Raw genomic sequence first — 72,089 nt, 5'->3', positions numbered from 1 at the left:
CCAACAAAAGTATTGATATACTCACGTGGGTAATTATATTTTTCTAAAACTTTTTTTTTTTGGTAAAAATATAGTCATATTCCATAAATATCGTGTTGGGTCACGAGAAGTATATAAATAAAAAAAAAGACTACTCCCATGCGGGTAGAAACATAGGCCAATTTTAGTAAAGGTATATTCCTGAAATCATGTGACTTTACAGAAGGATTGAGAGATTGAGTTGCAGAGAATATGTGGCTTGAGATCTTCATCATGATATAAAACTGACAATTAGGTATGTGAGCTATGAACGTTGTAGGATGCTATATTCTATACATGACATGATAGAGGCTGGGTTACATCATAGACAATAATGGACTGTTTTTTGATGTTTGTGATTTTAAAACAAAGGAAATTTTGACATGTGAATTCTTTGTATGTGTAATTTTTTATACAATCTTTATGTTGAATGGAATAACTAGGACTTTACACTCATATTACCATGGCAGCTCTACATCACATTATTCTCAGGGTGTCATTTTAAGATTTTGAACCTTGCCATGTTTGATTTGTCGGTTTTACGTGTATAATTTATAAACTCGGGTATTACAATCTGAAAACAGATTTTGTAGACTGGTGGGTTGGCCTTACCTTTAATAGGTCAGACAGCTAGGGGCACCAGACCTTTGAAGTGTAGAATGTCAATGCACACCTTACCATTACCATCTATCATTTATAGTCTGTTTTGACTGTCCTACATGTATACAGTTTCTCAATACTTGTCTTGCAGCCTTCAACTTGTAACTTTTTGTAACAGAACAAAAAAGAATGGCTTGTACTGTTAGAACAGCATAGCATTGTAATTAATCAGTACATAGATGTAGTCAAGTGGTCAGTATTTGTAATTGTAGAAATAAAATATTTATGAATATGACATATGAAGTTGTATATACTCATTTGATAGTAAATGTGAAAATGTATTAAAGTGTGTGATAACGATAATGACATTGCTCAACACAGCATCATTCTATATCTGCCAGGTAGTTTCCAAGACAACTGTACTTCAAGTCATGGGTGCTATCATGGTTTTTAGCTTAACTGAACTGAGGTCTGTGTGTGTGTGTGTGTGTGTGTGTGTGTGTGTGTGTGTGTGTGTGTGTGTGGACGACTTAAACTCAAAAATCGCCAGACGGTGACCGATTGCCTTGGTATTTGATAGGGACATTACTTTTGGTGTCTAGTTGGGAAATTGTTCATAGCAAAATGATCACATGACAGGTGTGTAATTTGGGTCAAAAAATGTCATTTTGGGTCAAAAAACTTAAAGTCATAAAGCACTGGGCAGATTGGTCTGAAATTTGGTGGGAACATTCTTAGGAGTGTGTAGATTAAGATTTGTTCATGATATGATTCCATCAGTAATATGCAAATTACAGCTAAAAATGTGTCTTTTTGGTCAAAAATCTTTAATTCCAAAAGTATTGAGCAGATTTGGCTGAAATTTAATGGGGATGCAGATGAAGAAATATTAACCTCATCAGTGATATGCAAATTAGGTGTAAAAATAAGAATTTTCGTCTAAAACATATATCTCAAAAAGTACTTGGTCAATGAGACTAAACCTTGGTGAGATGTAACGAATGTAATACTGCATATCTTCTGGCACTTGGTAAACAACTGCTTGGCTTGAATCAAAATGTAATTAAGAATCACTGGATAGTTTTAGACTGGTTTAGTTCATACTTACGAGGGAGGACGCAGTGCATGTGTGTCGGGTCGATCGTTCCAAAGGCATTTCCTTTGGATTGCGGTGTTCCCCAAGGATCTGTCCTTGGCCCAGTTTTATTCAGCTTGTATACAGCACCCTTAGAGGACATTATCACCCGTCATGGTCTTGAATCTATGTTTTATGCTGACGACTCCCAACTTTACATAACTTGTGAGGGTGACCAGGTTCCCATTGTCAAAATTGAGTCGTGTATTGATGAAATCAGGGTTTGGATGCGGGAAAATATGCTTGCTCTTAATGGTGGGAAACCAGAGGTGATGCACTTTTCCTTCAAGTTTGCGGGTGAAGGCCCTGTCCCTCCCTGCAATGTACAGATTGGTGATGTCTATATACACCCCTCTAATATTGTTTGTAATCTTGGTGTCACTGTGGATACTGCGTGTTCCATGTCAGCCCATGTGGCTAATTTGTGTAGATCAGCTTCATATGCTCTTTGGAAGATTGGTAAAATCAGGAATTTCCTTGATCAAAATTCCACTGAGAAACTTATTCACGCTTTTGTCACTTCACGTCTAGATTATTGTAATAGTTTACTGTTTGGCCTCCCAGCATATGAGATTCGGAAACTTCAAATGATTCAGAATTCTGCAGCTCGTTTAGTTGTGAGAGAAGTGTAATCACATTACCCCTTTTCTCAAAGTGTTACACTGGCTACCAGTACAACAGCATGCAGAATTTAAAATTCTCTGCTTAACATTCAAAGTACTTCATGGTTTTGCACCTGGCTATCTTAGTCAGTTGCTAACCCAACGTAGCTCCAGCCACCAACCACTCAGCAATACTGCTTATTATGGTGACAGAGCATTCTCAATTTGTGCCCCACACTTGTGGAATGCTCTGCCATCGTATCTGCAGAGTGTCGCCACATTCCAGGCATTTAAATCAGGTCTTAAGACCTATTTCTTCAATAAGACTTTCGCTTGAGTCTGTTTTTGTACTCGTTTTTCTGTGCTTTGTAAAGCGCATTGTGATAGTTATATGGAATAAGAAAATTAGATTAGATTAGATTAGATTAGTTCGTAGACATATACAGAATTACATTACAGTCGATATTAATTTGTACATTTGTTAACATGTTCCACCATGGCTTAAAGTGTGCTTCAAGTACTCATGAGAAATTGGTAAAAGCAATGCCACAAATGAAAATTTAGAAATTATTAATGTTTTACAGAGTTGAATTCGGCCGAGTAGGGTTAAACACCTAGTTTTCCAGATATTGAAACAACCCCGGGCCTCATCGATTTTATCCTGAAAATTAAGTTTGTTCGAATTCATGTCATCATATGAAATATAAATTCCCAAAAGTTTTAGTGGTCTATCAGGCCATGAAAGATCTAGGGGTTTCAAATTAATGTGTCTGTTAGATCCAATCCACGTTGCCTCTGTCTTTTGTTTATTAATAACAAGGCCTGACATCTTACCGAAATGGTCAAGCAGAAAAAGGAATTCCTGTGCAGAACTAATGTCAGAAAGTAAGGCTGAGGTGTCGTCAGCAGACTGGGCTAACTTGGTTTCTCTCTTATCAATGGAGATACCCTTAATGTTTTCACTTTGTCTTGCAGCAATAGCCATTAATTCAATCACAATCACAAATAAATACAGAGATAGGGGGTCACCCTGACATGAACTTTGTTTTACAACCTCAACAATAACAGCAAAGTTTAACAGATAGAGACCATTGACAATAATGTGGCTATTTGACCTTGAAGATGGAGGTCAAGGTCAAAAGTCATGATGTACAATTAAAAAGTATATGATGAAGACACTTGAATGAGGTCTCTATCTGTTAAATTTCAAGAGTTATTGGGGAAAGTGTGATTATTTACGACAAATATGGCCGCCATTTTGCTGTTATTGTTGGAGTTGTGAAACGAAGTGATGTGTACATGCAGACTATAGCATCTGACATTTGTACACAGTTTGGTTGAAATCAGTCCATGCATACCAGAGATATACATACTATTACACACTTTGACAATAATATGGCTATTTGACCTTGAAGATGGCGGTCAAGGTCAATAGTCAATGTGCCATTAGAAGCTCATGATTGATAACAAGGATGGAGACACTCCAATGAGGTCTCTATCTGTTAAACATCAAGAGTTATTGGGCAAAGTGTGATTATTTCCGACATATATGGCTGTTGCCTTGAGGGTTGTAAAATCAAGTGACGTGCATAATGCCCTCTATAACATTTGACATTTGTACCAGGTTTGGTTGAAATTGGCACATGCATATTGGGCATACAGGTGGACACGGAAGGATGGACAAACGGGACCCAACGTAGTAGCCGTCATCGGGCTTTGCATATCAGTGAAGTCTGAGAAAGGTAAAAAAACATTTGACCGTTGATTTCCCAATGACGACAGCCTGTCAGTTTGTGATGGATTACATGGTTATGTGCCCTTTGTGCTTCCTTCACCACAGGAGAGCACCACAATTTAACACCTTTTGTAACTGTCATGACTAGACTGTGATGAAGTTTTTAAAACGTAATACTGTACCAGTTTAGTATCCTAGACTAGAAAAGTGTTTGCTATTGTACATACTACAACAAACATTTTACACATTTTAAAATCTTTTGCAATGGATTATAAAGTAATGAACACTGAGACTTGGTCTGTGTTGCGTTATATTAGTTTGTTTTTTTCAAACAAAGCAACATAATGAAGATACTTTATTAATAAACAGTCCAAAATAAATACCCATTTTCCATCCATATGACCACTTTAATTTGATAGGTAGTAACTATAAATATTAACGTAAACAATAATAACAAATCTCTGTCTTGACAATAAAGCTCGTATTTTTTTTTCTTTGTATGCAACTTGGTTGGATGTTTTCCTTGGATATTCCACCAACTAGACATCAAAAGTAACACCCAACCATGTTTAAATGCAATCAGTCCTGAAGTTTTTGACTTTAAAACAAACAAACAAACACACACACGCACGCACGCACGCACGCACGCACGCACGCACACACACACACACACACACACACACACACTTGACCATACATATAGTACTACTGAACCTGAATTCAGTTGTAATATAATTCAACAGAAACAAATGAAAATATGAATTCATCTGTAAATTACAAGGGCTACTTTATTGTTCAAGGTGAGTTTACACATCATGACCAAAAGTAACTATAAATATTAACATACACAACAATAACAAATCTGTAAAGTACATATCTCAACAAAATCATACATAAAGTGTCACTGAAAATTGTCTCTAAAAATTCAATGCCGTAATTTTACATGTAAAGTACGTTAGCAAGTTACTTTCCTTTAGAGTATGTCATATTTAATTCCAGTTACTTGTATTACAGTATTTGTTAAATAGTGTTGCAAGAGGGTACTCCAATGGCAGAAAGTGAGGCTGCAACCACATGGCAGTACGTGAAGCTACCAACCAACAAAATTTTGTTGTAAACACCAACTTTAGTTCCTCTGAATTATGAGATTAAAAAAAAAAAACCAATTTATTACCAGAATATTTTGACTAGTTGCCAATGCTTCCAAATTGTACTGTGAAACAATGGGAAATAATTATATTTCCATGAAACTACACTACTCAACTATTTTGGCCCTCACCTCATGGTGGTCAAATGCTGATTCTGAACAATTCCTTGTGCACAAACTATATAAACTTTTCTCTTTCTAACAAAACCGGAATATGGCATCTTCCTTTATGGGATAAGAGACAGTTACCGTAAACTATGAGAGTGGCAATCTAGCTTGTGCTAGCTAAGGTAGACCTTTAGTGGTTTGAGGGTAGACACAAACATCTTCTGACATGAAACCCCATGTGACTATTTCTAAGAGGACAGTACAAATAACACTTATTTCTAAAAGACAGACAAGTTTACCAACAACAGTAGAAACAATACTTCAATATTGTAAACCTAGATATTTTCGTCAGTACACAATGTTGCCATTTTACAGTGTTGGCTAGTTCTGGTACACTGTATATAATATGTAAATTACAAGACATTTGAGTCTAACTACTTTCCTTTGTTTGACAGTGCAATAAGTGAAAATTAGTCTTAGATGAACATTTCTAGGTTTACAGTTATCATGGAAGAACAGTGACATGGGTAACAAATAAAAAGTGTCTCAAAATTCTGAGACTTTGAAGACGACTTTGCACAATAAAATTTCATGAAGACAACTTCATCAGACATTGCCAAGTAGTCTGTGTCACACACACATTTTTTTATTTTTGATATTAAATTGTGGGTATATAAGGACATTTTAGTCCTCATAGAACAGATACTCCCAATGAACATTCTTATTCACAAAATTTTGTCCCCAATTAAAAACACACTTAAGGAAAAGTGCAATAAATTCACTCTTCTATAATTCATGACTGTATAAGGTACAGGTGAATATGAATGGATGGATGGATGGAAATGACCCATCACAGTAGACCAGGCGTGGCTAGCTGTTGGGGCTAACAAAATATGTGTGTAAGTAATGGTGACATCTTGTTACCTCTGAAGTCTGAATATATGCCTTAAGCTTACATTCACACCAGATTTTGTGACTTCAGTGGTAACAATGTGTTAATACTCATATTTTTATTTTTATTTATAAGAAGTTGAAAAAGTGTTGTCCTTATCAATATTGCAGTATCAACAGTAATATGCATGTAACAATACATAATTCAATGATGTCAAATGGCTGTAAATTTATTCCAATTGAAGGTTAGTCCCTGAGTTTATTGTTGAAAGATGAATACAATCATGTAGATTACAAATAATTCACAATACATCAGACCTCCCTATGAATGAATTAGGGATTATGATAATTGATTAGAAAGCTCAGACTGTTGTAGCAATATTGAATAACTTCAAAAGGAAAGATTTGAACACTGGCCATTTCAAATGTTTTTGGCCAAAAAATTACATATTCTAAATGCCCTTTTTTGGTATCACGTATTCCCCTAAATCAAGGGGAATTAGAGTGTGGCTGGAACTATCATAAATTCATTAGAATGTTTTAAATCCTAGGAACAAATAATTGTTCTCTAATCTTTATGCATTGTTATGATGCCCATATTTTGTGAATGTATTTATTTAAAATTAATTTAACGAGCTTGGTCGAGAGAGATGTCTTGGTCGAGAGGACGTATTTAAATTAATGAGGGTATACGTTACATGTGCAAAGTAGGTCACATTTAAGAGCGCCCTCGTTCACCCAGGTGAAGATGTTCCTGGAATGCAAGATGCAAATACTTTGGCCAGATGTTAAGTCACTATATAAGAGAGTACAGCTTGAGATTTCAGCAGAGACTGGAAACATCCGAGTGGACAAGACTTGAAGGGAGATATCTATTAGAATCGGAGTACTTGAAGGATGAAAGCATGAAGTGAATAGCGGAGTACAAGACTGAGGAAAGTGATAAAAGTTGGTAAAAGTTCAAGCTTACGGCTCTGAAGTGCTGGATGGAAAAAGGTACAATTTTGCCTCGTCAGTGTATTTGTATATTGCCACGTCAGTCAACTGTACATGTGTAGCCTTCTAATGTAGACAATTCTCGGACTTCATCTATCGTACAATTGAACTATACTGTGAACTCCTTCGAACTCATTGACGCTTTTTCAAATTACTGTTCTGCGGCGAACCCTCGTAATTATAGTAACTTTTGAATACACTGTGCTCTCGACCAAGTAAGGTATTTAGTAGTGATACTTGTAAACTTTGTTTCATTCTTAGCCATTTATTTGTGTAAATAGTTAATTAATTTTTGAGGTTGTAGTAAAATTCCTTTCTTCAAACTTCATGGTGTACACTTCACTTTATTTCTATTTGGGTAATTTCTACCGTAACAGCATTTATATGCCTTAACTAGCAAGAGAGATGAAATCAAGGTTTATCTTAAATTTAATAAGTAGTTTTCATATGCTTAGTCAAGAGAAATGACTTGGTCAAGAGAACACACATTTGGAATTGATGTGGACATTGTTGCATGCTATATGGGTAACGATGGAGAGCGTCCTCGGAGTGTTTTCTCAAGGTTGTATGATTTGCACATTTTACAGATGAGCACACCCCTATAACATTACCCACTGCATGCCAGGCCATCATAATCCCGATGCTAGTGGCAATGTCTACGATCTCTAGACCGATGCCTTCCATAAGAGCATAGTCTTTAGATTTTCTTTCCTACACCCATACTTGTTGGAATGCATAATTTATGCATATGCATTTGCAATTAGTTATGTTTGAAATATGTATTAAATTTAATTGATTTTGAAGAATGTGTTTTAAAGATATAGCCATATTACTGAAAATCATCAATTGCACAAATAAGTAGAGAGTGTAGAGATTTGTATAATTTGGGGTACCATATTTATTTTGACAATTTTTTTTACTTCACCTAAGTTACTGAAGGATCTTAGGGATAGGGGGCTACTAGCATGTGGTACAATCACCAAAAATAGGCGTGGATTTCCTACATGTATGAAAGATGTTCTGTGGGAACGAACAACTGGTAAGGATCGTGGGTCTATGCGATGGTATAGGGACAGTGATAATACACTAACACTACAATGGAAAGACAATAAAGCATTGTGTATTATGTCCACCATACATACTGCAACCGAGCATGTTACTGTAAGTAGACATTCAAAGAAAAATGGCAAGTATGAAAAGTTGGAAATAAATCAACCAATCGCTGTACGTGACTATAATTGTAATATGGGTGGAGTTGACCTCTCTGATCAGCTTTAATGCCTCCTATACTGTGTCACAGAAAGTTTTGAAATGGTGGAAAAAATTATTTTTCCATATGATTGATATAGCTGTTGTGAACTCTTATATTCTTTTTCAACAGTATAGAGAGAAAAACCCTGGGCTCCATGCATTGCATCGGCCAAGTCATTATGGTCAGCTAGAATTCAGAGAAGAACTTGTAAGGCAATTAGTAGGAGTTGAGAAGGATTCCTTGAATCCTAGCATTGTTGTTGTTAAGAATGCAAACAGTGCTTGTGATTGTAGCAAAGCTGATGACATGCATCTTTCAGAGATTGTTCAGGGTGTGCGCAGAAATTGCAAGCTATGCTATACCACCTTACACAAAGAAGTCAAAGTCAGGGTCCGATGTAGCAATTGTGGCACTTACCTGTGTCTCACCAGTGACAGAAACTGTTTTGCTGAATACCACAAAAATCTGTGATGTTCAGTAAAATGGCTAATGTCATCTTGTGATGGTGATGTAGTAGGCTTTTGTTATGTTCATAACTCAATAAACTGCAAAACATGAAATAATGTATAAAATGTTTGTTATTGTACGTACAATAACAAACCTTTTACACTTTTTGCATCTTTTTGCAATGTATTGAGTTATGAACATGGACTTAGTATATGTTATTTCACATTATCTTTTCAAGTAGAAAAACATAGTGAAGCTGTTTTATCAAATAAAAATCCAAAATCAATACCAAATTCTCATCCATATGGCCACTTTAAGGTATAGCCTACTGACTGAAAATTATTAAATATGCAAATGACTCATTAAAGTAAAAGTTATATTAGTAAGCTTTATGAGACATGTACCCTGGTATTATGAATGTATGAACCAGATTATAACTTGAAGCTTGCATTCTTAAGATAAGCCTAATTACAGAAAATCATTAATTATGCAAATGACTTGTTAAAACTAAAAGCTACATCAACAAACTTTTCAGGACATGTGCCCTTTGTTACATTTGAAGTATGTGTCACATTATATTGAATTTGAAGCATGCGTTCTTAAGATATAGCCTAACTGCTGAAAATAATTAATTATGCAAATGAGTCATCCATTCAATAGTTGTGGTGGGAATCCTTCTTCACTTGCAGTTACTTTTACAGTATTACTATGCCACTTTGGAATTTTTTGTGTGCAATCAATAGTGCAAATAAATATTTTGAGATTGTTGTATTTCACTGTTGGCCAACACACACCCACTACAGACACAAAGCTTCCAACTTGCATTGCTATTTCAGCAATCTTCTACATGTATGTATTGCCATGTGACTCATCAATGGCAAGTGTAACACAAGTTAGATCGAGAAAGTGATTTGTAAGTTTTTCAAACACAGAACAATGGTGATAATGTAGGTGTGCATGTACAGTCAGTTGTGAAATAAAGTATGCTCATGGGGTCTCAGTTACATATTTCCCAGGTTTCAGTTCACATCATGCAAAGCCCCAGGAGATTAGAGAAATGCCAACTGCTAAAAAGCCTGATTTTATCTCTCTTTTTTAAGGAATGGCGCTTGGCATAATGCTGAAAAAAAGTTAGTTTTCCTACACTTTAAACTATCTTTAATGAATTTATGATAGTTCCAACCACACTTTAATTCCCCTTTAATCATCATGACTGTCTTCAATCAAGTTTATCTTTAAATACTACCACTGACTAATCCACATATCAAATGTGCATGTGATAACTGATTAAAATATCCTGACATTACATGAGATTGTGATAAATACACCCCCCCCCCCCCCCCCCCCCCCCGATACCCATTGGGTATATCATAATTGAATATAATCCTGACATTACATGAGAACGTGATAAATGAAATATCCCCCCCCCCCATACCATATGGGTATATCATAATTGAATATAATCCTGACATTACATGAGGATGTGATAAATAAAATTACACCCCCCCCCCCCCCCCCCCCCCCCCCCCGATACCCATTGGGTATATCTTAATTGAATATAATCCTGACATTACATGAGATTGTGATAAATGAAATACATCCCCCCCCCATTGGGTATATCATAATTGAATATAATCCCAACATTACATGAGGATGTGATAAATAAAATACACCCCCCCCCCCCCCCCCCCCCCCCGATACCCATTGGGCATATCTTAATTGAATATAATCCTGACATTACATGAGATTGTGATAAATGAAATACATCCCCCATATCACATGGGTAAATTATAATTAATTATAATCCTGACATCACATGAGAATGTGATGAATAAATTAAATGCCTATCGGTCAATGTTACATGGGTAACATACCCATAATACATGTACTACTATAGTAGTACTTATACATGTATTCTGGCAATATATGCAATAAATAGCTTGCATCCCCATATCACAGGTGTATGTGATAAATGATTATGTCCTATATAACTTCACATTGAACTGATACTTAAACTATACAGTCATGATGATATATCCATCATATCATATGGGTATGTGATAAACAGTTTGTCTCACGATTATCAAGCACATTATTTCAATGATGTGACATTCATTTACAACTAAGAATAAGACTAAGATAAAAATAATGAAGATTGAAAAAACCAGTTACACAATACTCAAACTATATAGAGTGATAGGGACATATCACACTGATGACATAACAATTTCAATTATAAGTGTACTTGTAAAAATCTGGCGTCATGAAAAACGCAAAAGTACTATATGATAATAATATTGTTTGTGGTTTGTTGTCATAATAGAACAAAAAGAGGGAGATGACAAGAAGTTGATATCAGTATTGTTACCCTAGGTTGATATCATCTGTATAAAGCTGACTTTATAGTAAACACTAAGAGGGTGATATCATCATTATTACCCCAGGTTGATATTGTTTGGTAAATTGACATCATGGAATACAAAGAAGGTAATATCAGCATTATTACCCTAGGTTGATACTGTTTGGTAAATTGACATCATGGAATACAAAGAAGGTAATACCAGCATTATCCCAGGGTGATATCGTTTGGTAAATTGACATCATGGAATACAAAGAAGGTAATATCAGCATTATCCAATATAGCCCACAGTAGAGGTACCCCTTGACTCTGACTGGTCAATGCTGCTACGATGTGTAGTGCTGGTGGTTGGTCTTTGTAACTGAAACAAAATGTATGTCTGATTATTCCTAAAAGGCAAAACCTATCAAGGAGTTTTTTTTTTGTATTGAGTGGAAATTTTGGGAAGAAATCAAACATGTTTCTTATCAAATTTACATGTTTCAGGCAAATTATTTAACACAATTTAAACAAATTATCTGGGATAACACATACAAATTACTTGATCACAAATAAATATTCAAAACACACAATGTCATTCATTTATGTGACAACCTTTTAAAGACTTCTCTACAAATCTCTAAATTTTTATGACACAGAAACAATCTATTTAAAAAAAAAAATCTGTAATATAGGAATAAACTGTGTATATGACAAATTTTTCAAAATAAAATAGCACTTCATTTTTACAAATCGCAACAACAATTTGTTTGTAAGGAGGACTTATATGCATCGCAGGAATTTCCCAGACGGCAACTTACCGATGTTACCAGCTCATTAGTATGTAATATTGAGAATTTGATTGACAATTACCGAGACATATGTCTATTTTGTAACTGATGTCACCACTGAGCCATACTTATGCCTTTCTTGATTATTAGAACAGTGAAGTAGCACCACGGGTAAAGTCATAAAACTATGTAAGTGTCCGGAAGAAACCATTCCATGTACAGGTTATAAGCTGGCATAAACATATTTGTATTTTTGACTCAACTTTACTATTATACTTTGGTAAGCTTGCTAATCTTTATTCAGCACCATCAATGTATGAAAGAAGTCGGCAACAAATTGTAAATATTGTTATTATGAGTGGTGTACCAGCACTGCAGTTACCCATCGAGTGGTGTACCAACACTGCAGTTACCCATCCCCTTCAATGAATTGCCTTCCATTTAACATTTACATGGTTCACTTAGACCATGTAGGTGTACTACCCATTTCAAAATACTGCATGCGTTGCTACTTTTGCTGATTTTGACTGGATTGGGGCAACTCTGAACATTTCTTGGGTCTTGAAGGCTCTGTAATTAATGTGGGGGTTAGGAAATGTCTTATTTGGTCAAAAACTTATATCTCAAAAAGTACTTGGTCAGTACTTGGACATCTGTTGCTTTTGGAATCACTGTATCCTTAATATTTCTTTTTCTATACATCCCTAGAATGATGCATTCCCATTAAATTGCAGCCCAATCTGCTCAGTAGTTTTGGAATTAAAGATTTTTTACCATAAGGACACATTTTTAGCCCTAATTTGCATATTACTGATGGAATCGTCATGTCATGAACAAATCTTAATTAACTTTCCCCCGAAGAACGTTCCCACCAAATTTCAGGCCAATCTTCACAGTAGTTTTTGAGTTTAAGTTTTTTGACCAAAAATCACATTTTTTTACCCTAAACGCACATCTCTAATGCAATCATTTTCATTTGAACAATTTCCCAAATAGACACCCAAAGTAACATGACCACCAAATATCAAAGCAATCGGTCCTGCAGTTTTTGACTTTAAGTTGTTTACACACACACACACACACACACACACACAAACACACACACACACACACACACACACACACACACACACACACATACAGACAGACACTTAGCGATGACTATAGCACTACTGAACCTTATCAGTGCAGTTGTGCTAAAAAACTCACCTATATCTATTAATTTATTTTTTATATGATGATAGAATATTTCTATACTTCTCCATCATTTTATTGTTATTACATCCATGACACACACAGTAGTCACCCCTTCAGTAAATATATGTACCCAAATTTCTTGTGCAATTTGTGTAAATATTATAACATAAGAAATGTGGAAATGAGTTTCCGCTGGGTTGGCATGCGGCCACACCATTTACAAAATAGATATGTGTCTCGGTAACTGTCAATCAAACTCTAAATATTATGGACTAATTAGCTGGTCACATCAGTAAGTTGCCATCTGGGAAATTCATGCGATGTGTGTATCAAAATCTGTTGTGCATCAACTCTACCTTTCAATTTTGGACAAATTTGCTATGTATGTGAGTATTCAGATTTCTATGTCTCTGTTAAGTGTTGTTCATTTTGTGCACTGTGTATCTCTATAGTCTTCCCTACAATCCTGCTTCATTGCAAGTAGAACAAAGTCATGATGATGGCCACGTACAGTAAAGGATTAAAAATCCACATTGGATTAGGATTAAAATTTAATCCTTCCTAGAAGACATAGCCCAAAACTGTTTTGTGGAATGGCAGAGTTATTGTCCAAATTTAGATTTCATCTTGACGATAAATAGACTGTAAGATACGTCGTGACGTTTCGCCCTCACCGGCCTCCTCTCACACGACTGTACTACTCTGCACTAGTATGTCGGACACTTCAAAAGATTTGGGCCCCACCCTGAACTAGTGATTAGAAGGTCATGCAGAGGTCGTCATGTAGATTAGAAATCAAATATGTAGAATAGCTTGTACGTCAGGCGATAAGAGTGGATGTTGCCATGGTAATATATGTCAATCACTCGGTCGGCAACATCCGCTCTGGGATTGGACTTGCATAACCACCGATAATACCACCACGTAAATAAACACACACACATGTGTAGGCCAATATACATTACCAATAATGACCGATAATGACCAATACAACTAGTTTGAAACTCTCCTAAAATAACGTACTTGTACTTCAAATTTTCATGTTCAGTTTTGAAATAAATGTAACAGAGTCATGGATGACGGCAAAACGCCAACAAAGTCCACAATCGCCACATTCAAACTTACGTCGTCTGTGGTGTACAATTACACCCTAAAAAAAGGTGATCTGTGTTTCCTACAGAAGATCGTTTCACGTCCTATTTACGTGACTTATTTTGTGTCCCGTTACGAAAAAAAGATCATGAACGTGCTGGGGTTTGCAAGTTGTGTTTCGACCACGTGAAACAAGAGGCGAAATAACAAGAATTATAGAACCTGGTTGACCCTTGATTAAATCGATGACTTTGGGTGCTAGGTAATATATGATCGACTTCCCGTAACCAGTCGGTAGTATCGCGAACACGTCTCTTCCAGTGCAAAAAACCTCCAGACATTCTCTCTGCTTCTCTTTCAACACTATTCCAAATTCATGGGAAGACTTCGTAGTGGCATTCACGACAGACATTTTGCTGGTAACTCGACGTACTTTGTTAAAATGCTTTAATAGGTCAAACTGAGAACGTAATCGAGTATACATTACATTGTTTACACATCATAAGATACAAGACGGTTGTGGGCGGAATGTATGCTAATATCGGTGACGCAATTTTTGATTACGTCGCCAATGAAATTAAAATAAATTAACATAAAAGTGTCATTTAACGGCCTCTAATCGTGTGCATGCCTGTGATTGGTCGCAACCAGTTCTGGTTGGAAATGCTGGGAAGAGTGCAGTTCGATACAGACGTGTTAGGGGTTGGCCGATGGTTGAGGGCGCCCCGTCACGGCGTACCTTACAGACTAGACGATAAAGGTCAGGTCAAGGGTCAAAGTTTGACTAGTATGTGTACTCATAACAATGTGGGTATATACACTTAAATAGTCTCTTGGTATAAAACTTCTAAATATTTGAGCGGTTTAGTATTTGACCTGAAAGAGGAAAGTCAAGGTCAAAGTTTTATCGTCCTGCTGAAAGCTGAACTCTATAAGAATACATGTAGGTGCAGACACTTGAATGGTTTCTCTAGCTACAAAACTATGTAAGTTATTGAACAATTTGCTCTTTTACCTTGAAGATGGTGTCAAGGCCAAAGTATAAACAGGAAGTTTACCTCTGATAATGTGGGTGTAGACACCTGAATTCAGTCTGTGTATTCAACTTCTTGAGTTAGGGTATAAAGACAAATTTTGGCTATTTGACCTTGACATTGTTGATTGGGATCAATAGTTAAGGCCTCATTACAAAGTTTATGATTGATAATGTGAGTTAAACATTTGAATGGTGTATGTATCAAATCTTTGGAGATATAGAGCAAAATGAGTTGATCAAAAATATGGCAGCCATTTTGACATATATGTCAAGGTTGCAAAATTAAGTAACGAGCATATGTCTAAGATAATGTGTCACCTTTGTGCCAAGTTTGGTTGAAGTAGGTTACTGCATGTCCAAGAAATGCAAGTGCATGTATGGACGAACAAACGAACAGATGGACAAACAGAACCCAAAGTTATAGCCCCTTCTGGGCGTTGCCCTTAAGGCTCCATTGATAAATTAACCCTAATGTGATGACCAGGGACTGACATATAGCTGTTTAAGTTCAATAACAACTGTTGCTATTGTTGTGAGATCAGTTCAAATTCAATACTTACTTCATAACGCAGACACTTAAGTTGGGCTTCCCAGGAGCCGTTTTCTTGTACCCATAGTCTGGTAAATACACATCAAATGCAATATGGATTGGCAATGACTTGTCACACTTTGATCTGTGAATAAAGGAAGCAATATAAATGTAATAACATTGAACTTATCCTGTAGAATATATGATACAGCCAATCATGGGTGGCACTCCTGAATATCCATTTTTTTCTACTGTAAGGAAGATATATATTATGGCTGAAATGTGTGTGTGTGTGTGTGTGTGTGTGTGTGTGTGTGTCCGTCCATCTGTGTCATCGTTTTCTCCAAAACGGCTGGCTCAATTCAAACGAAATTTGGCATAAGTGTTCCATTGAGTAATGGCAAGAACTGGTTAGGTTTTGGTAAATCTTCCATGAATATTAATGAGCAATTTGTCCTTTGTATAACAGATTTATGGTTTGGGTCTTGATCAGCACCCATATCTGAATGTGATAAGCCAACCTAAACATCAGACTTCAATCAAATTGGAGAATCAAAGAAATTGACATAATTTGAAGTTTCAATAATTACCTTCGGTTTGCACACAAATTGACATTTTGTATTATGTTCAACTTTTCAAGCACTGCACCTGTAAAAGGACAAAACATAGCTAATCAAATGATGTCACAGTTTTACCTTGAAAGTTATTAGTTATTAGAGGGGCAAGTCGCTAACAATGGACAGTTATATGCATGTTGTACTTGGTGTTCCTATGTGCTAGCATTGTCAATGTTACTTAGACTGCCATATGCTTAGCAGGTATCGTCTGTGCTAGCATCGTCAATGTTACCAAGGCTGCCATATACTTAGCAGGTATCGTCTGTGCTAGCATCGTCAATGTTACTTAGACTGCCATATGCTTAGCAGGTATCGGCTGTGCTAGTATCGTCAATGTTACCAAGGCTGCCATATACTTAGCAGGTGTCGGCTGTGCTAGCATCGTCAATGTTACTTAGACTGCCATATGCTTAGCAGGTATCGTCTGTGCTAGCATCGTCAATGTTACTAAGACTGCCATATGCTTAGCAGGTATCGTCTGTGCTAGCATCATCAATGTTACCAAGGCTGCCATATACTTAGCAGGTATCGGCTGTGCTAGCATCGTCAATGCTACCAAGGCTGCCATATACTTAGCAGGTATTGTCTGTGCTAGCATCATCAATGTTACCAAGGCTGCCATATACTTAGCAGGTATTGTCTGTGCTAGCATCGTCAATGCTACCAAGGCTGCCATATACTTAGCAGGTATCGTCTGTGCTAGCATCATCAATGTTACCAAGGCTGCCATATACTTAGCAGGTATTGTCTGTGCTAGCATCATCAATGTTACCAAGGCTGCCATATACTTAGCAGGTATCGTCTGTGCTAGCATCGTCAATGTTACCAAGGCTGCCATATACTTAGCAGGTATCGTCTGTGCTAGCATCGTCAATATTACCAAGGCTGCCATATACTTAGCAGGTATCGGCTGTGCTAGCATCGTCAATGTTACTTAGACTGCCATATGCTTAGCAGGTATCGTCTGTGCTAGCATCGTCAATGTTACCAAGGCTGCCATATACTTAGCAGGTATCGTCTGTGCTAGCATCGTCAATGCTAATAAGACTGCCATATGCTTAGCAGGTATCGTCTGTGCTTCAATAATGCTCTTCAGTTCTTTACCATTAGCAATTTCCCTTATGTTGATCACTCACACAACAATGATACCAGTGCATGGGTTGTACTACTCATAAATACCTTCATGTGCCATTACAAATCTCACACCAAAGAATAAAATTCAAATTGTTTTGATCAAACATGCACTTATAATTAATCAAGGTGAAATAGACAAATTTATATCTCAGTACAAAATTTCACAATGTCGCAAGCAGTTACTACAAAGTTGTTCATTACAGCATGACACAAATTTTGAAATTCACGTTCTAACTGTAATTTGTATTTTAAGACTGTTACTTGTGATCATTACAACTGGGATATTAGCATTCATACCATGCACAAACCAAATACCAAAAAATATGGAATTTATACCCTGGTTGTTCTACGTCACAACAACATGTGTTTACATCACTGGTTCTGCTGTGTTTGAAATATGAGTCAAAACATTCAATCAAAATGGCCATTACTTTCCCTGATTTTTCTTTGACATTTATACTGCCACTGGTATAATTATGTTATTCTCCAATAATTTTCTTCATTCAGCTGGAAAATACTTGTCCAGCGACTCATAGTGACAAAGCCCCCTAAGGTCACTCATATTTTCTTTGGCTGAACAAAGAAAAATATTTGGGAATCGTATCTAAACAATGACAGTATATTTTGACATAATACATGTATAATAATATGTAGACTAGTTTGTATTTATGATGAATGTCAATGTACTTTACCTGTGCTATGGGCATCACAGGGATGTACTAAAGGCTGACTTTACCTGTGCTATGGGCATCACAGGGATGTACTAAAGGCTGACTTTACCTGTGCTATGGGCATCATAGGGATGTACTAAAGGCTGACTTTACCTGTGCTATGGGCATCACAGGGATGTACTAAAGGCTGACTTTACCTGTGCTATGGGCAACACAGGGATGTACTAAAGGCTGACTTTACCTGTGCTATGGGCATCACAGGGATGTACTAAAGGCTGACCTTACCTGTGCTATGGGCATCACAGGGATGTACTAAAGGCTGACCTTACCTGTGCTATGGGCATCACGGGGATGTACTAAAGGCTGAATTTTATCACCATAAAACGTTCTAGCAGGTCTGGCAGAAGTTCGTAATTCCTTGCATTCTTTCTGTAGTTTCTTATACTCTGACCAGTTCCTTGGTTGTGGTGTTGATACTCCTTGTCTTTTAGCAGCTCTGTTGTCGCTTTCCATATGATCCATGGAACCCATGGCTTTCATACTATCACATACATTCTGTGACATTCGCACCATTGTCTCTGAACTCTTCATGACTTCATTTGACATTCTCATCAGTTGTTGTAGTTTGAGAACATTACTGGTGTCCATCTCCAGCTTCTCTCGTGTGGCCATTTCAATACTGCTTGGTAGTACACCCTGTTTGATTGTGGGTAATTCATTCATGGGCAAGTTTTCAGCCAGGTTGGGTAGCATCATCTGACTGTAATTCCACTTTGAATATTTCATGGCAGATGAGGAATGTTGTTCATTGTTGATGGCTAATTGTGGTTTGCATAAAGTCTGTGCATTGACTAGATCTCTAAACACATCAAATACATCATTGATATCGACTGAAGATGACTCATTAGCATGAATCTCAGGTACTTTTGTATTTGACAGCACTGATTTATCATTATCAGAGCTGTCTGATGAATCTGGGTCCCTTTTTGATCCTGTCTGTTCCCAACTTTTAGACCTTTTCCTAACTTTAGGCTTTTCCTTCTCAATGTCCTTGTCCTTTGATGGAACACCTATGTCTTTGGTATGATCACCTTTCACATTTGACCTTGATTTATCACTCAATAGTTTCAATCTCTTTCTGCTTTTTTGATCACTTTTCTCACCACTTTGCTTTCTTTCAATTTTTCTTTTGAATGCCAACAGATCAACAGAGAATGCCTTGACTTCAGGTTCAGGTGGTAAGATTGGTATGAAAGGACCATCTGAAAAGTAGGAGGATGAGGCCGATGATAGGGCTAGGTCTTCGTTATCAGATTCAGAGCCACCAGGTGTAGATTTGGGAGAATCTTCACTACTTCCAGTTGACATAGATAAATCTGTGTGGTTCCTGAAATGTCGCCCCTCATAGTCACTACTTGTACTTCCTGGCTCATAACTTTCAGAACTCTCTGGTTGTGAGCTGAGATTGAAATACGGAGAATATCGCCGTTTTGGGTGATATCGCTCAATGCGTATGGCCCTTTCATGCTTTGTGAACTGGGACCTAACAAAAAAATGCAGACACACAAAAAAGTGAGTTTTGATTTAATCTCCAAGTGTTGCTAATTGGATTGTCACTACCATATGACACAATTATCGATCATAAACACCTACAATTTAATTTAGAACAAGTGTCAAGTTAGTGGATTGGAGATGAATGGAAAACTCAAATTTTACAAACTTTACAGCAGAATGAAAAAATTATTATAAAATGTCAAACGACTAAATCTGTTCTGCAAATATTGAGTTTTCTGCACATTTATTGAATGATAAGATCACTATTAACAAATTATTTAAACTTCATATTCTGATCACAATGAGAATACGTAATATCAACCAACACAAATTTTTTCTGCAAATATTGTGTTCAACTTTTCCATAGTTTTAAAGTTATATCACTAAACCTGAATAGAAACCTAATGATTTTATTGTTGAAGTGTAACTTTTATGTTGACCTGTAATTTTGGCAGCATCCTGGATGACTGAGATTGAAGTGGAATTTAGTATAATTTCAAATTGAACAATATCCTCTACAAACACAGAGACACAGGAACGAAATCACAAAACATCATACTTCCAAAGATATGTGCCATAATGGAAACTTTGTATTCAAAAATCAGTGAATGACGTTTTGGACTTTTGAGCAGATATCAACACAAAATGAAGCCTATCTCAACTTCTGAACAGTATGTTACTATTGCTAGTGGAGAGAAAGTTTTGTACTGAGTTACAAGTGGATCAATGCATTTTAATCCATGATTCTGTAGTTTGCATGACAACCACCATCATAACTTACCCCTGATGTCTTTTCACTATGTATCCCAACCTTAGCAGATGACTGTATACCTGTGGGAGATGACAGTGTATCAATGCATTAAAGCACAACTGAGAACTATGCATGCATTCAACTACTTTTAGAAGGTTTAATGAATGGGACATCTTTCAGTACAGGTGGGTTGATTTACATCTGGTACCATACGTGCAAGGCATAGTTGATTGTTGCTATGATCATATGGAGTAAATTTTGTAACCAGATCATGCAGATGCTTTCCTTTGGCTGATACACTACTGTGTAGTTAATATCAATACTTCTGTATTTATTTTTAATTTCTAAAATGTTTCAAATATCGTTAGGTATTACAATTCAAACATTAAAAATTGTCTTTCAATAACGACATTTATAGTACATTATCATATTGTATAACACACCTGGTAATAGTCCAATGGAATATCCTTAGGTATAACCATTGAATAAGCTTCTTGCACAGATAAAGCAACTGAACTGTAATACAGCTCCAATGCACCCTGTAAAAAGAAAGAATGACAGTTCAAAGTACATGACTGTACATTGTGTACCTAGTACTACCAGTGTATTTTTATTGTACACTATAAGCAGCCAACATTAAAAATATGACCTCGGACTGTAGTATGAGCATTGGAAATAAAAGTTTGCTGTAACTACGTTATGTTGTTCAAGAAAACATAAACTACATTGTAATTCTCAGTCAAAATCAAGAATATTTCAAATGGTAAAATTTGTATATGTCCTGAAGCAAAGCGACATGAATATGTACTAATGATGTGATACGTGTGCTGGGTTTGAATGCAATTGGATATTGCATATCAGAGAAATGATAGCCACCTCCCCACCAAGGTAAAAACAAACAAACAAACAAAAACATCAGTGGTCATTGTACAAATTTGCTTAAATAGATATACTAACATTTTTCAATACCATAGAGTAGATGAATGTGAAATAGAAGATTGTTGATTTCCCTGAAAATAAGACGGTCAACTCACAAATTAATTTCAATTCAAAAGGACTGGGAACAAGCTATCATTATAGCAAGATTTGTCTATGTTTATGTCTTGCACTAATAATTACTATACTTTCAGTAAAATGGTTTTATAAAGATGGTTTGCTTTCACATTACAAATAAATTGACTGTGTACTATGTACATGTAGTGTAAATATTGTCTAAAGTTAACCCGTGTCTCTTACCATATCAATCAGAAATAGTGCTTCTTCGGGATACAACCATTTCTTGCCGTTTCTGTGATGACCCATGGTAAGCCAAAATTTACCCTGAAATCAGACACACAAAAATGTTTTGAACTGTTAAGTACTTAGCTTGTTAATATATTAACAGAATTTGACATGGAACTAGACAAAACCTCTGAAAACCTACTGGAAGGTTAACTTCATAGATGTCTAGCACTAATAGTTTCATTATTGTATCCTCTATTTTCTGATCAATATCAATAGCGGTGGCGTTCATGTCCGGTTTGGAGGCAGACACAAATTTGTGTAAGCTGCAAACGACAGTTGGCGAATCTTGCTTTCCTGGTCGGATATCAGTTTAAAATGACCTACAGAAATGAATTTACTTTTAAAATGTTTCACAGAAGTGTATAATTATTCAGTGGAAACATTTAAAATACCAGATACCTTTGATACATTACTAAACATCAATATCGATTATGTTTACATGTGGAAAGTAGTTGAAGTGCTGTTTACTTGTTTGCAGTGAAAGTACCTAACTAATTTGCATAGTTATGTGGGCGACTAATTTGCATAATTATTTCATACTTCAGAACTTGCGATGGCCAAGAAAAATAGTGAAATACTTTATGAACCAACTAAATTTTTTTCAAAAAGTGGGTAACAACCTGAAAGAAGCATACAGTATGTGCTTAAAAACAAATGCATCTATTTGCCTATTCTCATCAGGGATTGGTTTTGTTTTAGGATCTATTTTATCTCAATTTATCTCATGTTCATAGCCAACAGTAAAAATACCAATTTTATTTCTGACTGTACATCAACGTACACACTGTGTGGTACATATGTAACAAGTCATTGAGAATGACATAGTCCCCGCTATAATTGGGTTTTAAGGAATTATCACTACTCTGATCACGCAACAACATTTGTGAACCTAAAACAAACAGACTTAGATATGTTGTGTGTGCTTGTTGGACATGGAATATGCCTCCAACAATAAAGGATTGGTTGGGTATGGGGGATCATATCACGATGAAAATGGAGTCTGAGTTATGGCTTTGGACATGGAAATTCACAAACAAAATGGCTACCAGGCAGCCATATTGGATCGTATCACGACGAAAATGGATATGCACATGTATGTCATAGAACGCTGTCCTAATACCAACTTTGAATGAGATCTGTTAAAGCATGTCTGAGTTATGGCTTTAGACAGGGAAAATTTGCAAAGAAAATGGTTGCTAGGCGGCCATATTGGATCGTATCATAAAACAAATTGACGTGCATATGTATGCCATAGCATGTTGCCCCTGTGCCAAGTTTGAAAAAAATCGGTCCAGGCAACTCCAAGAAACGGCTGCGGACGGACGGACGGACGGACGGACGGATGGACGCACGGACAGACGGAACCCAATCCATAAGTCCCCGTTCCGGACTTCGTCCGCGGGGACTAATAAGGCCTTTTAATTGGCACCACACCCATGTGGGCCTTAATGGTTACACTGTAATGAAGCCCATGTCAACTACCTTTTTCAAAATTTGACAGTTAAAGTCTTTACATACAATATACAACCAGTGACAGCTAAGCATTTGAAAGCAAAACTTTTTAAACAGGGAAAGTAAATAAATTGGATTAAAAACATTTGGCACAACAGGTTGGACTATAGAGACTTTTGATTTGAACAGTTATATGGCCTCTTTAATGTTAGTGGTACTTGAAATTTGTTTGTGAATGTGAGTTATTATGTAAGACTAAGAGGCCATAAAACTCTTCTTATCAAACCAGGAAATGTAACACAAGTCTCTGTAGTTCAAACATGCTGTGCCAAATGTTAAAAGCTGCAGTAAACTTATTTACTTTTCTTGTTTGTGACAAGTTCCACTTATAAATGCTTGCCTGTCACTGGATGTAAGATTAAATACTTTGTAACTGCTTGCCTGTCACTGGATGTAAGATTAAATACTTTGTAACTGCTTGCCTGTCACTGGATGTAAGATTAAATACTTTGTTTCTGATCCCACAAATGTAAAATTATAGTTGTACCCTTGTGTAATGCTGCAATTTTCAGATTATTATCAATATATACAAATTTTAATAAACCAAAAAATAAACGCATGGCTAACATTTAAGGGTCAAATTGCACTCACTCTCTTTATTTTAATACTAATAGTGTGAAATTGATTTTTGTCTCAAAAGCTATTGAAACTATCATTTCCAACAGATGTGTCACTTGCACTCATCATTTTGACTTAGCAAGGTATTCTCTTCTGCATTACATGTTCAAAACATTTTTAATACAGAACAGACTACTTCAAATTATGTATTCAATAGTGTAACAGCATTGACACTACCAAACGGAAAGACTGTTGAGGTTTTTTTAGGCTGCACAATGTTTATTTTCACCTAACACTACGATTTTTGTTACAAATGACACATTTCAAACAAAATACAGGCACTGATAACACACACACATGAAATGTAATTTTTATCTTACAGTGAACACAAACAGTTTTCGTGTTTGTATCTTTAGTTTCATCCAACAGTCACTCTAGTTTAGTGGTACATGTCCATGTTGTTAACATCATTAATGGCATTTGTACAGGGCAATTTTAGTAGGCTAAATTTCTCTTGATAAAGCACCCTATTCAGCTACTTCACATCCAGTGCATAATTATCATAGATAAATGTTGAAAACATCTGCAGGACTTTTTGAAATGATCATTTGTATAGCACAATTTTACTTGGCTAAATTAAATCTTGTTATGAAGCTGATAAAATATAGCCCTGGAACCAAAATGATAAGTAAGTGTTTATTGGGGGCAGTTACATGAAGTCCAAATATGGTATATTTGTCACCTAAGGATGCTACTTATATATTCAATGTTTACATCAGGGTTTACTCATTTGCATGAACAACTTTTGGTTCATGATTTCTCATTGAGTTAGATAGGGTCAGAAATGAATCAATACCATGGGTAGGTGTAGACTACTTAGTTTATGATTAACACTCTGTAATTTGTCCCTTTTCCCTTTGCCTGTTTATAGTGCTTATGGTATATGCTGTTCAATCTCTCATAACCGCCACTTGTAACTAGAATTGCAAAAAGCTGTTAGTACGGTTTGAAAATATCCCCAATCAGCTTCTTCGTCACCATGGAGTATTCAAATGAGGAGAGTTTGCAGATGAACACATATTTAAATGAAGTGATATCCAGATAAACACACGAAAAGAACAGAATCTTGTCCATCTCAACTTACAATGTCAAAACACCTAAATATACTTAGCACATCAAAATAGAATCACTTACTCTTTCTACTGTGATTTCTGCTTGCCCACGGTCAGGATGCCAAGTTGCTTGTGCCACACTGCCACTGCATCATACAAACATTAACAAAATAATAAAAAATCTGTGTTCCATTCAATTTTGATTAGTATTCAGGCAGTGATACTAGAAGTGATATATAGCATATCATTTTTATCAAAACACGGTGTATGTACATCTGCCAGTTGAGGCATCTCACCTTTGTTCCAAGTTTGAACAGAATTGGCCATGGTAAGCGTTGAACCATGTGTTTTATTAAATTTCCAAAAATTTCAGTAATAAATGATAATTTTTGCTCAGATCTGCACTCATGCCATCTTACATGGGGACCTTACAAGTTTTTAATACCATACGCCTTCTTGAAGTTTACTGTGGGGTATTCTAATAGATACTAGTATATTTTATTTGATGAAATATGTTTACTTTGTTGTTAAATGAGACGCTAAAAAGGTGACGTGAGTGAGTGGGCTAAAACTTATGCCACCATGAAGGTATTGCAATGCTCTTGTTGGCAAATGGTAAAAATCAGATAAATAAATCATTGACTGTGAAGCACCCCAGAATTACAACTATTTATGTATATCGAGTCTAGTGGTTTTCATTTGTATTGCCCATTTCTAACATATGGGGACATATCATACTAAGTATTTGGAAACTTCAAATTAAAAAATTTCTGTACTGCCATCCACAGACACAGATGATAGTCAGGTAGTGTGGGTAAACAACAGTAAAGGTTTGGTGTAGATTGTAGTCTTTTGTTTACTGATGTCTATTACAACCATCAGTGATGCATTTTTCCACAATATTTGAGTTTTAGTCACCTGTTGGCTATGCTTGTCATAGCCTGAATGCTAAAGCAGTCTCTCTATGATGCTACAAAGTGGACGTGGTCTAGGCTGGACCAGAAATACTCAAAAACTCTCGAAATAAGTCCAATGGGAACTGACTGAAAAATTTCATTTTAAGGTGTTTGCAGACACTTTCTTAAAATTTTTAAAACAGAATATGTTTCATGAACATGTCATCTAGCAAAATAGCAATAGTGAATGTGAGTATTTTGAATCACCTTTTTAAGGATGTAAATAACTTTTATAAATATGCAGCAGTGTTTTATTTAAGGGCGGTAAGTAGGTAAAATCTACCGGGGTTCCCACATCATTTTACCGGGGTTCCCCACCTAAACTATGATACATTGCATGGGAAGCACTACCAGTTTTACCTCTTTCCCCCTTTCTGTTACCGGGGTTCCCAAACCTTAGCAAAAACACTGTGCAGCAAAAATTATTCCCCAAAATGTATAAACTTAGTTTCTGCCCTTTTCAGCTACACTGACATATTTTTGTGCACTAACAAATAATTATAGCCTTAGTGTGATATTGTGTCATGCAGTAATGACATCTGATAACTATTTTGAGATAATTTATTTCTTTCAGTTGAGGAAATAGGAATGACATCAGGGATCCAGGACCATACAAGTCTAAGACAAGTAGTGACAAACCCATAAGTTGCAAGTGTTTCCAGTTGAATGAAGAAAATATTAAGAAAAGATATAATTATACTTGCACACTAAGCTGGAAAATGGCAGAATAATTCCAGTTTTCAGCAATATTTTGAGCACCACAGACCAAATAACGTGGACATGGACTGTCATGAAAATAAATACTATTTTTTGGAAAATGCACAACTTGGCATACGATATGGTATAACACCTCTTAAAATGCACAACTTACAGCCGGGCTCCCCTTTCTTCAAGTAATAATTCCTTTTGAGATGTGTACACTTCCTGTAAGCGATACTGCTGCCATGGTGAATTATCTGGGGCAAAATCTTTTTCTCCTCTTACAGGTAAGGTCGTATTCTTCTTTCGTAGACATAACAAATCTTTACCACTGTAGATGATAATTCATAAATATGTTGTTATGACAATACTTTTATCATATAAACATTAAAATTACATTGTGAACTAAAAATAGGACAATGTACCAGTAAAACAAGAAAATGAAGAAAACATACATGTACAATAAAGATAAAATAATTTTACAACAAATCCAGAACAAAGGCTCAATCATTTTTTTCCTTCCGAAAGGAAGGAGATGTATTAGGGGTTGAAAAGTCTGAGTGTGTTTGTGTGTGTGTCTGTATCACCATTTTCTATAAAACGGCTGGCTCAAATCAAACGAAATTTCGTAAATGTGTTCCGTAGGGTAATGGCAAGAACTGATTAGGTTTTGGTAATAATCCCATGAATATTAATGACAATTTGAGTAATTAATCGATCGATTGTCTGGTCGCACATGCGCTTCGTGTCGAAAGTGCGCCACCAACGTTGATGTAAGGTAAACCAGGAAGCTACGGTAATCTGTTCTACACTGAGAATATTGAATCTAATTTTTTATTTAATTGCAATTGTTCATGATTAGTTCTGCAGTTGTCTTTACTGGAGTTAATGTAGGTAGAGTTATTTTGTGTTTTCCCGTGGATCTGCAGACTGCATTGGCTGGAAAAACACAGGGGAAAAAGATCGAAGTGGGGGCATTCAGTGATGCGCTGTGACCACTAACAATTCCTTCTCTTTGTTGGCCTTTATTAAAACTCTTACTATGGTGAGAGCTATGCTACAACGTTCTATAAAAGCTTCACATTACATGTTGTAGTTGGCCATAAGATCGCATCTGCAGGAAATCATACGATCTCTTCACTATTTCAAAATTTAAAATCTTGTTTTTACTTCGTTCGATACTCGCGCATGTTTCTGTTTCTGAAAGCATGCATGGGGAGCTGAGATCATTGGTCAAACCAGGTCAGCTTCAACTTCTGGGTGAAATCATCAGCTTTCTACCAAAAATTCTTGCTGGAGAATTCGCCAACATAAATCCATATGATCTTTTCTTCGATCAAATTTGAAAATCTTCTCTCTTTGTTTTAATATAAATCTTTCAATACTAAGGGCAAGTTTGCTGCCAGAATGCGTGCATTTATTTGTAGAAATAACATTATCACAACAATGCAAATGAGAAAAGTAAATGTTGTTACTGTGTTGCAATGTTGGGCAGTGCACTTTCCGACATTGATTGGCTTTGTTCTAGACCGTTCAAAGTATTCGGGTTGCTTGTATTGAAAGGTACGTACATCAAAATATAAAGAAATGCATATGCAACTTGAGTCAGTCTGAATAAACAGATGTAAAATCCGACGATTCGAATAAAAATTCTTTATCAAGGTATTTATCGGCAAGCTTCAGACATATTAGGTAAACACCTGAATATATCTGAATGTGTGATTAACGGTTATACATGTGAAAAGTTCTAATATTATATCGAAATATTTATCGATGAGTTTCGGTCCAGATCTGAATTTTATATTTTGAGAAACCATGTACCAAGCGAACTTGCAAGCCATGGAAATTCACCTCATTGTGGCGTGCATCGCGAAATTCTTGAACTGAGTGTTATATATAGCCTTAAAGGATACTGTGAACCGGAAAATTATTGCGCAGTCTTATTTTCGCGCTTTGGGAGATCACGGTGATTACGCGCAGTTTAATTTTCGCGCAAGGCCGTCAGTGGATTTTTTGTGTGAACATAAACAATACGTTGAGCTGAGAACAATGAAATTTGACACTGATTGATGGGCAGTATTGCTCTGTCGGCATCCGTCAGTTGCAGTGCTCTATTGTTTCCAACTGCGAAGATACTGTGACACGTTGACTTGTGACAAATGTAGGTGTTAATTTGTTCAATTATGTACTAAACAAGTTACCAGATCACACAATACGAAAGTCGGGTAGCTCACAGCCTCAAAGCAGGAGCCGTCAACACACATGCGTCAATATGGTACAGTCACACGTTTGGTGAAACACTAATCAAATCACGTCAGTGTCTCTGTTTTGCGTCTTTTTGGAATGAAGTTCAAAAGGTCACGTTGGTTACATTTTGATACTCAGTATCCGAAGTCACAGAGAATGATCCGATTGCTACACGTTACTTACAATACTGTATATGATTCTTGTATCAATAAAATGGCATGAACAACCATGCAAACAAAAATACAACTATGGAATATAGAGCGTTGCGGTTGCTTGCATGAAGTGAGCTTCAAGCAGAGACAATTTAGGTAAAGACAACAAGATAAGTGACACAAAACAACAGCCGGTGCCTCTGATGTCGGTTGACGGAAAGCTTTATGACTTTGTTTATATCTGTCATGTTCTAAAATAAACTCCCACGGTGTTCTAGGACTGTTCATGCTGTCAACGTGACTTCCTTTATTGCTGATAACATTAGATAAGATTGCACAAGATGCACCATAGCACATACCATTTCTCCGTAGGGTTGGTCTTTGAATTTTGAAATGTTACATCTTATTGTTGGTGAAATGAAACCGAGTGGTGTGTATTTTTGATTATGGAATGTTTAGTCTATTACAAAATAATTGGCAAGAAATAGCATTTATTACTTAGATACACGTACATTAGTGTTATCAATGCCGACACAACACACAGCCAAAATGGAATGAGCGATGGGAAGAGAGATACTGTTAACTTACGTATACTGACAGCAAACTAAGGCCCGTACACCACACACGTGTTTGTACAGTCACATAATGTGTCGACCAGAATTGAAGTCATCTTTTTGCAAATCAGAGGTAGCAAAGATGTCGGAATTACATGTACCAAGCGAGGACAACAGTATATGATTTGGTATAGCATGTTTACAGAAGGCATTGTTCAATTATCTACAAAGTCAATTATCTACATGTCGAGGTCAACGAAAACATCGATGCGTGCCTCATCAAAACAAACAACGGTTCTACAAAATGGAAGCGAGGGTCTTATCAGCAGTACTCCTCTGAGATTCTATGCAAAATTGGAAATAAAGATTCATAATTCTTTGTAAAACTTCGTTGCAAATACTTTATTGGGTGTTGTCTGAAAACTCGTGTGTCAGTGTGTTTGCGTGTACCGTGTGTGGTTGTATACGGAGTGATTGTAACAAAAAAGAAAGAAGTTAAATACTTGCCGCACACAAGTACATCCGCACAGTTTTAATTTCGCGGTCACGGTCGAGCGCGAAATTGCGCGAATAATTACCCGGTATACAGTATATTGCCGTAACGAGAATCAAAGTATAGAGCGGTATCATGCTTACCATAAAGTATGTAAACTTTCTGATGAGTACTAGCAATGTTACGATCGTTTATTATTTGCCGTGGAAATGAGTGTACATATCCCAATAATTTGATTTCAAAAGCCATTACATCTGTTCCACTACATGTACATAGATTGATATCACAAAGTCATTTCAGATTTCTATAGTTTGGCACACCTTTTCGCCAATTCAGGGGTATATCATGTACTAATAGCCTACTATAACAGATTGTTGCTCCAGCAATTATTATGTGTAGGAACAAAAAGCTCAATATTACCCTTACGGAAGGCATTCAGTTTAAATCATCTACATCAGTTAACCCTTTTATTATATTTTTATAGTTCAGTCTTACATTGTAACTATTACTGTCATATATGTATCACCTACCTAGAGAATAACAAAATCACATCTATGTTACACAGCATGTAAAAGCATATAAACAATAACATGGGTTCTTATTAATCAAAGCAAATTTCTTCATCTGGTGTATCACATAATAGTCATTAGCCCAGAGACTTGTCTCAGTGTCGCTATCTCAAAAAGCTCGCTGCTTCCTGAGGTATAATAATAGTAAACACTGATTAGTCTGTGGGCTACATGTAAATGTAATAATACGATTATATACAAAACATTTTGAAAGTCAAGAAAATAAGGCCTATGTTATTATAACATAGGGTCACTGATACCTGGGTTATACTTAATTTGCTAGCTACCACATAATATCTACCAACCCTGTGGAAAAAGGAAATTTCACAGTCAATTTAGAATTGGATTTGCTTTCAACTTGTACTGTGGTGGCAAGAAATTTTCTTTTCACCATTACATGTGGGGGAGGTAATAGCCACTCCAAAAAAGTAAACAATCTAAGTAGTCTAACTTCGTCAATAATATACAATTTGACCTACATCATGACGTACAACTGAAGTCTGTACCAGAAAAAGACAATTTTCTCAGCAGTAAATTTAATCGGAGTGTCTCGTGACCGGTGCCTGTCAGCAGACAGTGACTCGGCCGCAGTGGACGTGCTGGTTCAGGATTTTTACGGAATCAATTTGATGTGTATTGAAAAACACGCTCTGGTTACCTTTGGGGGGGGGGGGGAGGGGGGGCGACCCTTGGACTCCATCACCCCAGAGTCCACTCATTTGTTAAACCAACAATAAGATTCACCAAAATTGGTAAAAAAAACTTGAAAAGCTTCTAGGGGAGACCCCCTAGGACCCCCCATAAGAGGTAGACATGTTCCAGTTTCAAATCAAAGTTCTTTCCTCCACCTCTTAGTGTCAAGATGCTATGAAACTTTATTTCAAAAATGTTTCAACCTCACGTAGTTGCTTTTTAGAGCTGTCTTGTAAAGTTTGTAAATTATTGTCTGAAAGTGTCTGTGAATAGCCTAAACATTGCCTTTAGAAGTAAAAATCCTCCAGGGCTTCTAGGGGGAGACCCTAGACCCCCCCCCCATTCACACACACTCACACAAGAGGTGGACATATCCCAGTCTCAAAGCTCTTCTCTCTACAACTTACTGTCAGATGCTATGAAACTTTCTTCACGGGGTCAGTGACTTTTTGTCGGCCCAATGGAAAAAAAACCTGACACCCCCCATCCCCCCAAGCTGGAGAAACTGACCGGTCTATCTGAATGTTTGAGCTCACAATCAAGTTTCCGATTTGTATTTTCAGTGTGTCACCATATGGCACAAAAACTGTCAACGATGTTTATTTAATTGAAAATCAAACATATATGAAAATATGTAGTTTTCTAAATATAATCTGTGTGATAGAACAGCATCTTATTACTCTCTGTGTTACCATGTGCAAAAACCAAACAGAAAATTGTGGCAACAAATGTAGGTGTTCAACATTGATGTAAAAAAAAAATCTGGATATCTCAAAGAAGCAAAGAAAAAAAAAGTTGCCAGCATAGGCGAAGGAGAAAAAAAAAAAATTCTCAGGCAAGCAGGTGGGAAAAAAAATAATGACTCTCCACCAATCTTCCAAGCCCTCCCCAGGATATCGAATGGTCTACCCCTAACGTTCACTGATACGTTTCAACCTATTGTTCTAAATGGCTTTGTAACGTTGTTATTGTTGTTGGAAAGATTCTGTTTACTTCATCATACAACCCCAGGATCCTGGAGTTTTAGTTCCATGGTACACTGTAGTATGCATTTTAATGTGACGGTGTACACGTGTGAAACATGTCGTAAGGGACGCTGAAACACATCGTAAGGGATGTCAAAAGCCTAGTTCAAAGGTCACGCCTGTCACCAGTAACAGTTAATTGTGCTGGTGAAAGTAACAGTCACCAGCATGTTGTGCTGGTGACAGGCGCCGGGTTCCAGCACGCCGTTCTGGTGACCGGTGCCTGTCAGCAGACTCGGCCAAATTTAGTTGGCTCTGCTATTACACTAGCTGTTTTCACAATATCTCAGTTTTGGTTGTTTTCAAGATATGCCTCATGATATGAATTCAAGAATTTCCAAGCTATTGAAAGTAACAATTTATGATTTTGTAATTATAGCTACAAACTTCCAACTTCACTTTTACTGGGTGGCTATTAGTAATAGTACTGGGGTCCTCAGTATACAATAGGTTACTATGAATGAAGGAAGCAACCAAAGTGTTTAACAGAGGTTTGGGAACCCTGATAACAGGAAGGGAGAATCATGTAAAGTTGGCATAGTTTCCCCATACAAATTACATCTACATTTTGGGTAAATCCTGGTAAAATCTCGGGTAAAATCACCAGGGATATCACAAGGAACTTTTAGCGTGTGTGCGTATGTGTGTGTGTGATGGATGCATTTGTGAGAATATGTTCACTTATAGTCCTGCTTGCATATGGAATAAGTCGTCCCTTCCTTCTCCTTGTTGATGGTCGAATGTCATTTATCTAGACCTGTGCACCATCCGCAAGCAGGACTACACCAGAACACAAGCACGACACGGCGTACCTCACAGACTAGCAATGCTATTGCTACTGAGAAATGCTTTTGTCTGGTGACATATTACTAGCTCTCACTCAGGATTTCAACTTGCCACTATATCACTACACTACCTACAGATAATATTAACCACTAATACATTATCTGTTTACTAATTGGCCAATTTATATTAATATTGCATGTATATTTGCAACTAGTGGTGCACACACACACACACACACACACACACATGCACACACACACACACACACACACACACACACACACACACACACACGCTACCGCATATGATATGAAGAAGGCAAAAAGCAAATTGCGACCGTACTCACGTACAGAAATATTCAGCGGCGCTTCTCTCCAACATACACGTTCGTGAGGTGCGTTCGTACAAACTACAGTACTAGCCTACACGCTCTAGTGCAGCTTCAAGACAAGACGTAGAGAGAAGACACACTTATCACTACACAGCAAACTTACCCTAGCCGCTGAAATGCTGGTTGCTGTCGAAGGTGTGCCATCTTACACGGTTTATCATGTTTATCATCCATGACCATGTCATCTCGGTTCTGGTAATTCGATCCAGGTTGTGTTTTACTTTTTTGGTAGGAAGGACTTCTTACCTCCATGCTTTGATTGTCAGGATCACCCATTTCGACTGTCGAGCATTTACATGTAAACACGTATGCAAGCCGCAATAGCACAGTGTAATAGTTGCACCATATACTTGTCACTGTTAACAGATCATTAACATTTGTTTAGTGTACTTTACACACATATTATTACATTACAATCAGATTGTTTATTGCCACGCACGTGTTTGAAAACGTGAGGATCACCCATACCATTATATGTATAGTAAATGTACAAACAATATCTTCCCGGTGCGATTGATTCCTCGCGTACACTGCGTGTGGTGGACTGTCTCCTAATTAGCGTTTCTGAGTGATCATCGATCAGTGAGCAAAATCAAAATAAAGTATATTAATATTGTGTTATGCGGATAATGGATATGGCAGTTCTAACGCTGACAAGTCACTGGTGGCGCTATTCCAAGACTGGAGTACAGAATCTTCCGAACAAACTGACAAAATGCATAGCATACAAGAAATGTACGGAAACAGTGACAGTTGTACATAAATCGGCGTTTTGTTAAAGATGAGAGTGTTCTGCGACGAAAACTGATAGGTGATGTAAAGAGAATGGACAGTAAGTGGCCAGGGCGTGATTTTACGGGGTTTTGAAGCTGTATTGGTAATTCGCTCACACATGTAATATACCGTTGTACGAGAATGATCAATGAAAGGAGAATACAATGAAAAATACACATATAGCTGTGTTATGGTTTGTTCTTATGCTATTTTTATTTGGCATCACGTAAATATAAGGAACAAATTTTGTAACAAAATATGCAGATTTATGCAATAATAGCAACAAATATTGTAACCATTATTATAGATGAAGTTGAAAAGATATTGTTAAATATTCAATAAACTTATTTATTAAAATTTTATAATTTTTAAATTACTTGCAAAAAAATATAACATTACATGAAATAGTTTATAAAATGCATGTTTGGTCTAGTTTCTATAGGCTGTAGGTCGATCAGTCTAAACAAGCGAAACTTTGACATGAAAGCGTGAGGTGAGAGAGAAAAAAGGATTTTTAGCACTTCCAAAATATACTCAATCGAGGAACACAAAGTGGAAAAACTAAACTGTAAACGTTTAGTAACAAACTCTTACCATGTTTTCAATATATATTACTTTCTAGGATATCAAAGGAAAAACTGGGATAAAGGTGGCGGTGAAATGAGATTACCACCAAATCAAGGAGTGAGTATAATTGTTTTATTACTGGAAGTATGGACATACTAAATTGCCACACACATTTATTTTTTATGTTTTCCCTTTTCACAGGATGAAATAATGTGTGAATGAATGAATAGAAAGATGAATGAATAAATGGCTGGATAACTTCCAATGCAACAAGACACACCCATATTATTGATTTCTTGATATAAATTAAAACAGAACAAAGATGAAATAGATAAATATAAAATGTATAGTGTTCATTGTATTTATTGGGACAAAAAAGGTGTGAAAAGAAGGGAAAGTGTGAAAGTTAAAGTGTAAGACAGCTAAACAGTGTTTAAGTAGTGCTATAGCCATGGTAAAATGTGTGTGTGTGTGTGTGTGTGTGTGTGTGTGTGAGTGAAAATTATCACAAGGTATTACAGTTGTGCCATTGGTGCTGTTTATTTCATTTTAGATCAGTATTCCCAAAGAGGATGTATCACCTGCTTATGATGACTACCTGTTACTATTACAACAAAGAAACAGGTTAGTTGATATTATGCTGTGTTCTTCTTAGATACGATATGTCGTACCACACTATCAACCAGCACTCACTAGTCTGTAAGATATGACATATCATACCACACTATCAACCAACACTTACTAGTCTGTAAGATATGACATATACCACACTATCAACCAACACTTACTAGTCTGTAAGATGTGACATGTCATACCACACTATCAACCAACACTTACTAGTCTGTAACATATGACATATACCACACTATCAACCAACACTTACTAGTCTATAAGATATGACATGTCATGCCATCCAATCAACCAGCACTTAAGTTACTACTCTGTAAGATACGAAGTAATGAGAGAAAAAATGTATCAGCATCTATATGTTGGTGTGATGATTTAAACTCATAATCATACTTTTAAAAGTCTGAGTACTATATAGTCCAAAGAATACTATGAATCATTTGATTGATTAGAGGTTTTAAATTTCAGTGTGGTAATCCTCTTTCTCCAAACTAGTAGTTACTTGTGTACAAACAAATACCCCACTTGGAGAAAGAGGAATAATTTGTGCTCAAGTATAGCCTTATGATGTTGGGATCCAAAAAATATAGGATTTTAGAACTAACAGAAGTTCCATGGCAGATGACAGCAATTGTAAAGTTTGCTGAAAATTCTTAGCTCAATTATATTTTAGACAATTTTGTTTTCTTAAAAAACGTGTTTGTCATTTTGACCCATAAGACTGATGAAGAGACTGAAAAAGAAGGATGACAAACAGATAGAGCTGGAAAAACGAGAACAGGGTTTTGCGTTGTATGTAAATGGTGCCAATGCCAACAACAGGACAACACCAGCGTCTACTAGAAGTAAACCCACTAAAACTCCACGCAGTGGTGCCAAAACACCATACAGTAGTAGGAAACCTAAAACTGCAGGAGGTAAGACACCCTACAGGTTAATTCTCAGCAGAACTTGTTGTTTGAAGTTGATGAGTAGCTATAGACATGATTTCCTTAAAGAAAATTTCTGATGAAGACCCTGAGTTACGTTGTAAGGTACATTTTTGTATATTATTACATATATACCACTTATTACCAGAGATTACTTGCACTGGTGCATGTACATACTAGTGGTATTTGCACTGCAGTGTAATACTAAAAACATTATGCATACCTGCTTGCAAATGATAATATCATATGCAAATGAGGATGTTCTGTCATAGTACTAGTACTAATAACTCTTTATCAAGAGCAATCCATCAATATTTCATTTTGTTAACCTTGCAGTTGTATGTGTTAGAAAAAGAAATGTTTTGTATTTCTATAGTGTTACTTTACAGCTTTTAATTCTTTGTTGTTACGTTATACAATATTTTTCAACGTGATATGTTTTGTAATTTTACAGTGTTCCTGCCATTATTTCATACCGTTCTGAGTGATATTTTGTACTTCAACAGTGTCACTTTACATCGTTTAATCCCATAGTGATATTTTATATTCTACAGATATACCAAGGCCATATAAACAGGACTATTATGAGTACTTCTATGAAGATGATGATTCTGTAGATAATTTTAGAGCAAAAACAGCACCCACCAAAGTACAGAGAAGAAACTGGCAGCAGGTAATCTAAGTTCTGTGACAGTGGTCTAATTCCAGATTGTTTGCTATACTGAGATATGTCGCATTGTTCTGCCTTCATTGACATTCTGTTATGTGAGAGGTTACTGATACAACATGCATATAACTTTATACAGACTACATTTCTGCTAGAAGTAAACTTTGTTTATATGCATGTGTACAGCAGTATTTGTTGCATGGCATCAACTTGAAAAAGAAAGGGAAGGATAGAATAATTTAGAAACCATGTTGCTACCCACAATGAGACTGAAATTTTGACTTTGTACTGAGTTACAATGTGATGAGAAGCCACTCTTCATAATGTTTTGGAGTACATGGAAGATCTCAAAAAGTGGATGGAAATTAAGTTTGTAGATGATTTCTAAATGTTGTTGAATTACAACAAAGGAAGAAAAGTAGGTGGTTGTCAGGTGATGGATCACTATCTCTTGTGTATGAAAGTCCAAGTAATCATAGCTTCTCATCATATTAGTTTTATCAGTAGAGTCATAAGGATCACATAGGATTATTCTTTTGTTCTTGACCATCTGTGTGTGTGTGGCTCAGCCAAACAGTTTTTTACACCTACATTTTAATCCTAATCTAAACTGGGCCTTTAAAGTGGCCGTATGGATGAGGATTGGGTATTTATTTCGTTTTTTTTATTTATAAAAATAATTTATCATGAAATTTAACCTGAAAAGTCAACATGAAACAAGGACTTGGAATATGTTGTTTCATGTTGATATTTTCAAGTAGGAAGCTGTGATAACACTGTTTTTAGCACAACTGAACTGAGGTTCCAGTAGTGCTATAGGCATGGTGAAATGTGTGTGTGTGTGTGTGTGTGTGTGTGTGTGTGTGTGTGTGTGTGTGTGTGTGTGTGTGTGTGTGTGTGTGTGTGTGTGTGTGTGTGTGTGTGTGCGCGTGTGTGCGCGTGTGCATGCATGCATGTGTGCATGCATGCATGTGTGTAAAGTCAAAAACGGCCAGACCCATTGGCTTGGTATTTGGTGGGGACATTACTTAGGGCATGTAGATGGGAAATTGTTCAAATGAAAATGCTGGATTAATTACATGATGATCCCGTTAGCAATAGACAAATTAGGGCTAAAAAACCATGATTTTTTTTAGTGAAATGTCTAGCAGGAATATTAAAGATTATCTTTATCCTTTTGATTGTATTCACTGTCAAATAGCTCAATGCCATACATTATGTTTTCTGGTTCTGATACCAAAGGATGAAAGGTTAGTTCACTGTCGTAAGCAGCTGTGGTTTATTGGATTCCACTGTAGTATACCTTTTGCTAGACAGACAAGAGACTCTGAAATTCTGAGTTAGTAACTGAATAGGGATAATGACACTAAAGGAAATACGAACAAAGTTCATTAGCTTCATCCTTGTATTCAGTTTACAGCTACCTAGACAGATGAAGTAACTATATTAGTGAGGGATGGAGACCTTACAGTGCCCAAGATATAATGAACTATACTGTAATTAATTAAAGAGTCAGTTCATTTAACAAAGTAAAAGTATAGGTACTCCATGCTGTATTATGACAAAGATAACAACTGTACAGTCAGTTCTGGTCACCCATGTACAGCATACCAGGGTTGAAATTACACCTGTAGGCTATAGATTGTTTTAAGTTTTTTCATGCATGCTTGAGAGAAGCTGATAAGTGCAAGAGAACATGCTACAGCTCTGGCACTCTATCATGTGCATGTACTCTGACTTGATGTCATGTACATAAAGTCTGACTTGTGTGTCAGAAGGATTGAATTATACATGTAGTGTTATAGCTATAGAATGCATAATTTGTCGATGCTTAAGAGAAGCTGGGGGAGTTTTGGGGAGTTGTTCCCATTCTGAATCTGTGTCATGTCTACACACTCTGACTTGATGACATTATGCCAAAGTCAAGTGAGTTGGTGAAATCCCTAGTAGAAACAATATGAGACAGTTTCTGTAGCTGATTTTGTGTTGCATGAATAATAAATAAATAAATAAACAGTAGCTGTTCTCAGTATGCAGAATAGCAGAGCAAAGTCCTATTGATAAGGTCTGTGTCATGGGTTGTGATTCCTACTGTCATAGTAACTGCTCCAGTACAAAGGAATTGATGCAGCCTTACGAGTCATCCAGTCCAAATTATAATGGGTTGGTGGTGTATTTAGCCTTTGCTCTCACTGCATCCTGTAAGTATTCTTATAACTTCAGAATGCTGTCAACAAGCTTTTAATTATCATGCTAAAATAATCCACATATCCTGCAGCACAATAATACTTTGAAGGTCGTCATAATAGTCTGGGGAGCATTGGTAGCCCATGAATGGCCTCACACTAAAAACCAGAGGAAAAAAACAAACCCTTCCTTGAGGAAAAAAACAACTCTGGAAAAGCATTGGCACATTTAGTAAATCAGTAGTACTAGTATCCCATAAAGCATTTAGACAGTAGAGTGACAAATAACATTTGGTACAGTGTGGTCATACCCGTCTAAGCTGTGCTACAAGTTGTAGGTGGCTGCTGTGGTATGATCAAATGTGTGAGGACAGACTAGGAAATTCCACATTTGTATAACTCTACTCCTTGACTGATGTGTTAATTCACAAATGTGGCTCACTGAATTAGCAAAGGAATGGTGTGAGGATTGTCTGTTAATGTTAAGTGGAGGCTTGAAGGTAGAATGGTATTGTATAGTAGCATAGACATGTGCAAGGAAGTTTGTCTGTGATAGTAGGAGCTATTGACAGTAATATACGATAGAGCTGGCTGTATACTGGCAGTGGTAGCTAACACTATGAGCACCGCCATGACCCTTGTAAATTATGTAATGTTTATACTAGAAGTTTCTATTGTCATGTTGTGTGCCCTCATCAAGAGGAAGTTCTTACAAAAAATCAAAGTCCAGCTGACTGGCCAGGTTGTAGACATAATAGTGAAGACTATGAGTCCCATAGTGGCAGTTCCAGTGTCCCATAGTGGCACAGTATAGGTTGACCTAGTGGCAATAGAAATGATATCTGAGGCTGCAGATCAAATAGATATCGTGGGTGTTCTAAATACTGATAATGACAATACACAATTTAGGCTATGTACATTGACCCTGCATTCCAAGTAATTAGTTCTTCTGTTTGTACAGTAGAGTCCAAAAGTAAACACATGTTAAAGCTTCTTTGTAAACTATGGAAGTACCACCACACTCCTACATCTTTGTACTTCCCAGAAATTGGGAAAACTGTATAATAAAGTCAACCTGCAGAAACTGTTGAAGTCCTGGGTGACACGTTTTAATCAAAGTGTGGATTTTGAAATTCTAATTCTTTTCGTATGTGACTTGTTAGTTGTAACATTACAGAAATGTCTCTTGCAGCCCAGTCTTCATATATGCAGGGTCAAGCTTGTCCAAGAATTGTTGACACTGTCCACTAGTTGTCCTTAGCCATTCTTTGTCTAGTTCCTTTCATAATACAATAGTTTTATACTTTTAAGTATGGCTTGTAGATATTAAATGGAGTCAGTCTTCCACCAATTGATGTGTTGATACTGATAGTAGCCATTGTATATTCCCTGATATATACAGTCTCTCTCAAGTTAGACATAGATTGAAGTGCTAGAATAGTATATGTTTGACTTGGCCAACAGAGGCAAGATTACATGTATTAAGGCCAAGAAAAAAAAAAGAATTGTTTCTGGTCAGGGCAGTTTGTCTAAAATGGTGCGACGCTTTTTTTTTTTTTTCATTCTCTACAAACCTGTCACTCAATCTACTATTTATGGCAGTTACTGTTCATTTTATTTAGTGCTTTAGAGCAAGTGTGTATGTAGGGCAGATGTCATTTGCTTGATTGTGATTGGCGCTGCAGTTGTCTTAAATTCACTGAAGTAGGAGGGTTATTTTTGTGTTTCCCCATGGATCTGTAGAGTGCATGGGCTGGACAAACACCCAAAAAAAAAGACAGACGGAGGGGTATTTAAGTGATGCTGAAAGTGTTACTGTTAATCTGCAAATTGTGAGTGTGTGTCATACTTGCGTAATTGGCCCTAGCAACCATGACCACACCCTTAGCAGCAGTCAAATGATAGGTTTTTTTGACAATTATAGTAACATGGATGGGTAGGCAATTGAATAAACATTATTTCAAAATAAGTAAATTCCCTTAGCAACAAGACTACACCCATAGCAATAGGTAAACAATGATGTATGATGCCAAAATTACACTGGTGATGGGAAGGTAAATGAATGAGCATTGCAAAATTGTACGTAGATATGCCTAGCAACAAGACCACGCCAATAGTAACATTAAATGATGGTGTATATTGCAGATATAACACCATGGATGGGAAGGCATGAGAATAAATCTTCAAAGAATGTATGCAAATATATGTCTAGCAACAAGACCACATAATCATTACAGAAAATTAAAGTGTACTGTCAACTGTTGTGCTACAACGCCATTGGCGCTTTTATATGAATTAAAAATCCAAATCTAATACCCAATCCTAATCGATTGGTCATTTAATCTTAAGATTTATATAAAACACTGAGAAATACTTTATTGGTTAGATATAACATACTTATCATTATTAACTAATGTTGTCTCATCTCTATCACAATTAACCAAAAGATTTTGAAATTTTTTTTCACAGGCATCTATAGAAATAAAAACAAGCAAAGGAGATAAAAGGAAAATCCATGCCCCAAGTAAGTAGTTATTCCATAAAGATCCTTTAGTCAACTAGAAATATCCTATAACATCTTTAGTATGCTTAAATTTCAAATAGCATTTCCTTTCAGTAAGTAAGGGTGAAATTTGCAAACATAAACTATAAAAGAGAACAACCATGGAAAATGAACACAAGAAATTATTAAAGAGAAAACTAATTAATCCATTCAAGTGTCTACTCCCATATTATAATGTACAAGTTTTCTTTTAAGACCTTGACATTTAAAGGGGAATGCCATTGTTGACATTTATGGGGAATGTCACTTTTGACATTTTCATATCACAGAGTGATTTCAAAAGTTTGTTTGACTTATTTTACTCATGTTTATTCTTGAATTGTGAAGTTGAAACATTCTCAGTTACCTGGAAAACTTATTGCTACCATTTGTAGATTCTCTTTATTAATTTGAAATGTCAAACTGTTTTATAGCCCAGAAGAACCAGGACTCCGAATATTCTGAAGATTTTGAAGTTTTTGATAGCTTAGAAGTTGACGATTACTTTCAGTCGGACAACTCTGATCTGGAGTATGATGATGATGATGGTACAGATGATACAGAGGATGAACAAGACAAGACGTTTGTAATGATGAGTATTGATGATGTCAAGGTTAGTATTATTAAATACCTGTGCTGGGCAGGTATAGCTGTACCGGGGATGTCAGTGTTATATATTGTATTGGGGATTTACAGGTATACCAGGGAAGTCTGTGTTATAACATACCTGTACTGGGGAGGTATAGCTGTACCATGAATGTCAATGTTATATACTGTACTGGGGAGGTACAGGTGCACCAGGGAAGTCAGTGTTATAACATACCTGTACTGGGGAGGTATAGCGGTACCAGGGAAATCAGGGTTATATACATACCTGTAGTTGAGGGGAGGTATAGCTGTACCAGGGGAGTCAGTGTCATATACATACCTGTACTAGGGAGGTACAGGTGTACCAAAGAAGTCATTGTTATATACATACATACCTGTACTTGGGAGGTATAGCTGTACCAAGGAAGTCAGTACATACCTTTACCAGGGAGGTTAATATTAGGAGCATTGTTGTACCAGGGAGGTTAGTGTTAGGGACATTCCTGTACCAGTGAGGTTAGTGTTAACATACCTGTATCATGAAAGTTAATGCGATATACATACATGTGTTTATATGGGGAGGTTAGTGTTATGTACATACCTGTATGATGGCGGTTAGTGTTATATATGCATATGGTATTTGCTAATCAGTGCTCCATAACCTTGCTGCACAAGGTCACTTTTCCAGCAATAATGACAATCCAGAAGTGAGTGGAAACATGATCTTGAGTAGATCATAGTTGTATTCTTGATCAATTTGGCTTCACTTCATATAATACAGTAAACAGTTATGTGTAATTAAAAAAATTTTGGAACTTCTTTCAGAAATTGCGGCAGAGCCTAGAACTAAATTGTGAAATTCATGACAGCATTGCCAAATACAGAAATGAGGTGAGTTTGAACACATTAACTGAATATATTGCAAGGAGAATTAAAATGATGTGTAGGATATATAAGGATGACCAAAAACTAGTCAGTATGTATCCTTTTAATACAAAGTCTAAAATAACAGGATACTCTGCACCACTCACAACAATAACTTTCTATGACCCACCATCCATTGTTAGGCCATGGGGCTCTGTCATTGTATGTGTCCTTTTAATACAAAGTCTGAAACAACAATTCTGCATTGATGATTTGACACCCATGCTGGATAGTTTTGTTTTTGATGATCACTGAGATCATCTATTTGGTATAGAACTAAAGGGAAGGGTGCATCTTGCTAACTTTCGTATATAACTAAAGGGAAGGGTGCATCTTGCTAACTTCTGCATAGAACTAAAGGGAAGGGTGCATCTTGTTAACTTTCGTATAGCCTTAAAGGGAAGGGTGCATCTTGTTAACTTTCGTATAGCCTTAAAGGGAAGGGTGCATCTTGCTAACTTCTGCATAGAACTAAAGGGAAGGGTGCATCTTGTTAACTTTCGTATATTCCCCATATCTTATTCCACAATTTTAGTGGCAAGAAACCAAACACTAGTTTATCTTTATCAAATTAAGGATGAGCTGACAGAGGCAGGGTCTGCTAAGTTTTTGATTCCCAGTAACAGAGGGGGGAAATGTTGCAATCAATATTTGATACCCTAAATATCTTTTACCAAACTTTTACCATGATTCACAGTTTGTAATTTAGATGATATTTAGAATGAAAAATATTGTAAATCTTTTTGTGTCGTATTGCTATCAGAAACCTGGTCAGTTTGTGGCTACAATTAGTGAAGAGGATGAAATAGAAGAAATTGAAGAAGACATACTTGATATTGTAGATAGTTTAGAAGTAGATGATCTCATTGTACTAGAATTAGCAAACACACCTAGAGGTAAGTGGAAACACTGATTATGGTTGTCTTGTCAATCTCTGAGTAGGTGTTGGGTGTTGTCATGGAAACACTGAATAACTGGTTGCCATAGCAACCCTCTGAAATATGTGTTGTTATTGAAACACAGATATCTGTGGTTACCATGCCATCTTCTGAATAGGTGTTGTCATGGAAACCTTTGTGGTATTGCTAATTGTGAGTCTTTGTTAACTAATGATCTAAATGCTTTTCCAGTCAACCTCTGAGAATTGTAATAGAATCTTTATTGCATCCGTTAAGAAAACTATATTTCATCATTGGAGTTTTCTGCAATAAGTATTTGGTTTTATATGTAAATGAAGTATCTGAGAAGATGTAACACTTTTCTAACAGTTCTGAGTGGGTCTAGCATTTCTAAACATTTGTCAAATAACCATGTTTTGTTCCCCACATCTAATTCACTGTAAGTGAGCAAGACATGACTTCTACTGAATCTTTATTTCAACGTTTCAGCTTTATCTGAACGCCTTCATCAGGAATCTAAAAACAAATAGAAAAACGGGAACAAATAATGAATAAAATGTACAAATAAAAATGGTAAAGTGATTCTTTAAAAATATACAAGTAAAAGATGAAAACCAATAGCTGGCCTAAAAGTGGACAATGAAACTAGTAGCTGGAAAACAAAATGCTATCATGTGGTAAAAATATGTAGGACAAAAATGAAAAGGCAGGAAAGTAAAACAAATGATGTGTAGAAGTAGATGTCATAGCATGGCGTAAAACTTACAGTGCACAGTTGTTGTGCTAGATAAAAAGTTGGATACTAAATTTATCAGGTTTTAAAAGTATCAACTACTCAATATTTTTGACAAACATAGCTGTAAACTTTTCTTATTTCTTTTTTCTTAATAAAGCAAATATTCAAAATTTTTTTACAGTTCCATTCATTTGATTTGTCATTCTCATTTGTTTTCCAGACAAACCAATGGAAAAAATGTCTTCTAACAGGTATGTCAAATATGTAGTCTGTATATTAGTGGATTGATATCAGGTTGTAATCTGACTGTTCACATCAGTACATTTTAATCCATTATTTGTGATCTCAGATGTGCATTGAGAAATTATCTTTATTCCGATCATCACATTGTCTCATTGTATTTGTAAGTGGTTTAGGAACCCTGGTAACAGAGGGTGAAATCAGGTAAAATTAAAATAGTACACCTTGTACCCATAATTTTGATTGGAATCCCCAAAAATGTGACCAGGCAATTTGAGTAGATTTTTTCTACTTTTCTAGTCACTGTGATGAATGCCTCACTATTTTCATCTCCTTCATTTCACCCTTCTCTTCTTAGGATAACTATAATGTAATGTTTTTCATTTTGTGCTGTTGTTTTCTTCAGAATGAGGAGAAGTCAAGAAACAGAATATTCGGTTCTTGAGAGCAATACATCCAGAAATCCAAAAGGTTAGTGAAAATGTTGACTTTTAGGGGATAAACTAATTAGCCAGCCATGTCAGCCATGTGGGGTTTCTAGAACTTAATTATCACTGGCTTATCACTGGGTAGTGTTTGTTGCCATAGAATCGAGTTATCACATCAGGCAAAGGAAAGTGCAATATTTTATCAGTTGTTATCAGTTTTGTTGATTCTTTTATCAGTAATATTGTAAACAGTTTTAGAGATGCAAACCATTTTATCATACCTGATATACTTTACCTTATTGCTATCAGAAACCTGGTCAGTTTGTACATTTTGTGCCTACAATTAGTGACATTGTAAATCTTTTGTGTCATATTGCTGTCAGAAACCTGTAAAACAGTGAAACAGTTATGATCAATAAGTACAGTCCTGAATATTCAAATGAATATTCTTTTACAAAGGATAAGGCAAGATATATGTGGGTTTAAACCTGATAAATATCTGTCTACTGCAATAGATCGATACACAAGTTCACCACAAGTTTCTTCCTGCATATTCTTTTACTGATATTTTGAGAATACATGCATTGTCATAATAGAAGAAAGAAACAGAATGATTTATATTACATGTACATCTGTCCTGACATTGCAGCAAATCTCAAATATATATACATGTACTCTATTTGATAACACACCTAGTTTAATGCAAATGTGTCATTCTACAGGTTTGAAGCAAAATGTGAAATTAACAGCACAAACCAAAAGTACGAAGGAAACAGAAATTGTTGATGCTGATACAAGTGCTGTTATAGCTGCAATGAGGGCAGAAAATGAAGCCATCCAACAACAGATTTCAAATCCGTCCAAACTTGACATTCAGGTACGACTTCAAAATCCAAACTTTACTGTTCGTCAGTGGTTTGCTTGAGATTTAGAATGAAGCAAATGGAGTAGGGACATTTTGTTAGATTTGTGCATTTTTCTTTGGAATTTTATCGTGATTTAGGATGGGAATCATAGTAAAAAGTCAAAAGATGTTCTAATCAGTTTCAATATTTTATTAAACTTAGCAAAGCACTTTTTGTGTACTAGTATGTCAGAAGCACCTTTGTTATCAAGTTGATATTGTATCACCTGTTTTCCAATTCTGACCACTGCGATGGTAAAAACATGCCCAGCTACAAGTCACCATATGGATGAGGATTTGGTATTTATTTGTTTGTTTTTTTTAATTTATAAAACAATTTTATCATAGTGTCCTACTTGAAAATCAATGCGAAACAACATAGACCAAGTATGTGTTTGTAAATACTATCTCAGTACATTACCAAAAGCTAAAACAATATGTGTAAAAAATTTGTCATTGTACGTACAATAAAAAACATTTGACATATTTAACATTTATCAGTTTTTGGCAATGTATTGAGTTACAAAGAAGGACTTGGCATATGTTGTTTCACATTGATTTTTCAAGTAGGAAGCCATTGTAAAATTGTTTTATAAATTAAAAAAATCCAAAATAAATATCAAACCTTCATCCATATGGCCACTTTAAATGTCATTAAAGTGCATTGAGATATTATTTTGTAAAGTGCATTGAGATATTATTTTGTAAAGTGCATTGAGATATTATTTTATAAAGTGCATTGAGATATTATTTTATAAAGTGCATTGAGATATTATTTTGTAAAGTGCATTGAGATATTATTTTGTAAAGTGCATTGAGATATTTAAGAATATAATATATAAGAATCAATCATTGATTTAGTTAAGATTAGATTGATCCTATGATATTGATTATCTTACTCGTTTTTTTTCAGTCTTCATGTCATTTCTTTTTTACAACATTTTTGTATGAAAGAAGATATGTAGTGAATTAGGGAAAAGACAGAGCATTATATAACATCTATATCTACGCGATGTCTGAAAAGACAGAGAATTCCATGACATAATATACACGATGTCTTAGACAGCAAAGGAAATCTTGTGTGTTTGATTTAACATTGTGTTTATTGTGCAATGTATAATTTGGTGTGTTTGATTTAATTTGTATTTTTATTCTACAATTACTGTGTAGGTGGATAGAAGTACAGAATCATTGAATTCAACTTTAACTGAAGACAGATTGGACACTATTGTCAAGAAAATATCCACAATGGATGCCAGGTACTATAAAACAATTTTTTCATAGGTATAGCTTTTATCTTTTTACTTTCACCTGATGATATCTCTCGGTTTGTTGCATTTATCATGCGTTGGTAAATTATTGAAACAATCGAAATTGAAAGTTGTCCAAATGAGTTCATTAGATACATCTATAGTTAGACCTCTAGGTCTTTTAAAACACACCAGTTCTACACTTGTATGAGATAACAGAAAGCTTATCAACATCATAATAAAAACCAGTCAATAATGTTATGAACAAATTTCTAACTGTTATTTATGTTTATAATTACCAAGGTCACAGCATCAACTGTTTGAAACACTATCAGTAATAGAAGCATCTACAAGTCCAACTGCCAAGGCTCCAACCCAGCAATCAGTGAGTATAGACAATAGTGTTAGAACAAACTGCCAGGGAGAATAAAAGTTAATTTTATAGAATAATTAAAGGCCTGTGATTCAATCCCAGGTGTTTCTTATCAGCAGAGCCATAAGGATTTAAAAACAGTTATTGTTTTGTTCTGAAAGACAACTGTTTTTTTTTTACCCAAATTCTAATCCTAATATGACAGATTAGTGACATCATTTATGCCATAAATAACACTAATCTAACTATTAAATTCACATCTAATTTCTAAAATACACTTTTTTTTAGTAATTCTGCAAGATGTACTTCCTTGTAGGAAGTAAATCAAGAGGCTGCATATCAGAAATATTGTATACTATTTTCTCTTGATGAAAAATACTATATTATAGATGGTATTTCTTCTTCTTCTGATGGTGGTGGGACAGTAAACATTAGGGCAATTTTGTTCATATAAATAGCCCTGTTACATGTCCCAAATCTGAAAAACAAATCAGTAGAACCAGGTGATGTGACTTTGTGTGTATAGGTCTGTATGATAAATTACAATGTATTAGGAGTAATTCCCAGCATAAAAAACAGTAGATCAGAAAAATAAATTAATCTATAACAGTTCATTTAGCAATTATTACATGTTTGTCATTGACTTTCTCTTTCTTGTACAGTTTACAGGGAATAACATTGTCATTCAGTTATTGTCAAACTGGGGACATCCAACTCGTATTGGTCTCACAGAAGTACAATTTTTTGATAAAAATGGCCAAAAAATCTCAATAGATGACAGTGAAATTGATGTAGTAAATGCCAGGGAAGAAAAAGGGGATGTGTCAAACATTGTCAATGGAAAATCAAAGGTGAGTATGTAGATTTGATTATATATGATATTAGTATGTTATATGTATGGCGTGTGTGTGTGTGTGTGTGTGTGTGTGTGTGTGTGACACAGTGTGTGTATGTATGTGTCTATCAGTCCACATGTCTGTGTTTGTCTGTCTGTCATAAAGCGATTTTCCATGTACACTCTATGGACAATAGAGATATTTCTATCCTATTCTGCTTTACCGTATGTGTGTGGTATGTGTGTGTCAATCAGTCTGCCTAACTGTGTTTCTGTCTGTCTGTCTGTCTGTCTGTCTGTCTGTCTGTCTGTCTGTCTGTCTGTCTGTCTGTCTGTCTGTCTATGTTTATCTGTACATGTCTGCATTTGTCTGTCATTCTGCCTTACTCTGCATATGTGTGTGTTTATGTGTGTGTATTATTACTATTATTACTATGTCGTTTTTCTCTTGAGACTGTTTATATACATATAACTTAAACTGCATACAACTTATGACTTACCTCTCAAGTTACTTTTGTAACATTCTTTTTGTGTGTTTTTGTTCTCCTCTTGCAAAGTCAGGCACATTATGAATCTTGTGTATTATTTTTACTTAAAACAGACCACCAAAGAAAGGAATATGTGGAGTTGTAACTTAGCATCTAAATCCGTCCAGATTGTCTTTCAACTGCCAAGTCAAACAAGTCAACCTTCACAAGTCAATATATGGAACTATAACCGGACTGCTAGTGTAAGTTGAGTTATTTTGTCTACAGCAGTGAGTCAGTGAAGGTATTTCTTCCTGATTTCAAAGTGATAATCTTATATATTGAATCAATTTTAAAGTTATACCCCAAAATATGTTAATACCAGGAGAGGTTGATTATGGTAAGACACAGGTTCATGGTTTGTTTATTATATGTTAATAAATTATTTGAATATGTCTTACAAAAAGAAAACAATTAAACATAATAAAAGCTAATCTTATTGGGTAATTAAAGGCCTGTGATTGAATCCCAGGTGTTTCTTATATATATGTATTATATATCTTCAAGTTTTATATTGAATTGAAAACACATTTATAAAATGCTAAATACTAAATTATGAAATCAAAACCCAGACAATACAACCGAAAGCAAACTGTGATTTAACCCATGCCAATATTAGTATTGCTACAGAGTGTTTTATTGTATAGAGACCATACAGTGTTTTTGCTAAGGGCAGTAAGTACATGTAGGTAAAATTTACCCGGTTCCCATTTCATTTTACTTGGGTTCCTAAACAAAATTACCATAGACTCGATGGGGAAACATTGCCATTTTGACCCCTTTCTCCCTTTCTGTTACCGAGTTTCCCCAACGTTAGCAAAAACACTGCCAGTAACCCAGTGTATAGTACCATGACAAAAACCACCAACTCAGCATATAGCATCATTGTAAACCATGGCCTCTTTCACGGTACCGTCCAAGTCACTGTGTTCCAGCAGAAATATTGGCTCTGGTTTGTATATTACCCTGACAGAAAGCACTAACACAATGTACTCTACCCTTTGGTTGTCACCATAGGAATTAAATGTTGGTGCTAAAGATGTGTGTATTATGGTGAATGGACAAGAGATGTGGAGAGGAGAACTTGATAAAGGGTGTGGTAATCAGGTGTTTGATTACAGTAAAGGTATTCAATTAGATAGTGATTCACACATGGTACAGGAAGAAGATGATCACAGTGCACCACAGCTCACTTACAGGAAGGCAACACCAACAAAGGATGAACAAATTATACCTCCCATTAGCCAGGCTGAGGATGTGGTAACACCAACAAAACACACCAGACCCAAGTCCAAGAAAGAGAAAAAAGAGAAAGGTAAATATTGAAAGACAGATTTAGAATTGAATAAAAATGTCATCATTAATAATGAGTATATGTGATATGAATTTGAGTCAAAAGGATTTTTTTTTTTCATATAGAGAAACTGAAGAACACTATTCTATTTGGTATGTTGACATGAAATATTAAATAATATCACCTTTTGTACTACAGTGTTAGAAATGTTTGGTGGTAAGAAGACACCCCAGGGGAAGAAAGAGAAAAGAAGTAAAACCCCTCGCAGTAAAACACCAAGGAAAATGGCCGCACAGCTTTCAGCCAACCAATCCTCAGATACTAGTACTTCCACAAGGTAATGTTTTTAGACAGTAATTCAATGTGTATTGTATTGGATCAAGTGTCAGTTTGTATTCATGGATTATTCACCAAAGTGATGACAAATTTCCTACTTCACCAGAGCTGCTGATACATACCTATATGGAGTATGACAGTATTTGTTTTCACCTTGTTTGTTTTAGTGATTCGATACATTCCAGTAGTGAATCTATTCCAAAAGAGACCCTGTCACAGGACATTGCTACTATAAAGATTCCCAAATCATCCATGGCTGCAGCTAGTCCAGATGAACCGTCCATGCTGCAGCAGTTGATGCAGTTCAAAAGGTGAGTTTGTGGATGGTTTAAGTCATTCCTGTAGAATCACTATCAGTTGAGCAGAGACTACAACATATCAATGACCAATGAGTGAAAGCCTTGCATAAGGCAACATTTCAATGACCAATGAGTGAAAGCCTTACAAAAGGCAACATATCAATGACAATGACTGACAGCTTTACATAAGGCAACATATCAATGACCAATGAGTGAAAGCCTTACATAAGGCAATACATCAATGACCAGTGACTGAAATGATTGAATACAGAGCACAAAGCACAAGGTTCATCTTCAGATTTGCACAAGTATATCAGTAGACCTTATTAATTTTAAATATGTTTTCTTTGAACTTGTGCATGCTATGTATAAACACAAAAGATAATTGTCTTTTGCTTGAATTGTGTTAGCAGCAAGAGAGGAGGAACTCCAAAATCAAGAGGAGATAAGCCATCTTGGCTGAAGACTACACCTGGTGAGTTCAGGTCTTCTATTTGATTTGTTACCAATGTCCACAAACAATAATTCACCAAAAAGCTATCACATTGTTCATTCTCATGAGTGTGTTAGAACTTGCATATCAGTGTTTTCCAGCCCTAAAGATGGTGTCAATAACCACGTCACCATTGGCATTGCTCAAGGAGCCCCCATATTCACACGCATTTATTTGAGTGAGACACGACTGAGTGATATAGCCTATCCACCAAGTCTGTAGAACACTCACCCTGGGTTTGGGTCGGTCACAGAAAAATCCCCTGTCTCCAGCATGATTCAAACCCATGACCTCCTGACTGTAAATTCTGGTCTCTACCCACTATGGTTCATGTACATTGAAGTTGTTAAAACTAGGTGTCAGCAAGAGAATGACTACAGCAATAGAGTGTATGAAACAACCAATACATCCCAAACACACTGTAATTTGTAAAGGGTATTAATTGTCTTCCTGTTGTACTTGAACAGTACAGTACTTGATATGAATATGGTGCATCATTATGTAAATTAGCAACTGAATATGCATCATTATGTAAATTAGCAAATGAATATGCATCATTATGTAAATTAACCACTGTGTGACAGTGTCAGATAAGACTCCTTTGGAAAGCAACCCAATGTCATTGCTATGTGTATACACATAGTAGCATGTATAGTGTGATAGAATTGTACACTTCATGGTAGGTGTGTCTGGCACTCAAAGGTGTACATTTTGTAACAATGTACATGTTGAAATGATAAAATAATTCTCTGGTGCATTTGTTGTTTTATAGATAGAGACATAGATCTCAGTGAAGACTTCAAATCATTGTAAGTTTCTGTTGTTTTAATTAACAGTTTTTGACAAGTCAAAGTGACATTCATTTTTTATCCTTGCTGTATTTTGGTGTGTTTTTTCTGATTTGTCAATTTTTTGTCTTTCTAATCTTTTTCAGTTTTGTCATCCTTTTCCAATTTCATTCAAAACTGACTCTGTCATGATGATTTTCAAAATGTAGTTTTTGTTTTTAATGATCTACAATTATTTAATTTGATCCAGCAAGCGTATTTTACTGTTTGATGAACGTTGTATGCACTAACATAGAACAGGATTTTTGTTGTGGGTCAAAATGACAAGAAATTCAGTTTGGTTTTCTTGTGAGTCACCACACATTAAGGGATGGGAAGGCATCAATGTACAGGAATAGGTATGGTTTAAATATTTTCATGCTATGCTAACTTTTATCTAACTTTTTTTTCCAGGGATCTATCATCAATCATCAAAGATTCTCTTGGGAATAAAGATGACAGACCATCCAGTAGGAGATCAGCAAAACAAGGTATGCAAAGTGTGGCAATCACAACAATAGCACAAAAATATCACAAGAAAGATTTGTAGATTTAGATTTTAATCTTGTATTTTAGGTTTCAGATGTCATTGTTTGTTCATTGAAGTTTTGTTTGCAGATATTTGAAATGATTGAAAACTTTCCAGTACCAAATAAATGATGACATAATAAGTATCACAAAACTTGATGACATCACGAGTACCACAAAACTGATGACATCATAAGTACCACAAAACTGATGACATAAGTACCACAAAACTAATGAAATTATATGTACCACAAAACTGATGACATTATATGTACCACAAAACTGATGAGGTAATAAGTGTTACAAAGCTGGTAAGACAATAAGGGCCACAAAACTGATGACATAGACACTGTGTAAGATGGTGAAGACCAACCAAGATAGAGATTCACTCTTTGAAATTATTATGCTACAATTTACCAGTACTTTGCGCCATGCAGTTGTATAGTGTCTTTTATGCCTGAGTACATATTTTGTACTTGAGTTGAAGTTCATGAGGTCATTTCTTGTTTGTTAATTTTTTCTGATGACAGTGGAGGAGGAGGAATGGTCAGCTGGACTGATCTACCCAAAGAAACAACAAGATAGGTTGTCAGACATGGCAGAAAGTTCTCTAACTACAAGGGCTAAGTGGAGGCAAAATCAAGATCTAAGTTTAGAAGAGTCCTGGAGCTCACTTTCATTCTTTGATAAATCACATCGGGGAAGACTTGCCAATATGAATCTAGATGTTCAAGGTAGGTGAAATAGGTGTAGTGATATCAGGCTTATTGACATATATCCAGCATGGTTCCTTAAGTTTGAAACCATGCATAGTTACAGAGAAGGGTTCATCACATACTTCCCTATCATACTACTTTTGGGGGTTGGGGTTGGGAAGGAGGGGGGGGGGGGGCCTTGGTTTGTCACATCTATAGGGCACGCAGTGTGAATTTACCCACTTACTGGCTATAATAAAAACACAGTTACCTGCAGAGAATCAGCATTGATAATATTTCCAAGGTAAAATATGGTAATGTTACATTGTGTTGCCATTGCAAAATTATGATACATATCATACTGATGACTGAATGAACACTATTATCAATATTGTGATTAGTGATTTCAGTATAAACTCATAAGTACACACATGGAGTAATATTGGTTGAAAAAATAGCTGTACTAATCTTTAAGGTTATTGCACAGTATTTATTACAGTTACCTTGGCATTGAAATGTTACAGTGCCTATAAGATATCCAGTGTTCTCTTTCCATACTTTCCATCAGAGACAATTAACTGTTACAAATCAGGTCAAATCCCTCACTACTCAACATCTGCTACTAATGTCTTGACATCAAAGTGAGATAGCCACTGAAATATTTGGTTTTTCTATTTTGATACTCCTTTTCATCAGGTGATGCATTAGATAAATACATATCACAAACAAAGATGAAATCTACCGATACTATCAAGGAAGAGGTGGAAGAAGAGGAAGATGAAGATGATGGAGATAGGTAGGTGTTTTTATAGAGAAAAGATGCCTTGTTATACATACATATACATGCATACATACATACGTACTTACGTATGTACGTACGTACACACACACACACACACACACACACACACACACACACACACACACACACACACATACATACATACATACATACTTTGATTGTCTTGCAGTGATTTTGAGATTGATTGCAGTCAGTGCCAGTACATATACTTTGATTGTCTTGCAGTGATTTTGAGATTCCAGAGTTGCCTTTTGGTCAGCATATAGACATTAATATACAGTCTACATGGGGTGATAAACATTATGTTGGACTGAATGGAATTGAAATATTTCAAAGTTCTGGTGAACCCATCAAAGTTACACAGGTGAGTTACAAATGTTACTTTACACACTTTCTCCCTTTTGATGAGAAATTTATAAAAATTTGCAGCAAATGTGGGAAATTTGTAGAAATATGTTTCCTTTGCTAAATTACTGTATGATTGTATAGTACGCTGGAATTTTCTCCAAAGCAATTAAAGTGGCACAAGCTGAGTTTATAAGCTTTTTTTTTACTTGTGTGAAAATACTTACATAAATCTTTGATTTACTATACTAATATAATGTTAATGCCAATGCATACCTTCTATGACAATTTGTGTTCTGGCATTGTTAGAACTGTAGATTGCACAGTAGGGAGTTCCTGTACATTTTTTGACACATATAATAAATTACATCATTGGATCATTTATAAGTTATATCCTATTACCAGTATAGTACCAGCTTTGAGTTCAATGAATTACAAGTGATGGTTTAAATATGCTTCAGTAAGTGGACACTAGAGGGTGGTATACTAATTATAAAAATTACATCATCGGACTGTTTATGAGTTATATCCTAGTACCAGATTTGAGTTCAGTCAAATGCAAGTGATGGTTAGGTATACATCAGTAGTATGTAGAATACTGTGAGTACCTTTTAGTACACAGATAAAAATAATAATCTTCTTTTTTCCCAGAAATATATATATACATATACATATATAACAATTCTACAATATATGAAGTATTCGACTTGGGAAAGGGAGACGAAAAATAGTTGTCTTTGCAACTAGTCGAGTCCGTCCCCTTTTACAATCTTAGGGATTAGGAATTACTAATTACTGGGGCTGCTGGTCAAATTGAGTATATTGCAATATTGACAGAATAGAAAAAAATCATAAAGGATTTACAAAATACATTGTATAAATATAGGTGGACAACAACAACAACAACAACCAAACAAGCAAATACACAAATACAAAGAAACAACAAATGACCTACTTAAATATACAGACAAACGGTAATCAATCTCTATGAATATGAAGTATAACTAGTTTACAATGATTGGAGATAGTTTTTGAACTCTGTTTGAAAATGACTTCTGCTATTTATGTTGCGAATGTTGTAAGGGATGCTATTCCATAGTTTAGCACCTGCATACTTGACAGTGAACTGACCAGTCCTATGGTTTGCTTTTGGGATAGTAAGGTCGTTTCTGGTGCTCTGTCGTGTTGTGAAGGAGTGTTTAATGGGAGTGAAAAAATCCTGAAAGGTATCCGGTAATCTGAGGTGCAAAACGTCATGAACGAGAACGGCAAGCTGTAATTTGTGCTGTTTGAAAATGTCAAGAATATTCAACCTTTTAAATAATGGCTCCGAGTGAGCACACCAATGACTATCTGTTATGGTGCGCACTATTCTTTTTTGAATTAAAAATATTTCATTCAGGTATGTCGGACACGTGTTACCCCACACTTCGAGACAGTAGGTGATATGGGGCATAACAAAAGCATTATACATCAGTACAAGTACATATTCTGGAACCGTGTAACGTAACTTATAAAACACACCTGTCATTCTACTAATTTTCTTTTTCACCTCAGCTATATGCTGCTTCCAAGACAGCGTATTGTCAATGTTGACCCCAACAAAAGGCGAACTTTGAACTTCATCTAGTGAGACCCCCTTAAATTCAAGGGAACCAGTCAATACTACATTTTTTCTATGGCTTTTTAAGATTGTATATTTGGTCTTATTTGAATTTGAAAATGACACTCTACAAACATATCAACTCAGCTTGTGCCCCTTTAATGACTATTTTCTGTCAAATTTATGATAAATGTATAAAGGTTGACAAATGTGTTCTAGATTCATTCAACCTTGATTATGCAGTACAATGCCATTCCAATGCTTGGTTTTCCTATGACATGTTTTGTCCTGCTTGCACAAGACCTTCACTTCATATTGCTGTATATATAAACCCTTACAGTTTATACATACAAATTATTTGACTTTTCATATTTTATTTATCATGCATCTCTAATTTCTGTTTACCTTTTAGATTACAGCTGATCCATCAGACATCAATATCTTAGATGACTACTGTAGTGATCCCAGAGTTGTGACAAATTTAGTTGATGGTATCAACATAACTAAAGATGATATACATATGTGGCTTGCACCATTTCAACCCGATAGAAATCACATGATTTATCTAACCTTGGAAAAGCCAGCCAGGATTGCCATGATAAGGATATGGGTGAGTAACAAGAAAATAGAATTATACTTGAAATTGGACAAAGGATTTCCTCTAGTAGTACATAGTTATTGTAAGGAGAATGCTCATCAGAATTACCAAGATAAGGGTATGGAAGAATTTCACACGCTTAAAAAAATGGACTGAAAGTTTCTGCAAGTAGCACAAATTTTCTTTAGATTTGTTTAATGCAATGCATCCAATGGGTTTCTGTGCATTGAAATTTTAAAAAATGTAACTCGGTTGCTAGCCAGGATTGTTACAGCAAGAATGTATTGGTAAGATCTGTAACTGACAGGTATATAGTAACTTTTAACAGTGTAAGGGAAAGTCAGCTTGAATTCCTATGTAGATGAGTGAATAAGAAAAAGCTATATGATAAATTAGTGCCTCTAGTGGCAAAAGTTTGACAAAAGAGGCCAGAAACAATTGCCATAGCTATCATGCCAAAACACCAAGGAATGGTTTATTGTAAAAACTTGTTTGTTTATTTCACTTACAAATGTCTGACAATGCCTGGTTATGAAATGAGATCCTATATTTTTACGTTCAACTCAAAATACTTCTTTAGAGCATGCTATTAGGCTAGCTACACTTACCAAAACTTGGCTTGTACTATAGTATTTCATAAAGTGTTCACTTTATGTTCACCACAGTGATTGACTTGTCACAAAAGCTTGTATACTAAGAATTTCATATTTTCTTTATGTTTTAGAATTACAACAAATCTCGGATTCACTCATTCCGAGGAGCAAAAGACGTGGATATTACCCTGGATGGACGATGTATATTCAAAGGAGAGATAGCGAGGTAAGATATTCACAACTTCTGGTTCTGAGCTTAATATAATGTATAATGAGCTTAGATGTTACAATGATTTTGTGATGAAACATATCAAAAACAATATTCCATTTGATCTAGCACAAGACAGTAAATTCCTAACACATCCAAGGTGTCAAGGTGTGGCTAAATGGCTGGTGAAAGATTTGAACTATATGACAAAAAGAGGCAGATACAGATAGTAACTCAGATAGTATCTCAAATTCACTCAGAAAAGATCCAAACCTTGGTTGAGTGTCGCTAAGATAGTAAGAAACCTATCCAGGTGAACAAATTCAGCTCAGAATAAGATCTTGAGGTAGATTCTACTAGAAAATGTTGATAACAGAAAGGCTGTGATCTTCATTGTCACATGACAAAGAGAGTGAGAGTGAGGCTCACATATCAAGGACCTGGATGTACACTGAAAGGCTGCCACTGAGGGTGCATGTCATTTCCATGTTAATACGAAAGAGCATGTTGTATACTTAGTCTCCTGCATGTCAAAATATGAACTATAGAATGTAATTTTATTTTGTACTTAGTACTGGTAGGGGATTATTAGCTTGATGTTACCCCAGAATAGTCTGAATTCAAAGAGCTAACATATAAAAATATCACTCAATGAACACAATCAGTTACATGGAGTGAGCCTGATACCTTAGTTCCCATATAGCAAATCTGAATGATAAGAGATAGAAGGTCTCTGCATAGCACAATAAAGCCTCATTCACTACTTCCATTTTATGTGTACACTGTCACATGTGTTGATGACTTTTCATGTTACAGGGCAAGTGGTGGTATTCTGGGTCAAACTGATTCATTTGGAGATGTAAGTAAAACTATTTCATTTATGGGTAGTTTTTTTTTTTAGCACAGATATTGAAGACTGAGTACTAATATCAACAACTTTATGAACACTTGTTATTTGCTAGCAGTGGGATAATTTTGTTAGTTTCATTTGCTGATCACAGAGATGCTCTTGAACTGTACTTGTATAAATCTCAATCCTAACTTCCCTCCCTAGACTATAAGATATGCCATGTCACTCTGACTTCACCGGCCTGGTGAAAGGGGTTGATTGATGTGTGAGGGCACCCTATCATAGCATACCTTACAGACTAGGTGAAAGGGGTTGAGTGATGTGTGAGGGTGCCCTATCATGGCGTACCTAACAGACTAGGTGAAAGGGGTTGATTGATGTGTGAGGGTGCCCTATCATAGCATACCTTACAGACTAGGTGAAAGGGGTTGATTGATGTGTGAGGGCGCCCTATCATGGCGTACCGTACAGACTAGGTGAAAGGGGTTGATTGATGTGTGAGGGCGCCCTATCACGGCGTACCTTACAGACTAGGTGAAAGGGGTTGATTGATGTGTGAGGGCACCCTATCATAGCATACCTTACAGACTAGGTGAAAGGGGTTGAGTGATGTGTGAGGGTGCCCTATCACGGCGTACCTTACAGACTAGGTGAAAGGGGTTGAGTGATGTGTGAGGGTGCCCTATCATGGCGTACCTTACAGACTAGGTGAAAGGGGTTGAGTGATGTGTGAGGGTGCCCTATCATGGCGTACCTTACAGACTAGGTGAAAGGGGTTGATTGATGTGTGAGGGTGCCCTATCATAGCATACCTTACAGACTAGGTGAAAGGGGTTGAGTGATGTGTGAGGGTGCCCTATCATGGCGTACCTTACAGACTAGGTGAAAGGGGTTGATTGATGTGTGAGGGTGCCCTATCATGGCGTACCTTACAGACTAGGTGAAAGGGGTTGATTGATGTGTGTGGGTGCCCTATCACGGCGTACCTTACAGACTAGGTGAAAGGGGTTGATTGATGTGTGAGGGCACCCTATCATAGCATACCTTACAGACTAGGTGAAAGGGGTTGAGTGATGTGTGAGGGTGCCCTATCATGGCGTACCTAACAGACTAGGTGAAAGGGGTTGAGTGATGTGTGAAGGTGCCCTATCATTGCATACCTTACAGACTAGGTGAAAGGGGTTGATTGATGTGTGAGGGCGCCCTATCACGGCATACCTTGCAGACTAAGTGAAAGGGGTTGAGTGATGTGTGAGGGTGCCCTATCATGGTGTACCTTACAGACTAGGTGAAAGGGGTTGATTGATGTGTGAGGGCGCCCTATCACGGTGTACCTTACAGACTAGGTGAAAGGGGTTGATTGATGTGTGAGGGCGCCCTATCACGGTGTACCTTACAGACTAGGTGAAAGGGGTTGATTGATGTGTGAGGACGCCCTATCATAGCATACCTTACAGACTAGGTGAAAGGGGTTGAGTGATGTATGAGGGCACCCTATCATAGCATACCTTACCGACTAGGTGAAAGGGATTGATTGATGTGTGAGGGCGCCCTATCATGGCATACCTTACAGACTAGGTGAAAGGGGTCGATTGATGTGTGAGGCGCCCTATCACGGCGTACCGTACAGACTGTTCCCTCCCTAGCTTAGCTGATTTATTGAAATTTGCACAGAGTGAGAACTGAGTGTTCAACTGTTTGATGATATAGTTCTTTGATAAATAAAGGTGTATTAATTCATTTCAAAGTTGTAATTATAATATTTCAGAATTCTATTAATGAATTCATAAAATTTCTAGGAGATAATGTCTACAAGTCAACAGATTATGGATGGAGGCAAATTTTCTGGAACATTTTCAAATGAAAATTTCTTCTGAAGGTTTATAAAAATTGAAAGAAAAAGGGTTACTTTATATCAGAAATCATTCTTGATATTTTGATAACTTGATTTATGGCTTGGTGTGTTTTATGTCGCTGCCAACAGACTATTTTATTTACAGCTGACAATGACAATCCATTGATAAGTCTATAACTAGGGTATATTCTGTGTTCCTTTTCAACAGACTATTTTATTTACAACTGACGATGACATCCTAGAAGCAATGTCAAGATATGATGAAACTTACGAGGCCGAGGAGATATTTAGTGCAAGAACACATGACATAGAACGGCCACCTACAGCTGATGAAGATGATGTAAGTATAGAGAATGTATTATAGATACTCTATCATACAATGAAGTATGAGATGATTTCTGTCATCATTTATTGTTATTTTATGTTGTATTTTTTTTGTATGTGTCATATTGTCCACTCTTCTGCTCTGGTTTGTCTGTTCTGTCCTGTTTTGTCCATTTTACAGTAGTTTTGTATTCAGCTCTATTCTACTGTTATCTTGTCATATTGTCTTCATATTATCTTCTTCTGAATGATGTTGTGTTTTGTTCTGTACAATGTCTTATTTTGTATTGTGCTGCGTTGTCTAGGTTTGTGTAATGTCTTGCGTTGTGTGATGTGTTTTGAGTTGTGCTCTTTTATTTTGTGTTTAGGTAGATTTAGAAAGAAAATAAACATTACGTTTTGCTGAAAATTTCTGCACAAGGCCGTATTTCATACTGTTGTAAATGGAAAGACCATTCAGATATCTTCATAATAAGTATACATTTTTCTATATAGTTTAAGAAAATCAAACTTTGGGCTTTGACATTTATACTGCACCAGTGTAGTTGATTTAGGTACAAACAGAAAGAGAATCACCAGAACAATGAGTTTTACAAGACATGCTAGCATTGTAGGTTCCCCTTGTGTCATGCTGTGTTATCTTGTCTTCTCCTTGTCATCTGTTACATGTATGTTATCTTCTGTTGTTTGGTTGATGTCTCTTGTGTTATGTTGTATTGTCTTGGGACTCTGAGTTGACAGTGATGTGCTGTGTTATCCTATGATATCTTGTCTTGTCTGATATTTTGTCTTGTGCTGTGTTGTGTCTTGAAAGAACACAAACAACTATATCACAGTCTTGTTATACTTACAAATTGTTATTATATATTTTCAGATGAGACCATTTACTTCAGCAGAAGTGTTACCTCCAAAACAACTAAATGATTCATTAGATTTTGCAATAGATGATATTATAACAAGTACAGCTGATGGCAAGACACCTAGGGGACAATGTAAGCTACACTTCATGCATTATTTTCCATTCATTTGAACTGACAAAATCAAATTACTTTCATGCCTATTATTTGTTCTCTTTGCTTTATGTCCACATAAACATAATATTACAGCAAAAGTGTTAATTCACCCAGAATTTGTTTTAATAACCTGTGACGTACTTAAAACTTAGGTAATATCAATTTCAAGGAATAGTATTTGTTGATATTCACCCAACTATCAAGGTTAAAGTACATTATATGAATCATTGCTTCCAAACTCCACTGTCATATTGTGTTTGTTTGTTTGTTTGTTTGTGTGTGTGTGTGTGTGTGTGTGCGTGTGCGTGTGTGTGTGTGTGATATAAGTAAACCCTGTGACTGCATTTTACAGAGTTTAACTGCATGAAGTGATACATATAATATATATCTATATATATACTTACCCCTTGTTGTAGATTTAAAGTTACACTTCACTGAGACATGGGGTGATCCTCATTACCTCGGATTAACTGGATTAGAAGTACTGGATAAGCAGGGAGATGTGATTAATATTAATCTGGATCAGATTGATGCTCATCCCAGAGATTTGAATGATCTGCCAGATTACCACAATGATGAAAGAACATTGGATAAGTAAGTCTTGATAATTTGAGAACACAGAGAGTGGTGCACATTCAGCTAGAAAATTCCTGTGACATAAGTGTTTGTCACCATTTGTCTTTGACTCGTAGTGACAAGGCCCCTTATGTCACTGATAGTTTCATGAATGAAGTAAAGCATTGGGTAATAATATAACAGAAGACCATGATGTGGGAGTGCAAGTATGGCGTACTCCAGGATATTTGTGTGCATACTTGCAGTGTTCTCTGTCGCAGTACACAAGTGAAAGTACAACAGAAAACACTGCAAGCATGAGAGCAAATACTATATGATTATTGCTTGTAATCTTTTAGTCTTGTTTTGGCTTTGATCTGTTATCCCTCAGTGAATAAAAAATATGTTGTATTGTGAACCTTGGATATTTGTATTATGTCTGTCCACGTTTATAGTCAATCAATCAATCAATCAATCAATCAAAAGAATTTGTATAGTGTCAAAATCTTATATGACGTAATGCTCTATGGCACTGAACAGGAACAAAAATAGATCAATCTAAATAGTTAGAGAAAGCTTTGATTAATGATCGTATCAACACCAAGTAAACTCAACTCTGTATATATGATTCAGTATCATTAATTTACACTTCTCTGTTTAAGCAACACCTTGATAAATGCTGTGACTTACTTATTAATTTTCTAGATTGATTGATGGAATGAATGTCACCATGACAGATCAACACATGTGGTTGATTCCATTCCTTGAAGGGGAAGAACACAGTATATCAATCAACTTAGATGAGCCTATTGAAGTATCTGGACTTAGAATATGGAATTATAATAAATCACCAGAGGATACATATAGAGGGGTGAGTTGCTGTACTAGTACATGTGTACTTGTATAACTAATGTCTGCCCTAGAATAATGTCATAAAGTCTGTGTCAAACTGTGACATTAAACAGTCTCATTACCCATTTGTTATTTGCTACCTCCCACATTTCTTACTCCCCCCCCCACCCACGCCTGTCCCTTTCCTTACATATCTCCCCTCCCCCATTCATACCCCTTTGCTTTTTCATTTCTCTCCTCATGTCATTTTTGACTTTTACCCCACTCCACCGACATTCCCACCTTATTCTTTTTACATTTTCCTGGGCTTTAAGTGAGATTTTTTTTGAAAGTTATTGCTATTGATAGAATAAAATGAAAATCTATGACTATTTAGTTGTGTATCATTGCAGTTACTTATTGTATGTGATATAGATATTTAGAATATTTTTGAAATGCATGTATTTCCTGACAAGGATTTCACTATTCTTCATCTCTTATGTTAGATTGTCATCAAACTTTTTGAAAAATCCATCTGAAGTGCAACAGTAGTCAAAGATTGAAACTGTAATTGCACTCATTTACTGTACATACTACAATGTAATTCTATGTCTCGTACCTAGGCTAAAGTTGTTCATGTTACACTAGACAATCATGTGATGTCGCCGTCTGAAGGATTCTTGATTCGTAAAGGACCTGGTAACTGCTTCTTTGACTTTGCCCAGGAGTTAGTATTTGATGTTAGTAATACTAGTAAATCCAAGCCCAGTAGTCGTGATGGTGAATATGGTGTAAGGTAAGACATAAGATAGAAAACAATTGAAAGAGATGTGACAATGGAATACATATTGCCACTAAATGCTGCCCTCTAGAGTTAGAATAGAGTTGGTAAAATGGATGTCATTTAGCTCACAATGCACATGTAGTACATATTACACACATACATTGCACATGTCATCTTGACTCCAACAAGTTGTTGTTACTTCATCAAGGATTTATATTGGGTATTAGGTAATGTGAAGTGGTGTTGTGTATAATGTTATAAGATAATAGGAAAGTAGTTTATGTGAAGCAATGTGGAGACTGCAGTATTTCAAAGTGTTGGAACTGTATATAGAGACTCAGACTTAGAGGCGAGGCCACGTCATGATCTCAGCTTTTATATTGGTTAATGAAGTAGCTATTTGGTATGAGAATAAAGTAGTGATGTGTGATGTCAATTTGTATGTATATAGGGGGCACATTGTCATTGTTGACACTATGCACAGACACACACACACACATGTATGCACACACATACACACACACACACATATATACAGTCTCCAACCATTTCATTTATAATCAAAGTCATTGTATGTTTTGTCTCAGGGGAAGTGTTGCTGCGCCAGAAGAAGCAAGTCAAGACTATCAGCCAATGATTATGCCATGTGGTTGTATCCTTTCAACTGTTACAATGTACACTTCTATGCTGCAAAGATTATTACATGAATGAACAGCAAAACTTATTTAGCTTTAAATAAATGATGTATTTATTGCATGCCATAACTATAGCCTTAAGCCATGCCATACATTTTATCAATTGCTGTAGGAGATTTTGTAATGATGAACCAAAAGTATAGAATCTGTTCACAAAATATGGCAGATATTTTCAAAGTTCTTCTCCATCCAAGTACCATTTAAATCCATAGGAGGATATTTGCATGTTTCTAGGTTTACTTTATGTATCCATAATATTATTATTATTTCTTCCATCAGATGTTCAGATTTGTTTAATCTGAGTTTTAAAATTACCACCTGTGTTTTGCTAGTAATAGTTAAATCATGTCTATAAGCAAGATAATTGGTTGTCGTGAGACTGTTTTGCATGATATGCAATATATTACAAACACTTTCTATTGAACATTGTGTTTAGATGTAGTAATGTACAATGAATGGAATGCTGTTAGAGGTAGATCAGTCAATGTTATAGTTGTACTGTTATTTGAGAAAAAAGTATGAAGTCAACAAGAATTATGCAATGTAGCACAAACCCATTGTACTGGACATCCTGTTTTAATTGTCATCTGTAATGAATAGAGTGTGAAATACAAGGGTAGTAGATACATCGATTTGAGGCTAATTTTATGATTTTGACAGTGTTTCATATTTGGTATAGAGGGTGAAGTCATTTCTTTCTTTAAATGCACAGAAACAAACCTTGCAATGTGTTGTTGGCAATGTTACCTATTCCTTAACTTGAATTCTCAGTTGTGTTTCAGTTCCAGTGTATATCAACATGGGGTGATCCATACTATGTAGGACTGAATGGTATAGAGTTTTATGATGACCATGGCAATGTCATTGAATTAACACAGAACAGTATCCTTTCACTACTGGTATTATATACATTTTGTGTCCCTTAGATGCCTGGCTCAGAGCCTCAGACTCTGCTGTTGTCCTACTTCCACAGATTTTCCAACAACATTTCCGAAGCATGCTCACTGCTATGATGGTAAAGATGGGTGATTGGTAGTGGTTGTTATAGATGTGTGTATGTGCACGTGTTTGTGCATGCATGCACTTGTAAGTGTGGCTTGGTGTGTGTGTGTGTAATGGTATTTAATTGATATAAGAAAATCAAACAGGAAGTCACAATCACATGGACTTGAAATTGATAATGTACTGTGTTATAACTGTACATTATGATATTGCCTAGAGTTACCTAAAACTTGTAGCCAGAGAATATTTTTACCACTGACGCATAAAAAATAGTAACTGTGAAGTGCCATCGTAAAGAGGTTACTGGTTTCAGAATAGTGAAGCGAATGATGTTGATTTTCCTCATACATAGTAATCCAGATATTGCTGCATATCCTGCCAGTGTTAATGTATTAGACGGTGTTGAGAATGATGTTAGAACACCAGACAAGTTGATTGATGGTATCAATGATACCATGGATGGTAGACATATGTGGATAGCCCCAATACTGCCCTTACAGGTCAGTCTGATATATTTGTGCTATGTTATTAGTCATTTATACTGCCCTCACAGGTCAGTCTGATATGTTTTGTGCTATGTCATTAGCCATCTATACTGCCCTCACAGGTCAGGCTATGATATGTTTTGTGATTTGCCATTAGCCATCAATACTGTCCTCACAGGTCGCTATTTTTATGATATGTCATAATGTGTATGGTTAGTGCCTATACTATCACAAGCCAGTCTGTATGTTTGTATGATGTCACTAACCATGTATACTGCCCTCACAGGTCAGTAAATGGTATTTTTTATGATCGATGTATCACTACCCATACTGTTGAGTGTGTACAAATTCCTGTGTTAAACTACCGTTACGATTGTTTGTCGATATTGAAGTACACTAAACTGCATTTTCTTTCCATTTCTGTTTTGTTTCAGCTCAATTTAGTGTATGTAATATTTGACCAGCCAGTGACTGTATCAATGATAAAACTCTGGAACTACAGTAAAACACCAACAAGGGGAGTCAAAGAGTTTGCTGTAAGTTTAATGGAATATTTCTTACATGTACTGTTCACAACTACTGTATATCTACTAGTTGTTCAATGCCAGGAAAGTTTGCTTGCAAATCAACTTTTCCACCCTTGTATTATCTGCCACTGAAGCTTATTTTCAATGTAATTTTTGTAAAATGATAGTGACTTCAACTCCATATGTTCTGACTTTCATTATGTAGCCTGCTGGAAAATAGTATCATGTAATTTAAAGAGAGTGACAGTAAGAAAAGAAGACAAGTCTGATATTACATTATGTATTTACCATACAGGCCGTTTAACCAGAAGGATCGTCGGGGTGTAATAGTAGGGTGTAATAGTAGTCGTTGGCTTTACATTCTGCTTTATGTACATAACTTATGTGTGTTCACTGAAGGCTGTGTGTACACAAAAAAATTGTAAATAAAGGTTACGTATTATTAAGTAAAAACTTGTTAGCATGCCGGCATTTACTGATTAATTCAGTTCTGCTTTTCAAGGTCATTGATTTGTCGGCGGTTATAATAAAATATTTTTCCCAGAGACATAGTTGACATCGTTTGGTAACATTTTATTATATACTTTATTAATTATATTTATATATCAATGAACACGCATAAGTTATGTACATACAGCAGAATGTAAAGCCAACGACTACTGTTACACCCTACGATCCTTCTGGTGAAACGGTCCGTAGTGTAAATCAATAATGTAATATCAGACTCGTCTTCTTTCATTTATACATACATGCATACATACATACATACATACATACATACATACATACATACATACATACATCATACATACATACATACATACATACATACATACATACATACATACATACACACACACACACACACACATACATACATACATACATACATACATACATACATACATACATACATACATACATACATACATATATTGTGGTAGGGTCAGTGGACATTGGCCAGGATAAGACAGTTGGTAGAGCATCTGTCAAGTATTTGGTCTGACCCTGGTTCAAGTCCCAGCCCCAGCCAACTTCCTTCTCAGTTACAATACTATAGCTACTGACATATTCTCTAATACAGTCATTACTAATTCATTACATTAACAAAGACTTTAAGAGATATATATTGTCTATATGTACAGCTATTGGTAGATGATCTACTGGTGTACAATGGAATACTAGACACAGTGACAGCTACTGCTAGAGGTATCCTACCTACCTGTGATGCACCTATACCTTATCATACTATTCTATTTACAAACAACAAAGAAATCCTACACAAGGAGAGACATACCATGATCCGGTAAGTTCTACAAAGGTTAAAGGTCAATGTTTGAACCAATGTACCTGATCCATTCTGATACCTGCATCCTAAAGACACCATTTGTCACTAAGAAGCTCAGCGAGCGTTCCTTTTCTTAAACTGCTCCTTCAATTTGGAACAGTCTTTGTCACTCTCACTCTAAGTCTTCCTTCCACTCTATTGCAATCGTGACTCTCACTCATTTACATATTTCTCTCTGTATCCTTACCATGTTTTCAAATTGTTACTTGGCATTCTTTCATTTTGTAAGAAGTTCTGTGTCTGCACCTGGAGCTCTCTCCGGAGAACAGGCGCATTATAAATATACTTTATTAATATTATTATTATTAATGTAATATGTGATTTATAAGTTGTGAAGATAAGCAATAGTATGTGTTTGATTTCATACGACTGCTTGAGCTGATAGTGTTGTTGTCATACATTTCCGAGGATCACAATACCAAGCTACACAAGTCAAGTACCAATAATGAATTATGATGACAGAGATTTCACAGTCATTTTGTCAAATTCAAATGAAAATGTGTGCTCTGGTTTCAAAATTCATCATTGTTTTGTTTTTACTATAATAATGTAACCTGCTGTGTGTATTGTGTTTTTACAGCAATCAGAACAGAGACCAAGATGTTCAGTTAACAAACGATAGTCATGTTATGGCCCATTATAACGATCCACATGCACAAACTAATCCTGCTGTAGATCAAGGTGAGTTTCCCAACAGTAAAACACTGACATGGTATGGGAACAGATGCAGAGAGTAATCTTTCTGAGTTTTTTTGGTCTAGCGCCCTCTAAAGTCAGTGGATTACTATTATGCTGGAGACTTGCCCCAATCTTTTCAAATAGAGAGTATCAGCAAGTGTGTCTGATGTGCCATACTAGCTAGATTTGAGTTTTGAAATAAGGAATTAAATGAGAGTAGTCAAAGGTCCTTCCCAATTGACCCAAATACATAGTATCATTCAAGTAGTGTAGCACTGTGCTTTCATACTCTGGTATGTTGTGACTGATATAATCATTCTGATGTTGTTGTTATTTATAATAAATACATTGAAATTATTCCATGTTTCTTTAATATATTTCACTTTTTATATATACCGGATTAAAACATCACTTTCAATATATTTCAATGTTTATAATATATATCGTTCAGTGTCATAAATTTCACAAAGATAAAATTGATATTGACAAATGTGCATGTATTGTTTTTACAGCATTGAGGCCAAAGACAAGTGTACCTGCAGGCCAACGGAAGAAATTCCCCAAAATAAGATGAGACACTAAATGAGCATGGTCAACTCTGGGAATCTGTGAGATGAACTAGTCTGATACTAGTTGGAGTTTACCATACATAGAGTGCCATACTTAGTACAAAAGAGTGCAAATAGTTTAATATTCAGAAAAATGCTATATTCGACACAATACATCATGTTACGAGGGTTGAGGATGCTATGATTCAGTGGTAGACATTACACAGCTGATGGTGTATACAGTCCACAACTAACATGTAGATATGAGAGAGGATGTTGACTGGCTGATTGACTGGCTGACTGACTGACTGACTGACTGACTGACTGTTACTTGTATCAATGTCTTTATATAAGAAGTTGATGTATAAATGTATCAAAAATTGTAAATAAGGATTTTACTAGAATGTAAAATACACTACCCAGGTTCATTCATAATCTGTGATACAATTTTTGGCTTTCATTTGAAATCAGTGCTACCATGGGGTTCAAACTTATTTTCAGTATCCATGATTGCCTCATAGCTATGTACATAATGTCTACTGATGATTCAAATCTTGTGTTGTCTGTGTATAATTCATTGTGACCTGAGACACTTCAACACCTCACTTTCACAAGATACATTATTTGCAAACTTGAACAAAATATTTAGATCTAGCCATGCAGCAGACCAGTTTGTCTGACCTGTCAATAATTTAGAGAGATTACATGTCTTAAAATATAAATTCTGTAAAGTTGCTGGATAAGCATAAATTAAACCCCAATGTTAGAATTCCAGGTTCAAACCAACTTTTTTCATGTGCTAATTTGAACCCGAACCTTACATGTGTTCAGTATTGAGATAGTGTCATTTTCAATAATGAAACTTAGACAAACCAGTAGTACCATATTTCAAGTTCATAGTTCCAAAACAATATGATTTTGACCATATACAATATTAGTATGTTTTTTGACACAAGACTATTTACTAGTATTCTACTTTTTTCTACAAATTAAATCACTTTCAGTAATAAAATTCTGACAAACCAGAAGCATTTGAAGTTCTGGAAAAATGTGATTTTGACCATGAACGAAAGCAGTTCATGTTGTCTATGCTTTGATATAGAACAATACATTAGACTTAATTTTACCAAGTAATATGATCACTTTCAATAGTAAAGTCTCAACAAATAGCAGTTCAAGTTCCAAAGAGATGTGATTTTGACCGTAAACAAAAGAAGTCTATGTTTTGAGACAAGGATACATATTCTACTTCATTTTTACATAGTATATTCCATCCATTTTGTGCAGTAATATTTTAGTGATGTAAATAATTGTAAACAATCAGATATTTTTGCTGCAAACATAATACGTGTTAGGAAAACAGAATTTATGTGCTAGGGTAGGAGAATATCGATGTATGATGTGTCCATGTTCTATGTTGGAATACAGCCATAGCAATATTACCGTGATATTTGATGGAATACAGACATAGCAATGTTACCGTGATATTTGATGGAATACAGCCATGGCAATATTACCGTGATATTCGATGGAATACAGCCATAGCAATGTTAACGTGATATTCGATGGAATACAGCCATAGCAATATTACCGTGATATTCGATGGAATACAGCCATAGCAATATTACCGTGATATTCGATGGAATACAGCCATAGCAATGTTACCGTGATATTTGATGGAATACAGCCATAGCAATATTACCGCGATATTCGATGGAATACAGCCATAGCAATGTTACCGTGATATTCGATGGAATACAGCCATAGCAATATTACCGTGATATTCGATGGAATACAGCCCATAGCAATATTACCGTGATATTCGATGGAATACAGCCCATAGCAATATTACCGTGATATTCGATGGAATACGGCCATAGCAATATTACCGTGATATTCGATGGAATACGGCCATAGCAATGTTACTGTGATATTCGATGGAATACAGCCCATAGCAATATTACCGTGATATTCGATGGAATACGGCCATAGCAATGTTACCGTGATATTTGATGGAATACAGCCATGGCAATATTACCGTGATATTCGATGGAATACAGCCATAGCAATATTACCGTGATATTCGATGGAATACAGCCATAAGATCATGATATTTATAATGACATGTTGTGAATATGTAAGATGTGTATACATTATTTGTCTGACTTTGTATTTTTATATAATTGTTACCAGCAGACTACTTATAGTGTTGTTGATGTTTATAAGAGTTGTCTTGGATCAGTACAAAAATATATCATATTTGTGTAACTACATATTGTGGGTATTGTTGTGTTTATAGCCTGTG

The 72,089-nt window shown here is 35.9% G+C and overlaps 3 protein-coding genes across 3 annotated transcripts; 2 read left to right on the top strand and 1 right to left on the bottom strand.

Annotated features, from left to right (window-relative positions):
- The first annotated feature begins 1,992 nt into the window (after positions 1-1,992).
- On the top strand, positions 1,993-2,385 carry LOC144435535 (uncharacterized). Its single transcript, XM_078124124.1, has one exon. It carries the CDS (start codon positions 1,993-1,995, stop codon positions 2,383-2,385), a length of 393 nt encoding a protein of 130 aa, XP_077980250.1.
- Positions 2,386-11,497: 9,112 nt separating this feature from the next.
- Positions 11,498-33,857, bottom strand: LOC144435534 (uncharacterized). Its single transcript, XM_078124122.1, has 12 exons — positions 33,776-33,857; positions 26,935-27,093; positions 25,190-25,253; positions 21,878-21,961; positions 21,085-21,180; positions 20,672-20,721; positions 18,666-19,879; positions 16,980-17,446; positions 16,610-16,643; positions 16,505-16,562; positions 15,946-16,059; positions 11,498-11,651 (listed from the first exon to the last, which is right to left on the bottom strand). Exons 1-12 carry the CDS (start codon positions 33,850-33,852, stop codon positions 11,498-11,500), a joined length of 2,571 nt encoding a protein of 856 aa, XP_077980248.1. The 5' UTR covers positions 33,853-33,857.
- A 529-nt stretch (positions 33,858-34,386) lies between these two features.
- Positions 34,387-64,449, top strand: LOC144435036 (protein KATNIP homolog). Its single transcript, XM_078123577.1, is given in 34 exon segments — positions 34,387-34,504; positions 35,069-35,130; positions 35,567-35,637; positions 36,361-36,557; positions 37,124-37,242; positions 41,892-41,946; positions 42,399-42,577; positions 43,378-43,443; positions 44,240-44,372; positions 45,332-45,362; positions 45,758-45,822; positions 46,502-46,656; positions 47,854-47,942; positions 48,237-48,318; positions 48,969-49,157; positions 49,743-49,871; positions 50,686-50,983; positions 51,161-51,299; positions 51,466-51,609; positions 52,011-52,072; positions 52,863-52,899; positions 53,332-53,408; positions 53,976-54,179; positions 54,837-54,936; positions 55,168-55,306; positions 57,303-57,500; positions 58,213-58,307; positions 59,106-59,148; positions 61,203-61,334; positions 62,193-62,310; positions 62,748-62,925; positions 63,592-63,757; positions 64,341-64,406; positions 64,408-64,449. Coding segments are annotated over 34 exon segments (3,867 nt in total). The 5' UTR covers positions 34,387-34,497.
- The last annotated feature ends 7,640 nt before the right edge of the window (positions 64,450-72,089 follow it).

The sequence above is a fragment of the Glandiceps talaboti genome, chromosome 5, assembly GCF_964340395.1.
Source record: "Glandiceps talaboti chromosome 5, keGlaTala1.1, whole genome shotgun sequence".
In the NCBI taxonomy this organism is placed as follows: Eukaryota; Metazoa; Hemichordata; class Enteropneusta; family Spengelidae; genus Glandiceps; species Glandiceps talaboti.
The sequence above is the reverse complement of the archived record's forward strand: the minus strand, read 5'-3'. Positions and strand labels throughout refer to the sequence as shown.

Coding starts and splice junctions, on each gene's coding strand:
- LOC144435535 (XM_078124124.1), top strand. CDS start 1,993: ATGCTTGCTCTTAATGGTGGGAAACCAGAGGTGATGCACTTTTCCTTC.
- LOC144435534 (XM_078124122.1), bottom strand. CDS start 33,852: ATGGTCATGGATGATAAACATGATAAACCGTGTAAGATGGCACACCTT. Junction 27,094..33,775: donor CCAGCATTTCAGCGGCTAGG/GTAAGTTTGCTG, acceptor TATCATCTACAG/TGGTAAAGATTTGTTATGTC. Junction 20,722..21,084: donor TTCCATTGGACTATTACCAG/GTGTGTTATACA, acceptor CATCTCCCACAG/GTATACAGTCATCTGCTAAG.